Source organism: Lytechinus pictus, chromosome 10 (genome assembly GCF_037042905.1).
Source record: "Lytechinus pictus isolate F3 Inbred chromosome 10, Lp3.0, whole genome shotgun sequence".
Classification (NCBI taxonomy): domain Eukaryota; kingdom Metazoa; phylum Echinodermata; class Echinoidea; order Temnopleuroida; family Toxopneustidae; genus Lytechinus; species Lytechinus pictus.
In genome coordinates, this window is record NC_087254.1 from 25,500,228 (window position 1) to 25,572,316 (window position 72,089).

General features: G+C 35.8%; 4 protein-coding genes and 1 long non-coding RNA gene across 6 annotated transcripts in view; 1 reads left to right on the forward strand and 4 right to left on the reverse strand.

Annotated features, from left to right (window-relative positions):
* Positions 1-1,830: 1,830 nt before the first annotated feature.
* On the reverse strand, positions 1,831-34,434 carry LOC129269369 (probable ATP-dependent RNA helicase DHX40). 2 transcript variants are annotated; one of them, XR_010294882.1, is made up of 15 exons: positions 34,161-34,434; positions 32,854-33,052; positions 32,123-32,222; positions 31,233-31,319; positions 30,457-30,528; positions 29,616-29,726; positions 27,818-27,898; positions 25,490-25,647; positions 24,825-24,939; positions 21,884-21,992; positions 21,136-21,303; positions 20,630-20,716; positions 7,846-8,014; positions 2,395-5,975; positions 1,831-2,296 (listed from the first exon to the last, which is right to left on the reverse strand). XR_010294882.1 is itself a non-coding variant. In XM_064105663.1 (14 exons), exons 1-14 carry the CDS (start codon positions 34,317-34,319, stop codon positions 5,866-5,868), a joined length of 1,725 nt encoding a protein of 574 aa, XP_063961733.1. In that variant the 5' UTR covers positions 34,320-34,434; the 3' UTR covers positions 1,831-5,865. The 2 variants fall into 2 exon arrangements, 1 of the variants encoding a protein (XP_063961733.1); XM_064105663.1 differs by having other exon boundaries at positions 1,831-5,975.
* A 3,942-nt stretch (positions 34,435-38,376) lies between these two features.
* LOC135155695 (uncharacterized) lies at positions 38,377-43,879 on the reverse strand. Its single transcript, XR_010294883.1, has 3 exons — positions 43,778-43,879; positions 40,259-40,381; positions 38,377-39,650 (listed from the first exon to the last, which is right to left on the reverse strand). It is a non-coding gene; the product is annotated as an uncharacterized LOC135155695 (long non-coding RNA).
* A 90-nt stretch (positions 43,880-43,969) lies between these two features.
* LOC135155812 (uncharacterized) lies at positions 43,970-50,677 on the reverse strand. The gene is made up of 4 exons (XM_064106073.1): positions 50,500-50,677; positions 45,959-46,105; positions 44,696-44,814; positions 43,970-43,987 (listed from the first exon to the last, which is right to left on the reverse strand). Exons 1-4 carry the CDS (start codon positions 50,648-50,650, stop codon positions 43,970-43,972), a joined length of 435 nt encoding a protein of 144 aa, XP_063962143.1. The 5' UTR covers positions 50,651-50,677.
* A 279-nt stretch (positions 50,678-50,956) lies between these two features.
* Positions 50,957-66,024, forward strand: LOC129269368 (uncharacterized). Its single transcript, XM_054906857.2, has 17 exons — positions 50,957-51,202; positions 52,445-52,535; positions 53,088-53,218; positions 53,736-53,775; positions 54,894-55,058; positions 55,434-55,690; positions 57,136-57,297; positions 58,312-59,107; positions 59,470-59,548; positions 60,066-60,209; positions 61,274-61,872; positions 62,376-62,557; positions 62,870-63,115; positions 63,610-63,795; positions 64,301-64,355; positions 65,045-65,119; positions 65,441-66,024. Exons 1-17 carry the CDS (start codon positions 51,162-51,164, stop codon positions 65,555-65,557), a joined length of 3,366 nt encoding a protein of 1,121 aa, XP_054762832.2. The 5' UTR covers positions 50,957-51,161; the 3' UTR covers positions 65,558-66,024.
* A 5,925-nt stretch (positions 66,025-71,949) lies between these two features.
* The window catches only part of LOC129269370 (DCN1-like protein 3), a 7,838-nt gene continuing 7,698 nt past the window's right edge, over positions 71,950-72,089 (reverse strand). The window contains exon 1 of the mRNA XM_064105664.1: positions 71,950-72,089. This exon is cut by the window's right edge and continues 7,698 nt beyond it. The gene's annotated coding sequence lies outside the window, so the exon portion shown is untranslated.

The window sequence follows — 72,089 nt, forward strand, 5'->3', positions numbered from 1 at the left end:
TTTTGGTCATAATTATGGTCGAAATTACCTGATATGTTGGGTGATAACCCTTTTTTTTTGCTTGTAAAATTGTCCAACCCCTAGTCCCCCTACCTTTGGGGAGAGTTTTTCGCCTATGGATGACTGACACAAATATTATATTGGGCGAAATGGCTGCTGGAAGATCTGAAAGCTGGGTTTTTCTTGTTCAGAGAGTTGTTAAGTTTTTAGCACATGTTTGCTTTATTTTTACAAGAAGACTAGATAATTTGTAATGATTAGATCAATAATGCGAGCGTGAAGCACAAGCTGAATATTTATGTAGTGACCTGCAAATGGACCATAAATGACTTGTCGGTTTTTATGGTTCTTTCCCTCATATACCCTCTTGTAAAGTCTCATAGCTTATGGATTATCTCTACTTATTCTATATTTTAAACCTAAATAAAGTACATCATCAAAAAGAAAGTGATATTCATAAGGATGGTGAAATAAACGGGGGCTTGGTTGTTGGGAGCATAATGTTTAATGAGCCTATGCATAGGCATATAAACGATAATCATCATTACAACCATCATAATCATGATCATCTTCTACTTCCTCCTTATAATCTTGATATTTTTCATCATAATTATTGGGGGTATAACAATACAGGCCATCCCATACCTGAAATGTTGGGCGGGGTGTATCCCCCAATTCCCCGGGATCGACACCCATGGTGTAAAATATAATTGTGTAAAAAATAAGTATATAATTTTGTTCCCCTATATATATTTATTATTTGCAATGTATATATATTATCTTGTTACACGAAGGAAAGATTAGAATTGCAACTTTATGCAGATGATACAATATATATAATATAAAAGGATAATTGAAAAGTGTATCAATGTTGACGTCTGTAAAATTCATAGCTAGCTATATTGTAATACACTCAGTCCAACATTGATAACAGCACTTGTATATAATACAGTGTGTAATTGGGAACTGGGAAAAATAATATTGTCGAAATGTACTGTGTTAGATGTAATTATTTATGTTACGCACTGTTCAAAGAAATTGTGTTTGGGAATGCACCTTGATAAGAATTGAATTTTAATTTTCAGTTTACGGAAGTTAAATTGAGATTAAAATGGATAATGACTGACATTTCAAATGAGGTTTGATACTGAATTATCTATTTTGGTAGATCATATTGCCTTTTTTCGGTATAGGCCACTGAATAACTTGCAGAGTGATATATATTTTTATTCCCATATTTTTGTTTATCTGCCCATTTTATTTTAATTTTATTTTTCTGCAGTCTTTCTTTAATCTTCCTTTCATCACCAATTTGAAACGAAACTAGCTACAGTCTATTGACTTATAGGCCACAATAATAAGCACATGCTCAAGATATGGTGCTGATATTTTGCGCAAATCAAACGCCCCACAAATGTTAAACCAATTGCAGAGTATCTACGATCTGGATATGACCCAATATTTTTTTTACAAGTCACATTTTGCATTGATTATGAAAGTTCAAAATAGTAAAATTATCTTATTGAAGTGTAAATGCAAATAATGCTAAAAACAATATTTGGCTTTACTGCAAGCCATGTGGATGTCGTAAAGTTCAAGATTCATATTGCGTAAACTACAATTTGGAGCTGAATTTGATTTCAATCATACAGGGAGGCTAATAAAAAAAAGTGCATGCATATAATGCATAATAGCCTGGAATTTTGATCTTTATATTCATACTATTCTGAACTGTAATCATTAAAATATCAAATGATAATACACGTTTTTCCAAAATCGGATAGCAAACAGATCTAAGTGATTGAAGATTCACAGCAATGAATAACAGACTGAATTTCACTGATTTGTTATTGATTCAAACTTTGATTGTACAATTATCAAAATATTACAATTTGGGTGCTAATTAAGCACCTTCAATTATGTCGTACAAGAGTAAAAGCACCACTGAATATATATTTTATGTACACACATGTGCCTATTTGTGAATTTTTTTTGATTGACTCATTCATTTGAATTACGTGTTAACGAATTATAACTGATGTTTGACATGATTAAAACTTTAAAAGAAACAGAACATGTACAGGAATTTCTTTGTTGGTACTCTGCCTACCTGCTTAATACACCATACTTAGGTGGTCGTTTGTATGACAAATAACCTCTTAAATTAATTTTGGAGAAATTTTCTTTATTTCTTTAAGTGTGCACAATATCTCAATGTGCAACTGGTCAATTTTCTTCATATTTTTGTCATATATTAAGTCGATATGACAAGAGTTATACCTCTGTCACATTTCCCCTACGGCAAGTCAAATACAGCCGTTTAAATATTTTTTGTACCAGCTAAATTATAGGTGATTTGAATAAAAATGAATAAAACGGCTGTTTTCGACTCGCCATACGGCCGCCGTAGGGGAAATGTGACTTAAGTTTAACTACTAAGTGATCAGGTTATCATGATGTCACCCATATTTTTTCATAACGGATGATTAAAAAAAATGACCCTATTCACATCACACAACCCTTAGGTCAAGATCAGGTCATTTTAAGAAATTAAAGCATTTGCACGCCCTTTTTTGTGGCAACATTCAATACAGAATCAAATGTTTCTGCTATGCCATTACATTTTGGATACGATTCTGAGCAACTTAACTATTATAAAAATTATGACCTTATGATCATGAAGTCTATGAAGATTAAACTGTCAGATTTTGTGATATCGTGCACACAAGAATTGAGAATGATAAAAAAATACAGAAGTGCTCTGATACATCATACTCAACTGGTCATACTGACAGACCACCTAAAAATAAACAAATTATGATTTTTCTGCATTTTTTTGCTATTTAACAAAATAATCAGGTTTGGTATTCCAAAACAGATTGTTGACTTTGCATTGTGGGTGTGGGTGTACATTTGTCCTTTAACACCTGTTGAACAAAACAGCATGAACTATTAAGATTTATATTATTTTTTTCATAGTAGAAAGTTGTTTTCATTATTATAGAGTATTGAAAAAGAAAACAAAGAAATACTTGTTTTTTAATGAAAATGTCTTTGATGGAGTAAGATCTTGGTGAATAACGTGAAAATTGCGTGCACGTTTCAGTCCAACAATTTGCTTCACTCAACCCAGGTGAGGTAAATGGGTACCTGGCAGAAATTTATTCCTTGAACGCAGTGCATGTAACAGCAGCCATGTTACAGCTGGAGTTATTTTGCTGAATTACCAGAAAGCACTTAGAGACTTCTGACAAAGTAAGTGTTAAGTGCCATATAAGCATGTATAATTATTATTATCAACCTTAATAATTTAAGTGATAAAAAGTGATATGAGATGAATCCTTCAGACATTGCAAAACACTGAAAGAGAGAGAGAGAGAGGGGGGGGGGTCCATGATATTATGTATAGTGTTGTTCCTTGAATGCTCTATTCTTTGGAGTTAACATAATGACAATTTTGGGGGTCATGTTCTTATTATATTTCTTGTCACTGTCTGCAGCAAAATTATTGTTGTCATACCTATTTGCCTTGTCGGAACCTGGCGAATGGGGCTAGATGGTCTTTCCTGTATTTAAACATTGGAAGAACTTTGAGGGGCAGAAGTGGGGGTATAATAGTATAGGCCATCCCACACCTGGCTTTATTGCAAAGGCAAGCAAGACACCAAAATATATATTTGTGAACCATATTTTGAGTAATAGGGAATTCTTTCCTTTACACAATTCAAGAAAATATTACCAACTAAATATGCATAGTAACAGTTACTAAGCTACATGGTTTCCTTAGCAACCAGCTTGTATAGTACATGGTTTGATCGACACTTTATATACCTTTTTTTTAGTTATAGACAATTAATCATGTCCTTTACACAATTCAAGCAATATAACTCCAACCACATATGCACTGTAGCAGGTGATACACAATGTGGTTTCCTTAGCAACCAGCTTGTAATTGGTCAGGGGAGAATTTCATAAACATGTCCAACAAGACAAACATCTTGTCCAACAAGATGTCAGATCTGACAATTTTCCTTGGTTCTGATTGGCTGAGTAGTACTGTTACTATGGTAACTGTCAGATAAAACAGGACTTGTCTGATAAAAAGTCAGACAATTCATTTCATGAGTGCATCCCTGATCTTCACTTTATATACCATATTCTGAGTTATACAGAATTTAATTTTGTATTTTACACTACCCAAACATCATTTCCAACCAAACATGCAAGTAGCAATTGATAAGATTTTTTTTTAATAGCAACAAAATGCTATAATAATGAAGGCAGCTGCTGCTTGTATGTTTTTTGTTAAAAAATGGTCAAAAAAAGGTCAACTGGCTATGAAAAAAAAAAAAAAGCTCATTATATTCACAGGCAGTCCCAATTAGTGAACAAAATGGTGCGAATAACACCTGCTACCACATAACAAAGTTCTTTTAGAAACAAATATTTTTTTCGCACAGGTCATATCATTATCCGTTATCAGTTTGAGGCAGTATAATCACGCTTATACACAAACACCTCTGAAAAGACTGATAGTTAATCTAGTGCCTCTTATTATAGCAATGATCACTTGTAACAATGTTTGTTCTAAAACAACATGAAGAGATAAATTTGTTTTGCAATCCCCCCTGAAAAAAAACTAAAGTCTTTTGTAAAGTCCGTATTATGTAATATTTATAATACTTCATAAATCCAAAATGACAACCTGGGGCCTGTCTTACAAAGAGTTGCAATTGATCCAATCAATCACAACTATGGATGGCCAGCAACGTCAACATCTAAAGTGCAAATTTGTTGACTTCAAAATATTTTCTAACTATGATGTCTATTCATGTATTCATTGTTTTCTGGAAAATTCACTGTGGTTCTCTTTGTTTACAAAGGACATTGTGCATATTTCCTGTAGAAAAAAATTATGACACTGATGGATTTCCATAGAGTTACGATTGATTGGCTCAATCGTAACTCTTTGCAAGATGGGACCCAGAGGTTACTTGAAGTAATGACTTATCCTCTTCTTTGACTTCTTGGGTCATGATACAAAATATTTCTAATGCAGTTCGCAGGATCTGGTTTTGGTGTTAGAATTCTCCAGATCATAAATAGGACATGGCTCTGGTAGTAGCGGCAGACAAACAGGAGTTCCATTGTCTGATCCTCCCAGAACTCGCAAGTACTTCTACCATCTTACTGAAGTCCAATTTCTATGTGAGGACTTTGCATCGTCCAGTTCCAATCCATATACAATTCAGACTTAACCAGGGCCCCGTTGCATTAGAGTGACCATTATGGTAACTTTGCCATCCAATGGTATTTTTCATGGAATCCTTTATTCTGATTGGCTGATGAACATTGTTACCATGGTAATTACTATTGGATGACAAAGTTACCATAGTGGTAACTTTTATGCACCGGGGCTCAGGAGTGCCATGCCTTTTTCACCTGAACCCAGAGTAATTCACCAGGTCCACATAAGTGCTTTGGTATCAGTAATTGGAGATACCTAGACCAAAGATATTAGTTTCAGGGCAGTGCCATTTATCAAGGGATTCAGCTAAAGTTATGTTCTTATCATACACCATGTTGATAAATTTTTAACTAAACAACTGTTGGGAAATAAACAAATGCTGTCGTACCTGAACTTGACATCAATTTCATAGATGAAGAACAGCTTTTCTAAAATTTGGCTCATTGAGTTGGTGCCTGCTTGCCTATCCGCCTTTTGCGCAAGCGGCCATTGGATCACCATATAAATTCACAAACGTCCATTTCTAAACCTTGGAACCGAGATGGATGTTAACATCAAGTTTTTTGTTGATAACTGTCTTTTTCTCAAGAATTCCACACACCGTATGGATGTTGATATCAATGTTTTAGTTTAGCAGCCTTTCTCTCTAGGTACCTCTGCTTTGCATCTGTGACGGATGTGTCGTCATTCCTGCGGACTACCTTATTAGATTTATTCTCAGAATCACCTGGAATTTCAAAATTAAAAATCAAAATGAGATGGTTAAGACAAAACTCCTGAACAAAGCTTGGCAAAATATATGAGCACAAACTCGATGGAATATGAGTTAACATTACAAGAATGTTGCAGAGGCAAGCATTTTTTCCTGGATTGCAAGTCAAAAGCAAAAACAATGCTTTAAGACAAATAATATAGTTCAAAATCTTAAAAAAGACATTGAATTGACCAGAGTTTCCATTGGCTAGTGAAAAAATATTTGTCTCTGCAATGTTTTATTTCAAACCTCATATCCCTTGGACCTTTTCAACAAAAGGTCAATTCTCATTTGCCAAATTTTAAACAATCTTATCTTCTTTTTTTCACAAGGTGTCTGCAAGGTGTGTTACCTCTGTTAATAAATCAGGATTCTGTGGCCCTGCAAAGAAGCAGTTAGCTGAGCAGACAATGCAAAAGGGGCTAACTGGTCTTGTGAGAACAGAAGTCAGAGTTATACCAGGCTAAGCCGAAAGCAGTGTCAAGACCAGAAAGCACCAGTAAGGCAGTATGGTTGTTCAATCAAAGATAAGATCTCGGGAATATTCATGCTACAACCCGGGCAGACAAAACACTGATGTTATGCAGAAAGTTTGACTTGTGAGTAAAGGTAAAAATAAATAGCATGGTACTTATACCTCGGTCACATTTGCCCTATGGCGGCCGTACGGCGAGTCGAAAACAGCCGTTTTATTCATTTTTATTCAAACCACCTATATTTAGCTGGTACAAAAAATGTTCAAACGGCTGTTTTCGACTCGCCGTACGGCCGCCGTAGAGCAAATGTGACCAAGGTATTAATAAGAAAACTTTAGTAATGGGAAAGGGATATTTGTGTTATTGAGCTTCATTACAGAGCTCAATCTTTCCAAGTCTGAAATAAATACTTGGAATTCTGATCAAATATCAAACATATTTCATAACTAAACATTACTGTCAAGAAAACGACTCGCTTACGGGTGATTAGAAATCTCTAGGACTCAAACTTGGATTGAAAGATTAACGAGAGACAAAAACGAGTATGCCTAGACAAAGGGAGCAGTATGTAAATATTTATGACACAAAGAAAATTCAACAATAATCACACAATGATGATGGTGATATTAATAAGATGTGACATTTATATAGCGCTCAATGAAAGGTAGATTACAAAATGAAGATAAAGAGAGAACAAGAATGAAGGATAAAGAAAGAATAGAGAGGGGTTAGATAGAGGGAGAGAGATAGAGTGTGAGAGAGAGAGAGAAAGATAAAGGTAGGAAGAGGAAAAGAAAGAGGAGGAATTCAGGAGAGGATAGTGAGATGGGACACAAGAAGATACAGGGAGGGGTCATGAGAAAAAACAAACAAGGAAAAAGATAAATCATCAGAAAAAAGTAAAGAGAGAAAGATAAAGGAATGGCAGAGAGACAGATTGAAAGAAAAAAGGAAGGAGGAAAGGAAAAGAGAAGGAGTGTGATGGAGGAGAGAAAGAAAGCCAAACCAAACAATCAGATCACTTCTTATTGCATAAATACGTAGGCCTGTATCTGAAGTCGGGTTTAATTTAGACCACGGTCTAACTCTGTGCTAATATTATGGGGAGCCAAAAAAAAAATTTGTTTATATTGTTTTACTATTTTGATTCCTTTTACTTTCATAATGAGGAAATATACTTCAGGTATCATTCACAGACAATTATGAATAATTTGAGTGTCGAATGAGTTAGGATTTGTGCCCCATTTGGCTCTCCATACTTAAACCACAACTTTAATCTAAGCCTGAGTTCAGAATACGGGCCATTGGGTCTATGTCCTGAAAAAGAACAGAAAACGTAAGGCTGAAGACATAAATTGTAGGAATACCTTTCAGCTTCTTTTTCTTGTCACTACTCCCTCTTTCTTCCTCCGTCCCTCCATCATCAGAGTCTTCATTTTCAGTCCTATCACTAGATGGCGCTAGACATCCACTCAGTGCATAGGCATCCAGCTCATGTAGTCTGGGGAGGAGTTCTTTGACCCACTCATATTTCACCTGTTATAGATAGAAAACAATGAAGCCTAATCAGGCTGAGTTCAAACCGTACGGTAGCATTGTGCGCATAAGATTTTTCTTGAAACCTAAACCTTGAGAACCTTGAAACCTGAGTCAAGATGAATTACACATACGACAGTCATGTACTGTATTTACGACAAATAAATATTTTCAACGAAACACTATACACACAATACAAATACAGATTTTCATTTTGAGCGCTAAACCTAAAATGAAAGATAGTACTAATAAGAAGCAAATTTTTCATGCATACTGTGTCCAATCTAATGCATCAATAGCTTTCATTCAATAGCTCAAAAAAATAATAAAAATAATCAATTACATCATTGTATTTGCAAGTCCATGGAAACCTACAGCTTGTTCCAACTTGAATTGACTATAGTGCTATCTTGAGAAGATATGAAGATAGCAGTTTCAAAATAGAACATTATCTTTACTCTTTCATACTAATGTTTTATTATAGACAATAAGCAAATTTTCCCCAAGTGAAAGAAGCATATGCATGTGATTAAAATAGTAATAATGTTCTATTAAAAAAAAATGCTTACTTCACATGTTCCTGAGAAAGCAACATACACTTTATTCATTAATGATCTCCCAAACGCTATACCAAATGGCACCGTTTACATGTATGTTGACGATACTACTATTTCTGTTTGGGGGGATCGAAGCAAGAGGTTGAGCTAAAACTGTCAAAAGCTCTTAGGGATTTGGACTCTTGGCTCAATAAAAACAAGTTGATTTTGAATAGTGACAAGACCAAAACGATGCTACTAGGATCAAAACAAAAGCTAAGGTCACTAGACAGCAATATGCTATCGATAGTGTTAAATGGATGTCAATTGGAATGTGTAAATGAATATAAATGTTTAGGAGTTATCATAGATAACAATCTCGACTTTAAAAAACATGTTGACAGCATAGCTTTAATTGTAAAACAAAAACTAGGAACTATTCGCCGCTGTAAACAGTATTTTGATAAAGCACAATTGAATAAGCTGTATTGGGCTTTTGTAATGCCCCATATAATGTATTGCTGTACCGTCTGGTCGGGAAGATCTGAAATTAATCACAGTAAGTTAGAGAGATTACATAAGAGGGCAGCATACATGGTATCTAACTTCTCTTGGGAAACTCCATCTGAACAAATTTTCAAAATATTATCCTGGCCCAAAATACGCAATGTCTTTTTTAGAGCATCTCGCTTAATGGTTCATAAATGTTTACACGAAGCTGCTCCCCAGGTGCTTTGTGATAAGTTTATTTCATCATTTAGGTCATTTTGCCTCCGACGAAGATTCTGCTAGGATCGAAAGCTTAGGCCCCTTTTTGACTTTCAAGTTTATTTATATAGAGAAAATATCCTCCCGAACAACTACAAGCACAAATAAGATGATAATCAGGGTGCCATATGCTCGTACGACCTTTTATCAGAAATCATTTTTTGTCACAGGCCCATTACATTGGAATAAACTACCCGAACACCTCCGATTCATAGAAAACATTAAACAGTTCAAACGGGAAATGGCTAAATGGGAAAAAACCTTTAATATGTAATAGGGACTAATGGTGGAATCTATTCTATTCTTTCTCCTCATTTTGTACATATTTTATCTCTTTTCATGTGTATATAATGTTTTCGTTTAGTTTTAGGTAACATTTGTACAGTATCATATTTTATTTGTTCTGTTATTTTCCATAGTTAATTATGCTTATTTCATTTCATTTTTTTTTCAATATTAGTATTTATGCTCTATTCTTTGTTTATATTTGAATATGTTACCATGTTTTATATTTGTGTTTGTTCACGAAGGGCCTCAACGAAAACCAGCTTGTTGCTGATTGAGCTACCCTTCTTTTAAATATTTGAAATAAATAAATAAAATAAATAAACACAAATATTTCTTTCTTAGGTTAGCCCAGAGAATAATAGTGTCTCCTTGAATTCATTAGTTAAAACAAGGAATGATTCAAAGCCCTATTTGAGTAGCTTTTATTGTTCAAATTGACAAAATTATTTTGTAAATTTCTTTAATTCACTCTTTAATTTCAAAGCTTATTTAGATTTCTATGGATAATAATAAAAGTGCATTTGCATGTGAAAACTTGTAAAAGAAGGTTTCTATTGTGTTGCCAATTTAAAGATTTTAGTAATTATTTTAATAAATTGAAAGAGGGTGATAAATTGCTTTGCTCTGTTTCCTCAGAGCGGTGTGTTATCTAAAGTAGATATTAAATAATTGGATAAAATATCAAGCAGCATCCCCACCTCAAAACTATTAATGGTAATCTTCTTTGCCTTTTTAATTAATCAACCGCTCCTAACTGCAAAAAATTGTCAATGTTCAATTTAATTGATTTATTTCTTATTTGCGATTTCAGAGTCGAACTACCTGTACAACAAAAATACATGGATATGAAATATAATGAATCAGCATTGAAAATAATTTCTCAAATATAGCTGCCTCTTTCATTTGAATAAAAAAATATATCAAAACACTTTGCAAATATGAAACAGTAGGAATTATCTTCTATTTGAAAAATACTTACTTCATATCTCCTCTAGATAACACTATACATATATATTAGTAACAATTTAAACACCAATTTTCATATTTTTTATGGGCTTTGCTATTTAAGGATCCAAGTATTTTTTATCAATATTTTTTTACCATTAAATGAAAAATATCGTTGCATTGTAATTTGTATTCATAGATCCCCACCCCCCTCATTTTTTTTCTTGTCTTTTGTATGGGTTTTAGGGCTCCAAAATGAAAAATTATCAAGCCAAACCACAGAATGACGTAAACTCAATGGCCCAAATTCACAAAGATGGTTTTTAAAACCATTGGTTGAATCCATGGTTTATGCAGATTTCTTGTATAAATTACGCTTATTTACCGCGTATATTAAAAATGTCCAATGATGATGCACGCTTTTGTCACAGTGCGCCAGACTGATGCCTGTTGCCATGGTTAAGTACGCTATTTTATTCATGAGTCCACTGTTTGAAGAGTGGAATCATTAATTCAAAACAGTGGACTCATGAATAAAATAGCGTGGATAACCACAGCAACAGACATCAATTTGGCGCACTGTGACAAAGTGCGCATCATCATTGGACATTTTTTTATATACGAGGTAAATAAGCGTAATTCATACAGGAAATCTTCATAAATCATAGGTTCAACCGATGGTTTTAAAAACCACCTTTGTGAATAAGGCCAGGAAAGATACGGAATGCAAACTTAGTACATCTGTATTCATTATGCAATGTAAGCATATTCTTAAAATATCTTGAAAACTGATTCTTAAATATATTACTTCTTTAATGGGAATGCTGTAAAGGCAAGCAAGACAACAAAAGACCGCAGAAAAATCAAACTCTAAAGAAAATCAATGTAAACTAGGTTTTGTCTCAAGTTGTGTGGACTTACTAATGACATATATAAAATTACTTATGATATCATCAAGAAGTCATTATGACAACATAAAACAAAATATATGCTATCACATTGAAACCATAATGACATCATATAACACAATATATGACATCATAATGAAATCCCTATATTATGACTTTGCCTATCCTGGTTTGGAAAATTTTGTGTTAAATTGAAAAATGAAAATCCAGATTTTTATTATTTGAAATCTGAAATAAAAATACTCCAAATTTTTTTTCGCCACAATTGATTGTGGGCTCGGCAGCCACTAAGTAGTGCTGAATCGACGTAGCTCTATCCCTTGAATTGTTAAACGCCAAACAGGGTAGCAGCAACTCCCATTTTTTAACGTCTTTTGGTCTGATGCAGACAAGGCTTGAACTCCTGGGCACCGTCTTACAAAGATTTACGATTGATCTGATCAATCGCAACTATGAACGGCCAGCAACGTCAACATCTATTATGTATGTTTGTTCAAAATATTTTCTAACTATGATGTATATTCTAGACAAGACCAATATGGGGAGAATTTGAGTTTAAGAAGCATTTTGGGGTAAAAGTTGGGAACCGGTCTATTACACCTAATTTGAATGTGCTGAATCTGATAAGACCGGTTCCCAAGCCAATTTTTCATGTTTTGACCACCTAATTTGCATAAACAAAATGGCTGCCAAATTCACCATTTATAATCTTATTTCTACAATATTCTTTTTTAATATTCGCTTTCACCGATATGGATACTGCAAAATCCTGCATACATAACATGTACAATTCGGGAAAATTTGTTATTTCTGTTTGCGGCTAATTAATTATGCAAATTTATGCATATTTTGCAATATTATGCTATAATTTGATAATTAACCTAAAACGTTTATTATTTTGGGTTCAAATAGCATTTGTATCATTATGATAATTGTTTGGCCCTTAAATATAATATTTAAGTCAATTTGTATATGTATTTAATTGTTCTTTGATATTTATTTCATGTTCTTGTATTTTCTGCCATTTGCTTTGAATATGTTTGATATGAGATCTTTAAAAAACTAATATCAATGGCAGACAAATTAAGACAAATATTAAGCCTCAATGATTGAATCATTTGATAAACTTCTTTTGCCACAACTGTTAATTGTATACTTAGGAGCAAATACACACACATGCTCCACTCCCACACCTGTATATAGAAAGTAATATACTTGCAAGATATAGTAGACATGCCCAATATAAAAACACATTGATGCTGATCCTTAAAGATCCAGACCGGACCCGAAAATGAAATTGATAAATTATATACCAATCGAAAGCTTATAAGCTACTAAATACAGCAAGGTATGCTTTATGCATTTTCACCGCTTCCCAGCTGAGTATTTTGCTTGTGAATATTCCAATTATCGGGCTTCGAACCCCGCTTAGAAAATAGGCTTTATTGTGCTTTTCACCTGCCTCGAGACCGTGACGTCACGTTGTGTAAGAAGCGTCGTGATTCCATAGGTTTGTACACAGAAAAACTGGGTGATTTTTTGCTTTCCAGATAACGCATTTCATTCTCTTCACTTCTATCACAGAGGGATATCACATATATTTTTACCCACAAGCTTGAATTTATGAAATCTACAGTTTTGAACTAGTTTTTGCCATATTTTATTTCCTGCTTATTTGGCGCAGATTTCAATTCTATCTGCATTTAGATTATGTATAACAACTTTTCCTGACATAGCAATTTAGGCCCAATAAGAGCCAAACAAAGAAATCACAAAAAAGGTAGTGAATAGTTGTAGGTTTACAACAATTTGAACAGTGAATAATTTTGAGTGCCATTTTCATCTGAAAACGAAAAAAAAAAATGGATTCATAACAAGGAAATGGAAGAAAATACCCAATGCTTTTGTACACAAACCTATGGAATCACAACCCTCCTGACACAACGTGACGTCATCATTTCCAGGCGACGTGGGGGTGCTCAATCGAAGCGTACTTTGGAGGAGCAGTTTCTTTGATTTTTATTTAATATTTGTCAGAAATGGAAGGAGATATATGTAATATTTTTGGTATATTTGTATTGTATGAATCATTACCTTTATTTTGATATATGACTGTTTTTACACCGGTCAGGGTCTTTAATCATGACAATTACCAAATTCAATGAACCCGTAAGAAAAAAACAGTTTAAAAGTTGGAAACCTGTAATCGTGCTGAAATTAAATTTCTTGAAATAGATATATTAAACTGTTTTATAACAGATCTAACAATCAATTAAACGTATGATTTATGCAGTGTAGTTTATCAATCGGATGTAAGTATCAGTACATTATTAACATCCTTGAAGCAAAATTATATCTTTGATTCAGCTCCATGATCAGAACGGCAATCATGGCAGTTAACCAAAGAACAATTTGTATTAAATGCAAAGGGTCTGTATTACTGGATCACTTACTAATTTTTTGGTCACTATCCGAGTTATTTATTTATTCGGCAATGATACATTCTCCCCAAGTCAACCATCAAAGTGATAACTGAAAACCACAGCTTCTATCCAATCCTTGCCTTGGAAGATTCTTTGACGAACAATACTGAATACAGAAGAGGAAATGATAACAACATGGGGCTAAACACAGATTAGCTCCATGGTTAAAACATGGGCAAAACAAGAAGGTTTCCAGCCCAGTCACTGCCCAATGCAGAACAAATTTTCACACTGCATCCTATGGTTAAAAAGTGCTAGGGATGCCTGGTGAAGGTAAACAACCAGCATGGAAACAGTTGCAGAAGTCCAGTCTAGAGGTTATCCGGTCTTGGATGATATTTTCCGCACCACCTCATGTAAGACAATGTCTGATCTCAGCAATTCTGTGGAGCTGGTAAAATGCAGATTGTCAGACATGTGATGTGTGTTTCTTCATGCTCATTGTTCTATCAAAGACTACGCCAAGAGATCTAGCCTTGCAAACTGGACATTATATAGCTTCCTCACCTATTAAGACTGGAGTTGTAGTCATAATAATTACGCATATATGGAGATGACAGAACAAAATACTTCGCTTTTTATCGTTAAGCTTCAGGAAGTTGACCTTCATCCAACATCGAATCCTCAATGGCAGCACCAACAAAAGCAGCTGCACGAACCTCTGTATATTTAACTTTTGGATCAAAAGTGAGGTATACAGCTGGATATCATGGCTTTACAATCGAAATAATTCTCATCCTAGACTTTGATGGTGATATCTCAGACTCGCAAGCAGCCTATCAGAGCTGGGTAAGCTATTGGATGCTGTCGGGTTTAATACCGATCAAAAGAAGTGGATTAATAATCACCTACATGAACACCAAACATGTCAGGAACCCACCATCCTCTGAAAGATATCTTTGTTATCAATTAGAAATAATCTATCTTATGAAGATATGAAGATGTGTGAATATTAGAAGTTTGATAAATGGCCAAAGGGACATTACACAATTCACTGCGGTATTGAAAAGGTGCACTCCGAGCACTTTAACACCTGAACCAAGATCTGGTCAGACAGCAGATTCTCTCTCGAGACAAAAGTTTAGGTTTTCTCTATGGATCTGTGACAATTGGGACAATTTGACAAGCATAATGGAGAAACACACAGGACATCTTATTTTCAGCAAACTGTTTTCACTTCATTTTGCCAAAGAAAAACACACTAAATATATATACATGTATGTGTGATCAGATTCTGTTGGTCGGGGAACATAACTACTCCAAAGTTAAATGCAACTGATTGACTATTAGGAGTTGAGAATTACAGTACAGCCATGATTCAAATTTAATAATTCATCATCTAAAATTGTAAATATGAATCAATAACTGATTGATATCATAATTCAAGATACCATTATATGATAAAAATTTAAGCAATTAATAGTGACATTCGCTTGAATACAGATAGGTTCATGAAAGTTGTTGGATCTCCACCAGTGTGCTTTTAAATGGGAAGGCACTCCCTGCAGGAATTTATATATGTATGCAGATGTGGGTGTGGGAGTGGGTGCATCTGTTTATGCCAATGAATATATACGAATAAAAAAGTAAAAAAGTGATTACATAATTAAATCATTGAAGCTAATTATTTTCTGCCATTGATAATCAATACTTTGACAGATCCGATAAGAAAACATGTACAAAACAAAAGGTACAAAATACAAAGAAATACATAAGAAATTCAAAAACAATAAAATACATTTTTATTATTCACTGTGATATTATATTCTAAGGGCCGTACAATTATTTATAATGATGCAAATTGTTCAATACCAGTCCATAACTACAGTAGAGGTCTAAATAAGGCAAGAATTCACTCTGCAAATTCCAACACAAACGTTACTTTAATCGGCATCCATTTTACTACACGATTTCCTTGTGCACCCTATTTCGGGTCTCCTCGCACTAGTCTTCATTCAGACTGTATACACAACATCTCCTCTCTACTTGAAATAGGGTACCGTATCAATTTTCAAATGATCAAATAACACCAATGGCAAATAGAAGTATAAATATACCTTCTAGCATATACATGTGTCTTGAAAAAATAACCTTATACTGAAAACAGTTTGTAACATTATGTACATTGTATTTCAAAACATAACTCTGTATTATTTGCATATGTATCCTGGTTGCATAATAAATATTTTGTATCTTGAAAACCGATGTGTACAGTGCAATTATTTCAAATATGAGTTTCTTCTCTTTACCTGGTAACTTTATTAAATATATTGTTTTCATATGCATATGCAAGTGTTTAACCTGTGTAAGTTGTATTAAGGAATTTCAAAACAACTGTTGCAAGTTTCTTTACCTGTATAAAATGAATTAACAATACACCACATAATAATCACTTTCAACTTGCAATGAAAATAACACAAATTGTTGATTTTTCATTTGTTTTTTTTTTCACATGTATAACAATTTCCATGAAGTTCAATATCTTTCCTTCTTTTTTTTATATTTTTTTTTTAAACCCTTGAAGCATAATTTGAACAAACATAAAATATACCTGTTCTTTAATCAATGAACCCTGAAAACAATTTACGCCCTTCTGTCATGAAAATAATTTCTTTTTCAGGCCTAATTACCAAGATTCAATGAGAAACATAATCATATGTCCAGACTGGTACTTTTTTGTCACGTTTAGGTCTTTCATTATGACTTCCAGTCTGTTCACTAGCTGTGTTTGATTTTCTCTGATCAACACGACCACTATCCCTGAACAATGTCAGTTTTGAGGCATTCCAAATACGTCCGTCTTCCAAGACAAATGTGTACAAACCCTTTTTGGCTACAATTTTCTGTGGTGCCTCAAACCATGAATTGTTCTTTTTCTTGACTCTTTTCACTCTAACCTTATCACCAATGCTAAACTTTGGAATGGAAGCACCCCTAGTTTTGTCAGCGTACTCGCGTGCTTTCTTTTGCTTTGCACCAACACGCCTTCGCATTTCAGTATCCTCCCCGGCACGCCTATTGCCATCATTAGCATCATGAATATGTAATGGCGTGACCATGGGTCGACCATGTAACAACTCTGCTGGAGTTGTACCAGTGGTCTGATGAGGGGTAGCGCGGTATGCCATAAGCAATTCAAGGACTGCTTCCTTCCATGGTTTACCTTGCATTGTTGCAATTTGAAGCGTTTGCTTCAACACCCTATTCCAACGTTCAACCTCACCATTTGAACGCGGGTAGTACAGTGATGCTTTGGAATGTGAAATACCTAGCTTCTTTAGGAAATCTTCAAATTCACTAGATACAAATTGAACACCATTGTCAGTAACAACTTCAGAAGGAATACCTTCCCTAGCGAACACTTGTGTAAGAAATGTAATGACTGAATGTGTAGTCACTTCAGAAACAAAAGCAACCTCTGGCCATTTGGAGTAATAATCTATGGCTACAATGGCATATTTGTATGAAGGTTGTGTAGTATTGAATGGACCTGTTATGTCAATACCTATTTTCTTCCAAGGTCCATCAGGAAGAGGAACACTCTGTAAGGGAGTATTACGAGTATTTGAAACCTTATCACTTGATTGACACAAACTACAATTATGAATAGCATCCTCTACCATCCTATCCATACATGACCACCAATAAATATCACGTAAGCGTTGCTTGGTACGCACTATTCCTTGGTGTGCGGAGTGCGCATTTGTAATCAAGATTGCTTGAAGTGATTTGGGAATGACAACTCTATTACCACGAAACACGCAATCATCAATGATTGTAAGCTCATCGCGAATCATGTAATATGCTTTCAGTGAATTATCTTTGCTTGATTCTTTTGACCAACCATGTAATATCTTCTCAATCACACGTTGTAGAATTGAATCAGAAGCCGTTGCACGTTGTAACTCGGCTTTTGATATTGTAACTTCCGCGAATATGCTCTGGATCACAACTTCATGATCATCATCTTCAAAGACTGAAGGCGTTGGCTGTGGTAATCGCGATAATGCATCAGCAGCATGATTCTGTAGACCTGGAATGTACTCGACGGTGTAGTTGAATCGTAGCAAACGCGTAGCCCATCGAGCGATCCTCATAGACTGACGTCCTGTCCCCTTCGTTGACAACAATGTGGTAAGAGATTGATGATCTGTGCGGAGAACAAAATGGCGGCCCCACACGTACTGGAACCACTTTTCACAAGCCCATACACATGCGAGAGCTTCTTTCTCGCCCACCGAATAGTTTTTCTCAGCTTTAGTGAGCGTACGGGAAGCGTAAGAGATAGGAACCTCCTTTCCATCCTTCATCTGCATAAGGACAGCTCCTAACCCGTATTCTGATGCGTCAGTTGAAATAACTACTGGTAGATCTGGATCGAAAAGATGCAACGTCGAACAATGTAGGATCTGATCTTTGACTGTAGCAAATGATTCGGCAGCAGCAGTAGACCACACGAACGACACGTCCTTCTTGGTCAACTCTCGTAGTGGTGCAGTTACGCTGGAGAAATTCGGAATGAACTTTGCGTAATACGAAGCCAGTCCCAAGAATGATCGGAGTGTTGCAGCATCCTCAGGAACCGGAGCATCTCGTATTGCAGCAACGTTATCTTCATTAGGTTGAACGCCTTTGGCAGAGATAACATGCCCTAGATAACTGATCTCCTTCAGGTTGAACTGGCACTTCTGTAAGTTCAGTGTAAGTCCTACACTCTGTAGCCGTTGTAGAACTGCCCGAAGATTTGTGTCATGGGTTGATAGAGTATCACCGTAGATGATGATGTCGTCAAGGTAGCACTGGACACCAGAAAGTCCAGCTAGAATAGACGACATAAGCTTCTGGAATGCTGAAGGAGCCGAAGAAAGTCCAAAGCAGACACGCTTGAACTGAAAGAGTCCTTCATGCGTAATGAAAGTTGTGAGATGACGCGAATCCTCATGAAGAAGAAGCTGATGGTATGCACTTTTGAGATCTAAAGTGCTGAATACAGTTGCTCCTCGCATCTCACTCAACAGTTCTTCTATGTGAGGCAGTGGATATTTATCCTCAACTATCGCTTTGTTCACATCTCGCAAATCGACACACAGGCGGATGTCCCCATTCTTCTTATTCACGACGACTAATGAGGAAATCCATTCACTTGATTCTACTGGTTCAATGATATCAGCTTTAACCAAACGCTGTAACTCTGTCGACACTTTGTCTCTAACTGCAAAAGGTAGGCGTCGCAGCTTGTGTTGTACTGGCGGCACGTCCTGTTTCGTCTTCACACGATGCACGTAACCCTTCGCAAGTCCAACATGGTCACTGAAGAGCTCGTTGAATTCACCACAAATCTCTGAGTTCACTGCATTAACCTCGTCTGGCATCTGTGGTAGCACATGTAACAACTCCATGAGATCACGTCCCATGAGACAGCTTCCTTTTGTAGCAACGAAGAATTCGCACATGACTGTAAGGTCACCATGAGAAATTTCGGGTCTCCTCGCACTAGTCTTCATTCAGACTGTATACACAACACAAATGCTATTTGTACCAAAAATATAAACATTTGAGCTGAAATTATCAAATTATAGCATAATGATCCAAAATATGCATAAATTTGCATAATTAGTTAGCCGCAAACAAAAATAACAAATTTTCCCGAGAGGTACACGTATGTATGCAGGATTTTGAAGTATTTATGTCTGTGAAAGCGAATATAATTAAAGAACAATGTCGAAATAATATTCTGAATTGTCAATTTGGCAGCCATTTTGTTTATGCAAATTAGGTGGTCAAAACATTAGAAATTAGCTTGGGAACCGATCTTATTGGATTCAGCACATTTGAATTGTGTGAAATAGTCCGGTTCCGAACTTTTACCCCAAAATGCTTCTTAAAGTTTATATAGGCTTCTTTTTCCAGAATGAGTCTAGTCTATTCATGCATTCATTGTTTTCTTGAAAATTCACTGCGCTTCTCTTTGCATACAAAGGACATTGTGCAAATTTTTCGTAGAAAAAAATTATGACCCTGATGGATTTCCATAGAGTTACGATTGACCTCCCAGTTGTGAGACGGAATATCTACCAACTGAGCCAAGACACATTTTTTTATGCACATTCAATAATGTAGCAGTGTGAATTGTCTCACCATCTCTGATCATTATCATATGTATTTTTGAGCTGTATTCAGAGCTGCCAAGTTGTATTTTGCATTTTCAGTATTCTTATCCCCCCAAATCAGTATTTTGAAAAAAAAATCAGTATTTTTACCATGTGAGATAAATATTTTGCATTTTTCCCCAAAAACGTGTATTTCATAATAGAATGCTTGGCGCACTCGCCCATCACGGCGCTCAAGCTGCATGCAAGCTAAAATGCGCACTGCTCTTGCAGATGAAAAAAAAAACCCATTGAAACTTGTGTATATCTCACCCTGGTTTTTACAAAATGATTGAAAAAAAAAAAAGTTACCTGAAATTACATTGATCTAATAACCATATTTGTGTACGTTCTATGAAATACAGACATATAGAGATGATTTTCTCAATAAATTATGATTTTGTATAAATAAAAAAATATATATTTTTTAAAGAAAAAACGTACTGCCGTATTTTGGTTGCAAAAACGTAGTAAATACGGCTAAACGTACTAGTTGGCAGGTCTGTGTATTGCACCATGTCTGAATTTTATACCTTACCGGGCATACAGTCCTCATGAAGACCTTGGATGTCAGTAAGACTTCATTATAAATCACCCAGTCAAGCTCATCATCGCGCCCAAACAACTAGAAATAAACACATAAAAAGTTACATTAGACAAGTAATCATCATTATTATGCTACACAAACTCTAAAGAGAATGGGGGAGGGGGGGCTGAGGTAGTCAAGATATCCACAGTTCAAGGTCTGATTTTATTTACCTTTCTGTGAAATTGAGATATACTTGTAGAATCACAGCAAAAAGTAGTAAAACTACATTTTAGAATTACTATAATGAATACTGCATTTGAGAGCTGGCACAATGTAAACTGAAAGAAATTAATGGTCGTTTGTCATTCCTTTAACCTAGCAGTTTGAAATATGATTATCTGAGCATGCTTTACGTTTACAGTAATCAAATACAAAGAAAGGCTATATCATACAGTCCTTAACATGTTTTTCCTTCAATTTTCATAAAATTGGTAATAAATAAAAAGAAATCTTACACAAGACGAAGGGTGTAGGAAGACGCCTATCCCATGACCTTCCATGGTGCGGTAGCCACGCCCAGTGGTAGCTTTCCGAGCAACCTTACCAAAGAACCCACTACAGAGGGCTCTCCTCAAACGATCGCTGGTCGAACCCGAGTTATCCTCCTCTGGGAAGTCAGGATTCTGCATGAAATGAATAAGGATAAAGGAAGAAGTAATTATGTAGGCTTGGTATATATTATAAATGCTAGACTTTAATAATGAAAAAAACGGAGCTTTGCTTATTAACTGGGGGGGGGGGGGTCACTTTATGGTAAGAGTGGACAGCATCTGCAAGAAGTGTCTTGAAAATAAGCACCCTCAACGAGGATTCAAGGACAGGACACCCTACCAGGACACTACACAGATTTCAATAATTATTTGGTCATACCTTAAACCAGGATATTCCCATTTTCACAAGAACTTTGACTTGGAATCGGATTTGAGATTCCTTTTTGGGTTTAGGATTCCTTTTTGAGTTAGGTCGTTTTATTGGGTTTTTCATTGAAGAGGTGTAAAGGATTTTCTGTGTATGGGTCTTATTATAGTAAACGTCCCACATTCGGTGCAAATTACAGACCCTTTTTATGATTTATCTGATTGGCTCACAGCACATTTGTCAGTGAATATCACGAATGATTTGTTTCATGAAAGTTCCACAATTTGAAATTTTTTATCAAAAAGTGAAACATTTGGTGACAGTTTCTGACCAAAGGAATCTAACCTTCATCTGTTGATGGAGTATAGTCTCAAGTTGTTTATGTACACTCATAGCTGTCTTGACTCCTCTCCAATGTATACTATGCTTTCTACACCATCTTGATGGAGATTCACTAGATAAACAAAAATAAGTGATTTGTCAAATAATTCAATAAATGATAACAAAAGTGACGATTTTGTTGAACTTTGGTTCACAACACAAAAAACAGAAAATAACGAAGAGTTACCTCGAAAATTTCGGCTGCTAACTGCAACCTTCGTCAGCGATGTGACCCGATTTGACCTTAGTGACGTAATGATCGATGATCGGGTCGTAGACATTCGGAAGCTTGTATCGCCCCCCGTCTCTGTTGAGAGAAGGTCTGAACGCCCGGATGTAGATGGCCTCTTTCACACCTCTCTCGAAGTACCGCGGCTCCCTGTCCAGCACTTGTACTTTGTTGATGTCAACACAATGGCCAGGGGATTCGATGTGGATGTGCTGAGATACCTCGGAGGAAGTGGAGCTAGGGCGTCGGTGTTCAAGGAATCTTGTCCTAAGGGAACGTTCTGTTTCTCCTATATAAGATTCCTGACATAGACCCTTAGTCGTCTGTCCTTGACAAGGAATCAAATAAATAGGACCGGTGATATCCTTATTCTCTGTCTTATCTTTCGGCGCAACCAAGTACTGTCTAAGGGTCCTTGTTGGTTTGTAACACACCCTAATGCCAAATTGACTGAAATTCCTACGAAGGGCTTCCGATAATCCTTTAACGTACGGAAGTACAATCTGTCCTTTGGGTGGCTTGGGGTTGTCCTTTCTAGGCGGAGACTTTCCTTTAGCTGAGTTATCTTGTTGAAGACCCAACTAGGATAGCCGCACTTGGAGAGAGCCCGTTTAACGTGTGCTTTTTCCTCAGAAACGGTGACTGGATCTGTGATAACCGCTTCCGCTCGATGGAAAAGAGTCTTGATCACACCAAGCTTATGTTCAAGTGGGTGATTAGAGGAAAAGTTCAGGTATTGGTCGGTGTGCGTAGGTTTACGGTAAACTTTGATATCCAAGTTGCCGTCTGGTTGAATAACCGTCAAAGTGTCAAGAAATGCCAGCGACCGTCCTTCCTCACCTTCAGTGGTGAATTGAATGTCCGGATCAATCAAGTTCAGATGATCAGTAAATTCCTGCGAGAATTCTTTCTTGAGTTTAGTGTGTGTATCATCAACATATCGAAACCACCATATTGGAGGATGAGGTGCTGACTCAAGAGCTAATTGTTCAAAATGTTCCATGTACAGATTACAAACAATGGGGGAAATTGGCGATCCCATCGCTGCTCCATGGATCTGCTGATAATATATGCCATTGTGAACAAAATAAGTACATCGCAGGCAAACATCCAACAGTTTCACAATGTGGTCCACTGATAGGCGAGTCCTATCTTTCCAAGTGTTCACGCTCTGAAGTTTGGATTGGATAATCTTCAGGGCCTTGTCAATAGGAACTGAAGTGAAAAGAGCTGTCACGTCATATGATCTCAGTTCCTCGTCTTCCTCAACACGCGCATTCTTAATACATTCAGCAAAAGATTGAGAATCAGTTACATGGTGACAAGTCTGACCAACTAAAGGTGACAGAATGTAGGCAAGATGCTTGGCACAGTTATAAGTACAAGCTTCCGAATGTCTACGACCCGATCATCGATCATTACGTCACTAAGGTCAAATCGGGTCACATCGCTGACGAAGGTTGCAGTTAGCAGCCGAAAATTTCGAGGTAACTCTTCGTTATTTTCTGTTTTTTGTGTTGTGAACCAAAGTTCAACAAAATCGTTATCTTTTACCAACACAGATGAACTTTCATAATGATAACAAAAGTGATTAAGAACTATAATTATACTTACTGGTGATGGTGGTGATTTTTACCTGCCTGCTAAGAAAGCATGAATGCATTGTACGCAAGCAACCAGATGACCGAATGCTTAACGTTCTCTCCGAGGGACTTGGTAGTGAGAATAAACGCTTTACCAAAGGGCACTAGCACACCAAGTTGGAATTGAACTCGGGACGTTGGAATCCGATACCCCCTATCTACTGACTGGGCTATCACACTACTTTGCTTCTATATCACTTATCACTTACTTTATCTAAGCACTCTACAAAAACGCAGCATAATTAATTTTTATTACCCTGTTGTCAGCAGAGTAGCCATTACATGCTTCCGCTTTTTCAAAGAATAAATTCCTGCCGATTGCCTAAATCTGCAACATTGGATAAGCTTTAACATTGGAGAATGGAGAATTTGGGGGGCTCTATTTTAATTTCCCTTTTGAGCATTTCAGGGACAAAAACACCCCAAACCCCCATGTCATTTTTTCCCCTGTTGAGCACAAGTCAGTATTTCAAAAATATATTTGATCATGGGGGGGGGATGAGATGAAGGTCTCCCTTTATCAATAGGCTACTTTTAAACTTTGAAATTCAAGGGGGGGGGGAAGGATGCCATGTCCAGTCCCCCCCCCCTGGTGGGGGATCACTGCCCATGCTATTAAGTATTAATATGTATCACTTCCAACTAGTCACAAGCAACCAAAGTACCATATTCTGTATGGGTTGACAGGTTTATTGTTTACACAGCCGAGGCTATTGCTTAATACACATATCCAGCTGGCCCTATAAGAGAAGGATCAGCAAAGCTCAAAACACAGCAAAAAAACCTGACTGTGATAAACTGGACTGTGTATCAAATGATACCAAAACAAAATGATGCAATCCCACTCAAGTCCGCTGCAGGCAATTCTTACAATTTCAAACGGATTTCTTAAGTTGATGATAAGGTTCAACAAGAAAGACAGAACTGAAATACAATATACAACATTTTTTCACTGGCAAATCATGCTAACGATGAACCAACAAACAATATAGTAATTTAATGACTAAAAAAAACAACATGAAAAATAAATTACCTTTCACTGCACTTTTGAAATACAGCCAGGAGAGTTGTGAAGTCATTAGATCCTCCTGCTTTATCAGCTAATTTCTGATGAGCTTTATGTGCTTCAGCCTGCTGATCAGAATCACCTGGAGTGAATTACATTATTGTAAGGTGTCGGTTAAACAAGAGTCTTAAAGGGTGCCTCTAAGCAAAATGGGCAAAAAAGGAAATTAACATATGTTGCATAGTTTATTACGGTGATTCCAAATAACAATTTTTTTTTGAAGAATCAATAACTAGCCATTTTTTGCAGTACTCACCCTTGCTAAGCTCCACCCATTGAAAAAAGAATATGCCCAAACCTGTGACTTGATGACGCATGTTGCGTCAATGGCAGTGAGTCCTCGCCTTTGCAGTCATAAAGATTGTACACTAAATGATCTCAGCATATCATAGAATTGACTGAAATTCATGAGGGATAACCAATAAGAGACGACTTTATGGAATTTGTCAGATGCACATGATTAGTTTAGAAAATGTTTTCTTCTTTTTATCTGACATCATAAAAAGTAAAAAGCCTAAAAACTCCTGGAAAATACTATGAATAGACAATCTTTGATGAAACGTCTAAACGAAAATCGTCTGCTCAAAGATTTTACCAGGTTGTCAGGTTTCATCAAACCACTATTCACTTACCTGGCCTGATGAATACATTCTCCACAGACAGCATAGATGCGATCGGTAGCATGGCTTCAGAACACCCAAGTGCCCCTGAAAATATCACAGCCCTCGCTAGGGATAGAGGTAAGGGATACTCTACTAACAGATGACCTAAGCTAGTAATGTTTCCTCTTCTGTAATACAAAGCAGGATATAAAAAACAAATACTGATTAATATTAACACTCTTGGGTCACAGTTCATACTAAAGATCACTATTGAATTATAGTTTTGGTATGACCTGATTTAAAGGGGAGTATGGAAGCTTAAAGGTGCCACCCAGATGTTCAGATAATCATGTCGTCGTGTCTACATCTCTTAGGAAATAGGATGAGATGACGAGGTCTTGGATATCATCATGTCTACATCCTGTGGGAGAGATGATCGGATGACAAGATCTTGGATCTTGTCATGTCTACATCCCTTGGGAGAGATGATAAGATGACAAGATCTTGGATCTTGTCATGTCTACATCCCTTGGGAGAGATGATGAGATGACAAGATCTTGGATATCGTCATGTCTACATCCCTTGGGAGAGATGATGAGATGGCAAGATCTTGGATATTGTCATGTCTACATCCCTTGGGAGAGATGATGAGATAACAAGATCTTTGATCTAGTCATGTCTACATCCTGTGGGAGAGATAATCAGATGACAAGATCTTAGATCTCGTCATGTCTACATCCCTTGAGAGAGATGATCAGATGACAAGATTTTGGATCTCGTCATGTCTACATCCCTTGGGAGAGATGATGAGATGACAAGATCTTGGAAATCGTCATGTCTACATCCCTTGGGAGAGATGATGAGATAACAAGATCTTAGATCTCGTTATGTCTACAGCCCTTGGGAGAGATGATGAGATGACAAGATCTTGGATATCGTCATGTCTACATCCCTTGGGAGAGATGATGAGATGACAAGATCTTGGAAATCGTCATGTCTACATCCCTTGGGAGAGATGATGAGATGACAAGATCTTGGATCTCATCATGTCTACATCCCTTGGGAGAGATGATGAGATGACAAGATCTTGGATATTGTCATGTCTACATCCCTTGGGAGAGATGATGAGATGACAAGATCTTGGAAATCGTCATGTCTACATCCCTTGGGAGAGATGATGAGATGACAAGATCTTAGATCTCATCATGTCTACATCCCTTGGGAGAGATGATGAGATGACAAGATCTTGGATCTCATCATGTCTACATCCCTTGGGAGAGATGATGATGACAAGATCTTGGATATCGTCATGTCTACATCCTGTGGGAGAGATGATCGGATGACAAGATCTTGGATATCGCCATGTCTACATCCTGTGGGAGAGATGATTGGATGACAAGATCTTGGATCTTGTCATGTCTACATCCTGTGGGAGAGATGATCGGATGACAAGATCTTGGATCTCATCATGTCTACATCCATTGGGAGAGATGATGAGATGACAAGATCTTAGATCCGAGATCTTGTCATCTGATCGTCTCTCCCACAGAATGTAGACATGACAAGATGGTTATCTGAACATCTGGGTGGCATTTCTAAGCTTCCATAGGGGAGCGAACTGACCAACAATTTGTGTGGTCTCTCATTGACTGTGTGTTATAAATAACTAGTCTTAAAAATATACATTTTGAGATAACCCCCAATAATGCAGAGAATGGATTAGCCTTTGATTTTATTCATACATAGAAACTAAAATGTTTTTTATAGGAAAAGTACTACTTGTTTTGCTACTAGGTAAAACATTTAGTGTGGCATGAATGTTTTGAGTGGTGAATTAGTATGTTATTATTCAAGTGGGCCTATATTGCAAGACTACACAGCTCATAATGTCGCATTATGCTGGTCAGATATGAGGAGTTGAGGTTGGTGCTGTGAAGGCTGCTAGTTCATTGCCGCTTTAATCAGAAATTCCTATTTGTGACAAAGATTAGAACAGTCATTCAGACCTTTCAAGTTCTTTTCATGTTACTTACGAAAGATGACAGTCAAAGGTCATAAGACTTATTCTCAGATGTCATAACATGAAACAAACAAAAAGAAGAACAAGAACAAGATTTATTAAGTGTTTGTCTATCATTTTCCGAGTACTCAAAGAACTTCACAAAATATAGGCTTGTTTTACAGATATGAACTCACTCACTTGTCTATAGCACCATAATAATAGAGTTGACGTAAAGCTTCTAGTAGCATCCTCTCTTCAGGCTGATCTACAAGTGTTAAGTGTTTGTCTATCATTTTCCGAGTACTCAAAGAACTTCACAAAATATTGGCTTGTTTTACAGATATGAACTCACTCACTTGTCTATAGCACCATAATAGTAGAGTTGACGTAAAGCTTCTAGTAGCATCCTCTCTTCAGGCTGATCTACAAATGGAAACCTGGAAAACATCACAAAACAAAACTTTTTGTAAAAATCAGAATAGCATAAATATCCATCTTTTTGTAGTTAGTAGGTTAAGGGTATATAATTCCTTTCATTTGGACCTCATAGCAACCATAACAATGATATATTACTGATGCGAAGTGTTAATGAGGAGCCTCTTTCATAAAATATGCATGCTTATTTTCACTGTTCACGATGACGACGATGTTAACTTCCATGGTAAACGTGGTCAGCAGCCAAACATAATCAAGGTTTCCATGACATTTATCATCGCAGCAAAGTTAACATAATTATAAGAGTTTATGAAACAGGCCCTAGAGCTTTAGAAAAAAAAATTCATGCAAGCACATTTTCATCACTCTCATTTCCATCCCTATGCTCAACTCAGTCTGTTCCACCCTGTCAAAAGGAAACAAGCTACAACATTTTCATTTTCTGTGTTAAAACGCAAGATGTGAAAGTCATTTACAGAGAACTCACTCAAGGGTTACAGAAAATATCAGTCAAGTGTCATTCAGATATGGTGAGATAAAGTTCAGCTTAATTCTTCAGTGTTCATTTCAAAATGGTGAGACAGTTTTAGCTCCACTCATGCAAATAAATTGAAATTATACAGTTATACCATGCAAGTCATTCTTTGTCCATGCCACTCTGGACAGCTCTTTCTTTCTTTCTCCCTCCCTCCCTCCCTCCCTCCCTCCCTCCATTTTCATTTTCTGTGTTAAAACGCAAGATGTGAAAGTAATTTACAGAGAACTCACTCAAGGGTTACAGAAAATATCAGTCAAGTGTCATTCAGATATGGTGAGATAAAGTTCAGCTTAATTCTTCAGTGTTCATTTCAAAATGGTGAGACAGTTTTAGCTCCACTCATGCAAATAAATTGAAATTATACAGTTATACCATGCAAGTCATTCTTTGTCCATGCCACTCTGGACAGCTCTTTCTTTCTTTCTTTCTTTCTTTCTTTCTTTCTTTCTTCCTTCCTCCCTCCCTCCCTCCCTCCCTCCCTCCCTCCCTCCCTCCCTCCCTCCCTCCCTCCCTCCCTCCCTCCCTCCCTCCCTCCCTCCCTCCCTCCCTCCCTCCCTCCCTCCCTCCCTCCCTCCCTCCCTCCCTCCCTCCCTCCCTCCCTCCCTCCCTCCCTCCCTCCCTCCCTCCCTCCCTCCCTCCCTCCCTCCCTCCCTCCCTCCCTCCCTCCCTCCCTCCCTCCCTCCCTCCCTCCCTCCCTCCCTCCCTCCCTCCCTCCCTCCCTCCCTCCCTCCCTCCCTCCCTCCCTCCCTCCCTCCCTCCCTCCCTCCCTCCCTCCCTCCCTCCCTCCCTCCCTCCCTCCCTCCCTCCCTCCCTCCCTCCCTCCCTCCCTCCCTCCCTCCCTCCCTCCCTCCCTCCCTCCCTCCCTCCCTCCCTCCCTCCCTCCCTCCCTCCCTCCCTCCCTCCCTCCCTCCCTCCCTCCCTCCCTCCCTCCCTCCCTCCCTCCCTCCCTTCCTTCCTTTTTTTTTGGGGGGGGGATATCAACATTTTTGATGCATTATATCCAACTGTCTTTGGAGGAAACACTTTTGCAGTGCTTCATTATTAGAACAAAGTCTGAAGAACCTTTAACAAGAAGAAATTTGCCTAGAAGAACATGCAGAACAAAAAATAAAAAAACTCTTGTCCATTTATAAATGCATTACATCACCACTTTTTTTTGTCATGATAATATGCTTACTCACTTGAGTATATTATGTATTCCCATACACTTGAGGTTGAGTACTACATTGGTCAAACTACTTCTTTGTATCTCAGGTATCATATCTTCACTCATGCAGTTCTCATAGAAACCTCTGTAAGGAACCATATCATTAGGTAAACATGGTGTGTATATTAATAGTAATAATAATTTACTAACAATAGTAATAATTGTAGTAATAATAATAATGATGATGATGGTGATAATAATAATAATAATGATAATAATAATAATAATAACAATAATGAAAATAATAATAATCTAATAATAATAACAATTAAATAATAAATAATATAGGATTTGTATAGCGCACGTATCCACCTTGCTAGGTGCTCCAATATTACCCCAGCTAAGCTAGTCTACCAATTCTGGTGCTGAAGGAAAACATGCCATGGCTTGGAATCGAACCCACGTCCTTCAGATTGGAAGACAGAGTCTTAACCACTAGACTATGACACCCCATAATAATGATGATAATACTAATATACAACATTTATATAGTGCTTAATACAATATTTTTAAGCACCAAATATCAATTTTGCAGTAATTCCCAAAATGAGCACACATTTTGCCCGAAGACAGATATTTATCAAACAAATATTAATATTTATTCAAAATAATTAAAACCATGTTTAAAATCAATGTCAATCCTCAAATTATCTGTTACTTTATTTACATAGTTAATGACTCCTATTTCATCTAAAAACTTTATACACCAGGAAGAAATTCAGTAGGCCTATAGTTTCCATTCAGTCAGAACCAAATTTTTACATTTATTTTGACAGTTTATTCATTCCCTTAAAGCTGAGTTTATTTGATCTTACTTGCTGTATATTCTGTAACACTTGCCTGATGCAGTCCTACCAGCTCTGCCTGATCTCTGTATAGCTTCAGCTCTAAGGATGAAACAATTCATGATTTAAAAAAATTGTTGAATTTGATGTGAGAATAATTGAGTTTAGAAACCTCTCAAAGGGAAAGAGAAAATATTAATGCAGAGTTATTAACCTCAACAAGAACATATCAGTACTTTTGAAAGCTGGAAATCAGTATTTTGCAGAGGAAATCATGATTTTAAAAGAACTACCATAGGACAACCCATAAGACTGAAACTTTAGAAATTGGTATTTAGCATGAAACCATTAATATCCTTCTCATTTTTCAGTACTAAATACTGAAAAATCAGTACTTTTTGGCAGCTCTGTTAATTATAATTCACAGGAATAACTGCTTGCTATAAGATTTTGAAATCAACAATGTAAATAAATGTTATCATATACATGTATATTAACTCAATATTGCTGCGTCGTATGCGCTGCACACATAAATGCTTGTAAAGAAACTACACTCGAATGTTTGGCTGATGTGATTGGTTCTGTAATTTTGTTCTTTATATGGAACAATTTTGTCAGTTTGTGAGTTTAATGGTTTTTAATGTGAAACAAATTACTGAAATCCATTGTCATTAGTGATAAGTTATGGATGGGAGGCTAGCTACATACCCGGTACCATAAACCAGTCATTCCTAAAGTTATGCGTAATTTTACAAAAAGCTTTCTGGAATTAATCCATGAAGTTGCAGTTTTAAAAAAAATCTCACCTTGAAATTGGAACAACCTGTAGAGCATCTAGACCTGTCCGATGATTATATGACATCTGCTTCACAAAACCACTGTCAACCACATACCTACATGTATAGAGAATTGATTGATATGAAGGAATTGAATGGGGGAGATTTATAAATGCACTAGTTGCAGGAAAAATTAAGAGTGACCTGCTGTACTTTCACATTATGTTTATGTTAATGAACCTACTGAACATAGTATTTTATTCTGTAACATTCTGAATCAGTCTATTGTATAAATTGGTTAATAGTTTAAGGTTTGCTCTCTTTGTATATATATATCTGTATATTTAATATAGTATTTTAAAGGGCCCCAACGAAAACCAGAGTTTGTGCTGATTGGGCTACCCCTTTTAAATATATGAAATAAATAATAATAAATACAAAAATGGATCAATATTTGATCAACACTATCTATATTGATACAGAAAACTTTCATTGGTTGGGGATGATCAAATATGATAATCTTAAGATTCTACCAACCTTATTCGAAGCTCAAACATTATTTTACTCCATTTTCATCAAATATTATGCATAAAATGTCAAATGCCTGGCAATATTTCCTGTGCCCAGTAGCTTTTAATCATAAGTGATGTCACTTTCTCAATTCATCTATAATTAAGTTATCATTTTTTAAATTTTTAATTCAGTAATTATTTGGAAGGAATACATTGCAATTGATTTTTATTTCAATTTTTTTCAACTTTGCATTTATAAAGAGGGAATTGCTTCATATTTTTTTTTCTGTAACTTGCTTCACCTTAATCTGTAAACATGAAAATACAGTGGGTAGAGAAAATAAGGTTAAAAAATCTGAGAATACCAGTATAGCAAATGTATGGTCAAGATCAGAAAAGGAAACATACCTGATACCATCAATGGTTAGAGATGTTCCAGCAATGTTGGTAGCTACAACACATTTCCTAACCCCAACTCCAGAGGGAGCAAAAATCCTTTGCTGTAATTCTACAGGAAAGCAAACATAAGAGAATAACTTTGGATATTGAACATTTGCAGGAGCAAAGATACACTTTGTTGTATTTCTAGAGACATTAAACATATATATCTTTCATTTACACAAAATTATAGTCTCCAGTACTTCTAGAAAGAAAAAATTTAGAATTACCCATTCACATTGATGATTAGAACAGGAAAATATAATCTGCTGTAATTCTATAGAAAGCAAATATATGAAATGAAAATTGACTCTAAAATTGTGTGCTAATGTGCTCTCCTTAATGCATGTCAAATTATTTTGTTTTTAATGTATTAAGCTATTCAAAATATGTTCCATTTTTTCTTATATTCAATTTCATACAAGGCAAATATTTATTATTCAATTGTCTCCCGAATTTCATGGTAATAAAAGAAGTTAAAGTAAACCTAGGATGTCTAATAAAACAAAGCTATTTGAAAGGGCCATCTCAATTGCTAATAAAGATATATCTATACACATAAATTGTTTAGTGTCTATTTGAGTTACTTTGTGTGGTTGGACATTTTATTTCCTGAAATGAATTTTTCCTGGTTTCTCTGTCTGATTCATGGAGTGTTTAATACTAGGGTGGTGATTCATGGTGTTGTTCTTGCCACGTACCAGTAGGCATGGATCCATAGACGGGAAGCACCATTAAAGCCTTGACGGTTCGATCCCTGACATCATGACGATAATCAACCTGCTCTGATTTCTGGAAGAGTTTATCACAGCACTGTTCAATCTCCGCTTGGCCGGTGAGAAAGACCAAGATGTCACCCTGCTTCTGCTCCAGGTGGGTCTCCATTACTGTCTCAACGACCTAGTGAAGTACAAATACGGAGATGATGAGGAGCAAAAACACATAGACATGTGATATTCAGAAAATTTACTGGGGAAAAAATGGGTATATGCTAATTCTATTAAAATGAAAGTCACAATTATTGAAAATCACGAATCAGCTTTCAGTTCGCGGTCTCTATTGTATTGAAATATGTGGTTTTGCTGTTTAAGTTACATATTGTTTAGTAGAGATTTACCATAATCATCTTCAACTTCAAAGTTATAATTCTAGACCAAGCATCAATCAAGTCTGTCACCCACCGTGGCTTTGTATTAGCAATTTTTTTTACATAAAAGGTAAGGCTAACGCAGCAAGATCTAGGATGGTATTGATATATTTCACAGATCACTTCAGTCAAAAGATTCACTGAATCGTTTTCAGTAGGCTTACTCACAAAAAAAATAGCATCAACTCAGGTTTTTATTCTATCATCTTTTTGACATTACTTTGGCAAAGCAGCGAGATGTAAATAAATTTGTGCAATATATTTATGCTAGCTACAAGTGTTAAGCACTGTCTTTTTACCCAAGAATATCAAAAGTCATAATTTTATTTGTACACTTCATGCTATGTTTAAGACTGTCTATGATTATGACCCGTGTTTGTTTTTTATATACAGTGCCTTGAGTTATGATTCATCAGAAAGAGGCATTAGATAGAAATACTTATCATTATTATACAGGCATCGACGACTTCAGTGGTATTTCATGAACGAAACCTTAATATTTAAAATCATAATGTTGTATTTTTCCCTATTACATGATTTCAGATGTGGAAAATATGAAGCAGATAATCAACCTTTGTTTCAGGTGACAATACTAACAATCATTCCCACAATAAGCTGGATGAATATACACATTATCTTTCCTTCAGAAGAAAAAGCTACATCCATCTCGCCTGTGAAGTGATAGATTGTCAATTCCAGGATACGATAATTAAGAATCCAAACCAACATACATAATCAGCAATGACCAACAAAAAAATACTAACCATGAATACTTTTTGATCAAATATTATACATGTATGTCTAGATTTCAGGACATCAAAGATAGATAGCATTAGACGAATGCAAATAGCAGCCACAAACCTTAGATACATAGTTGACTGTGATGTTTTTACCCATATCCTTCTCCTCAATCAGATTACAGTATATATCCTTGACAGGGTATAACCTTCCTGGAATCTCAAATATGGGACAACCGCCCAAGAAGTCTGAGAACTTTCCCTGATCCAAGGTGGCCGACATTATAACGACTTTGAGGGGGTGTTGCCGTTTTGATGATTTCAGATCCGTTTTGATGATTTCAGATCCTTATTGGAGAGGAAGAGCTGCTTGACAAGACCAAACAAGATATCCTGTAAGGAAAATACGATGAGGAGAAAAGGGTAAACAAGTTGATTAAACAACTAAAATTCAAATGTTTTTGCATGACATGCATGAAGGGACATCCAGATGGCAATGTTAATAATGAATCAACAAGTTATACCAAAGAAGGAGGTAAGTAGAAGGATTAGGTTTTGGATAAAAGATGTACATAAAGATGAATACAACCATCCCCGTTCGATGAGGACAAAACTTTGGACTTCTGGCAAAAGATGTACTTGAATAGTGCAAAGTGGAAAGAGGGTGTAAGGGTGATTGTCGCGAGGATGAGATGAATCCAACCATCCCCGTTCGATGAGGACAAAACTTTGGACTTCTGGCAAACAAATGATTTGATGTATGGGAGATTGAAAGGAACGATCTTACTCTTTTCACCTGCCACAAGATCAATGATGCAGATAAAATTTCAAATATTACTATCAAAATCAAAATCCATGCAAATAGACAAATAAAAAAAAAAGCCCAAGTAATGCAAATACAGAAAGGTAACCCTAAATAGACTGGGCTATTTCAATGCCTGTCAATCGCACGATCGGGAGGAAAATTGGCACATGCGTTTCCCATGGCATAATCTACAAAACTTTAAGATCAAATTCTGCAAAAAATCTCATTGCTAATTAATTCCGCTAATTTATGCGTGAAATCAAAAGTTTGCTCTAATTGAATAAATAATGCCCCTAAAATGCTCATTTTTGTCTCGCCTGCATAACAGAGCGAGACTATAGGCGCCGCTTTTCCGACGGCGACGGCGGCGGCGGCGTCAACATCAAATCTTAACCTAAGGTTAAGTTTTTGAAATGACATCATAAATTAGAAAGTATATAGACCTAGCTCATGAAACTTGGACATAAGGTTAATCAAGTATTACTGAACATCCTGCCTGAGTTTCAGGTCACATGACTAAGGTCAAAGGTCATTTAGGGTCAATGAACTTAGACCATGTTGGGAGAATTATTTTCAAAATCTTAACCGAAGGTTAAGGTGAATAAATAATGCCCCTAAAATGCTCATTTTTGTCTCGCCTGCATAACAGAGCGAGACTATAGGCGCCGCTTTTCCGACGGCGACGGCGGCGGCGGCGGCGGCGTCAACATCAAATCTTAACCTAAGGTTAAGTTTTTGAAATGACATCATAAATTAAAAAGTATATGAACCTAGTTCATGAAACTTGGGCATAAGGTTAATCAAGTATTAGTGAACATCCTGCACCAGTTTCAGGTCACATGACCAAGGTCAAAGGTCATTTAGGGTCAATGAACTTTGGTCAAGTTGGGGGTATTTTTTGAATGACTATCATAGCTTTGAAAATTTATGGATCTAGTTCATGAAACTTGGACATAAGGGGCCCGTTGCATAAAACTTTTTACCTGAGAAAACTCAGATTGTTTTTACCGGAGTTTTTTTCCTGTGCTAAAGTCAATGGCGGAAATCAGACTAACCTTAGTTTTCAGTTTTTACCAGAGTTTTCTCAGGTAAAAAGTTTTATGCAACAGGCTTAAGGTTAATCAAGTATTAGTGAACATCCTTCCTGAGTTTCATGTCACATGACCATGGTCAATGGTCATTTAAGGTCAATGAACTTTGGCCGTGTTGGGGGTCTTTGTTAAATTACCATCTTAACTCTGAAGTTTATGGATCTATTTCATAAAACTTGGGATATAAGAGTAATCAAGTATCACTGAACATCCCCTGTGAGTTTCAGGTCACAAAACCAAGGTCAAATGTCAGTTAAGGTCAATAAACGTAGGCCATGTTGGGGTAATTGTTGAATTGCCATCATAACTTTGAAAGTTTATGGATAGAGTGAATGAAATGTGGACATGGGTGTAGTTGACAAGTCTTAAGTCGCCGTTCAAATGTCATCTATGGTCAATGAACGTGGTATTATGTCATTATATGAATGGTGTTTTTGTGAATGATTATTTTATAGTAGTTTTCAAAGTTAGCACTGCTGCGATATTAAATTGCGTAATGCAGGCGAGACTGCCAGAGGCGTTCCACTTGTTGGTTCACAGACTCTATAGGAATCTGATCAAATGTAGGTTAAAAAATTTCAACATCCCTTTTTTTTCTTTTTTCTTTTTTTATTGTTTTCTAAATTTCTTATGTCTTTCCTTGTTTTTTGACTTTTTGTTTTTATTGTTTTTTCAATGGCAATTGTCCAGGACATTATTTTGACAATAAACAAGATGAAATTCGTTGATTCTAAAAGGAAAAAAATAATACATATGAATTTTGGCTAAAAACACTATTTGCACTGGATTTGTACATTGTATTTACGAGTCCTGGGCCCTGTTGCAAAAAAGTTTATGTATTGATTTATGTCATGATTTATGTCACGATTTATGTCATACAGCATAAATCATGACATAAACACAAATATTGACATAAATCCGTTGCATAAAGCTTTATGTCATAAATCACGACATAACATCATGACATAAATCCATTTGAATGACATAAATTTATGTCGTGAACCTGCGGCTTTCTGCAATAAGTGACTTAAGGGTAATTTTAGGATTATTTTTTATAATAATGCCCTTTGTAATTTTGATGATATATTGAGTTTTACTTGGAGTTTCGAAATAATTTTTGTGTCATTGGATAGCCTAAGATGTATTCTTTCAATATTAAAAAATATAATTATCGTAAATATTTCCCTTATTTTTATAAGCAAAGCTAGGCCTAAGCATAAAAGTTATTGTGCTTATTTTTTTAGGATAGGACATTTTCCTTAGAATAATATTATAATTTAATATATCAACGTCTCATGTTTTTCAAGCACCACCCCTCCCTCCCGAAATAATGATAATAACTTTGACTTTCAGTCTAGAATCGCCCCTTTTGTGCTTAATTCAGATGTGATTAAACAAGAAATTTGGTACACACATTGGATGACTTCAAGTCCGGTGTTGGCGTTGGTGTTGGAATTGCGATTGCTTCCCCTAGCTCCAAAACCTATTTTGTGTGTTAGAAATCATGTTGCCATGGTAACGGCATATTATATGACAAAAAATGGGTAAAATACTTTCAGTTTTAATTTCTTCATAAATTTTCAACCAATTCTCTTGGAATTTGGTTCACACATTGAGTGAGAGGTAAAGGTGTGAGAGACACATATTTTGTGTGTGTTGGAAGTTGTGTTGCCATGGTTACAACATATTATAAGCCCCAAATTGGGTAAAAATATATTGGTTCCAACTACTTGATTAGTTTTCAACCAATTCTCATGAAATTTGGCTCACACATTGGTCTCGAGGTAAAGACAAATACAGGACATTTTTTTACATGTGTCGGAAATCGTGTTGCCATGGTAACATTATATAATATGTCAATACCACTGTCACCCATCATTTATATTTTTTCATCTTTGAGCACCTGGCCATTTTCTGTCTATCTCTCTCTCATCAAATGTAATCCCCCCCCCCCCATAAAAAAATGCTTTATCCTCTTTTCCCCTTTCATTATCATCCTCCCTCCGAGATTGGCCCACTATCATTCTCGGAACTTATCTCTTCAATTCTCAATACATCTATCTCTGTTAATGACTCCTTCACATTTATAGTACTTTTTCTTTCCCTTTCCCATTCTACTTCACCTCGCCCCCCTCTCATTATTCCCTATATATATATATATCTTTGCATCTCTGGATCTTTCTCACTTTTATATGAATTTCCTTTTAATTTCTCGCCCTTCCTACTTCAAATCTTCATCTCAATCAATTATTTTCCTAATTTGACAATTTATGGGACAATATTCAGAGTTCATAAAAAAACAATCATACAATTTTCTACAAATATTAATTACTATTTTTAGGAGGGAAACAAGTGTGTTCTGAGGGGCAAATCATATTTTTACCACACCCCACCCCCTCCCGATTCAATAAAAAAAAACGAACAAAGAGATGAAGCAAAAAGAATGACATTTTATGTAAATTTTATTACTTTTAAAATAAAATCACACTAAAATTTGTAAAACAATGTAATCTTGTTACCTGTCCCATGTCCTTTAATCATGACTGTATAAATATGATTCAAAGGTCAAATCCACCCCAGAAAATGTTGATTTAAATAAAAAGAGAAAAATCAAACTAGCAAAACGCTGAAAATTTCATCAAAATCGGATGTAAAATAAGAAAGTTATGACATTTTAAAGTTTTGCTTATTTTTCACAAAACATAGTATGCACAACTCAAACGAGACAGTCGATGATGTCCCTAACTCACTATTTCTTTTGTTTTTCATTGTTTGAATTATACTATATTTCTTCTTTTTTTTATAGATTTGACAATAAGGAACAACTTGACTGATCATATAGTATTAAACAATGCTCATTCCACATGTTCAGGGAGGAATTAATCGTTCTTTCACTTGACAATGAGAAGAAAAATTGAATATTCCATATTTCATATTATAAAATACCAAAGAAATAGTGAGTGGATGACGTCATCAGTCACCTCATTTGCATACCCACCAGAATGTGCATATAACTGTTTTGTGAAATTAAGCAAAACTTTAAAATGTCATTACTTTCTTATTTTACATCCGATTTTGATGAAATTTTCAGTGTTATGCTTGTTGGATTTTTCTCTTTTTATTCAAATCAACTTTTTGTTGGGGTGGACTTGTCCTTTAAAGAGGTACATGGATTCAAATAAAACATATTATTTATATCCTAAATGAATACAATACATGTACCTCAATCAAGTGTACAACTACAAACATGATACATAATAATACATCTTAAAAAACAAGAATAACTAAATCCTATTTTTATGCTTAATAAATATTTTCATTTAAAAGAGACAAATATTTATGTAATATCATGAAGAGGAACTCACAGTGATGTTATTTATTCTTCTCCTTTTCTCCTCTTCCACCCCTCCTCTTCTTTTTCTTCTTCATCTTCTTCTTTTCCTCCTCATTTTTGGTTGTCTTCTTTTCTACTTATAATTCATTTGTATTATTATGACCTATCATCATTAACATTATAATAATTTTATGATAACAATCATAAAAAGATATCCACAATGTCAATATAATGATTATTATCTCTGAAAAAAATGAAAATTAGTACTTTTGCTAATTTTCAAATCTTAAAGCGAATACTTCAGGGTACAACCAGATAGTTCCCTTGCCATGTGCAACCAGGTCCATGTCGTCACGTCTTCAACAGTCTTGACTCTTGAATAATCTGAAATTATAAGAATAATAAGTGAAAACAACTTTAGCAACTCAACTTTATAATAGTAGAGTGTTCACATACATGTGCATGTATGATGTATCTCTTCAAGATTATGAAAGAGCCTTTTGAGATTGCAATCACAGGCTTAAATAAAAAAAATGTATATAATGTAAAATAAAAAATGGGTTAATAGTCTCCGAATATTATTTTGTATACCCTTATATGGTTGTAAGAATATATTTCATTTCAATCAAGTCATTGGAGAAAATGTTCATATTTGGCGAAAAAATACAACAACACAAAATTGAGGTCAAGGTCATGTTTATGTTATCAACTTGCGACCTCTCCCTTCTACTCCTACCACTATTTTATTCCTAAATGCACTTATATTGTGTTTATGCTTGTAAGCTCACATTGTTAGTCTCTTTGTTGAGATGAATTGTATGAGATGAATTGTAAAAGAGATTCATATTTGAAAATGAATGATATATAACAGTACATCACATTTACAACCGCTCTTAAAAACAATAAAATAAATTAGAATAAATATTACCGTATAGTATACTTGTATTTACAAGTAGAATATTCAATAAACACAACTTTATATAAAAACTTACCTTCATACTAAAAGAGATTTCTTGTTCAATGGCACACAGTGGCAGAGTGTCTGGACTTCCATCTCCTTCCAGTTGCAATCCCCCTCTTTATTTCTACCTCTTCTCACCGTTTGTGTGGTTCAACTGTTAGGAAAGTGAATACAAAATTTGTAATAGTGACATATGAGAATGAATTCATATTTACATTTTGAATAAACAACTGAAGTTCCTTCTTTAAAAAAAACATTTTAATCATTACAGATTTTGTCAAATATATTTGACAGGGGTGTTGGGACAGTTTCAATAAACAACTGAAGTTCCTTCTTAAAAAAAAACATTTTAATCATTACAGATTTTGTCAAATATATTTGACAGGGGTGTTGGGACAGTTTCACTGGCTATTTTCAGAACTGTGTAAAAATGAATTCTATCCATGAGTGCATTGAGAATACTAATCAAAGGCAAATAAGGTCTAGTCATTCAACCTTGAAATGGTTTGATGAAAACACTAAGAAGGTTCAAATTTGAACCTTAGGGGTTGGTACAATAAGGAGTGCCAATGAGCGCAATTATGCTCATTTGTGCACCTTTATGGGTGTAGCAGATTTGAACCATGTAATAAAGGTTAAAAGATTTGAACATTTTTAATGTTTAAGTAATACTATTATGCACCTTAAAAGGTAAAATGTTGCCCCTTTTATTGTGCAAACGAACATTTCTGGGTGCAAACAATAATGACAAGGTCAATTTTTGCACCTTTATCACTTAGGATGCAATATTGCAAGGAGAGTACAAGTGTTTCATTAAGGCTTCAAATTCCTTTTTTCTGTTAGAAAAATGATTTACACACGCAATATGTGAATACTTCTAATGAAGATAGGTTTTGATAGGTAAGAAAATTGTAGGCCTTATAATTCTATTATTTATACAAAAATTTGGGATTTTTAAAAATTCAAATTGCCAAGGTTTTTTTTTCTAAAAAAAAGCACCCCTTTAATAATTTATCTGAAAAATCCTTTAGAGTAAATAGGTAAAGGAAATAGAAAATAGTATAAAAAATTCTTCATAACAGTCACCAAGAGAATTTCAATTATCATGGTTATTTTTATCCACAGATCAGAAACCAAATCTTGTAGTTACCGGTAATGGAAATGCCTTTTCTCCAAACATATTACTTGTGCATTGGTTTAAAATTAATAGAAAAGGCATTTGATAAGGTTTTTAACCTGTTAAACAAATCAAAGAACTAAAATGTGCACTATATCCTCAGAAGTGTATTAAACTTAGCAAACAGGTAGCTTGTCTACAGGCCAGCAGCCAGCTTGCAGAGAATATATTCAAATCAGAAAACACAGAGGATACATACATGTAGATCTCTTTTTTTTTGACTGCATGTTCAACTCATTGCTTTTGTTAAAAATTGGAAGAGTCTAAAATATAAATCGAAGATGTACATTAATATCTATATTAGATATCAACATACAATGTAGTCATCAGTCTCATCAGACAAGTTTTTTGTGAAATTACATGTCTTTTCAGTTCAGTGTTTAAATTAATTAGTTCAGTGCGTAATTCTTCCCCCCCCCCCCCTTCTTTCCCATCCTGTTCAGTAGTCTCCAGTCTTTGTTAACACAGAGGGTGTCCCAGGGTTTTCTATATTATTTTATCACAATACACACCAATCATTTCATTTTTTTTTTGCTTAACAGAGAGGGACCCCCCCCCCCCAACTCGCTCCTAGGGCTAGGGTCTAATACTCTACATGTTATTGTAGTGCACATCTTCCAACTGATGAATCTTGACTAGATCTAGGCCTCTACCCCTGTCATTAGAAAACAATATTAGAGCTAGACTACCCTATTCCATAGCTCTATCATAAACCCAGGGGGCTCCACCACCGTAGCGTAGGCAGCAGAGGCCCCGCCTTCCAAAGGTCTAAGTTAGAACCTACAGTACTAGACTCAATTTGAATTTTAATGTCAGAGTTAAGAAGCCAGGCTAAAGATTAGACATAGAATGGATCTAGAGTAACATTTGTAGTTCTAGTAGATCCATAGTGTTAGATAATCTATGATAGATAGGCCCTACAAATGATTAGCTTACTAATGATGCAAAGACAGTTTCAATTTTGGGCCCTAGAATATACAAATAAATTACAAGCAATCGCTCGTTCTGCCTGAGCTACATCTATTTCAGATCTCTTGTATTGCTAAACTAGATTGGGTCCCGAATTAGGTCTCGATTTTGATCTATAATAAAAGCATGAATGGAAGGAACCCAAGCCAGACCCGGTCCAGGGGCAGGGCTGCACCACCTCATTCCCTGGCCAGAACCAAGGCCCAAACCGGGGTAGGCCTACATGTAGATCTAGTAAAGCAGTAATCCAATGGTAGAGCCAGCTCGGCTAACCAAGACAAATTAAAATTTCTTAGATCTAGATCTAGACCTGGGAGGTCTAGTGACTAGTCTAAGTCTAACTAAGACCCTAGATAGAAAACTAGATCAGAATATATCTACTGACTACTGCAGATCTAGACTAGAACTTAAATAAAAGGGGCCAAGCTAATATAGCTCATATAGGCTTTGGGCCTGGCCCTGTCTACCTCAGGCGAGGGCTCGTATACTATAGGCTCCAATACACTTCACTACCGCTACCCTCCACTCAACCTATCTCATTTGTATCTGATAGTGGAGCGGACGGTAGCGGTAGTGAAGTACGTACTATCTATAGTGGAGCCTATACATGTACGAACCCTCGCTTGAGGTAGGCCATACCTAGGCTCTACTCTCTAGCCTAATTCTTTTTTATCTACTAACATAGGCTCTGTTATAACTTATTATAGGTCTGGCCTGGCTAGGCCCTAACTTATTCTTACTTAGTTTGTCTTAGACTTTACTGAGGGCTAGAAAGTCTAGGGCCTGGCTCTGACGCGACGGTCAGTGAGTGACAGAGCTGGATAGACTCTAGTCTAGGCCCTAACTAGAGGGTCTAGACTAGTCTAGTCGAATCTAACATTAGGCCTAGACTAGATCTAACTTGTTAACGTTAGAATTTAGACTCTAGAAAGACTACCAATATACTGACTAGATTTAGAATTTTCCAGAAAGGGCGGGGGTGTTCTAAAAAAAACCTTAAAAATCAATGTCTAATATGTCGTGAAGATGAATTAAAACTGTTTTCTGTCGGTGTTCATTCCACGCATGTTCATCCGACATGCATGTTCATCCGACACGCATGTTCATCCGACACAGGAACCTTAAAAATAATGTCCAATGTCGTGAAGATCATTTAAAACTGTTTTCTGACGGTGTTGATTCCATGCATTATTTGTCTGTGTCAGACGCCGGAACCTCCGGCTAGCACTGCCGGCGTTGTACGGCTAAAAGCAGCCGGAGAGTTTACAAGCAATCATTGCATAAAATTGACGGCGATAATGATTAATTTAAAATATCTCTTTATACTAAGAAACTTTAATTTTTAGTCAGAACGTGAGATAGATCTATTATCTATGATATATAACAATGAAATTGGATACATACCAAAATATGCCTCTATCCCGTCAAAATGGGAAGCCGATGACCCTTTTTCGCAAGAACTTGCTGCGGCTGAAAAATGACAACTTATGCCAAGTTTATGTCAACAGGCTCGTTCATGACTATTCAGTTTATGTAATGATGATTAAATCGCGTCATAAGCTAAAACAATACATAAATATTTTTATGCAACAGAATTTATGTCAACGGCATAAGCTATGCATGATTTTATGTCATGATCGAAATTTATGTCATTATGACATAAATTTTTTTGCAACAGGGCCCTGAGCTCTGACCCACTTCGCGGGCTCCGCGGGTTAAGTTTAGGTAGGACTATGGTGTGCCAATGCAGTACACAGCACACACTTTTTAAAATCATGAAAATTAGGCTGGGTCAGAATTAGCCTTTCAATTTTTTTCAGATTTTTTTTGTTTGGAACTTGCAAAGTTGACAGTTTTGTGATGAATTAATGATCGATTGTGATCAGTTTGTTGTTTGAGAAATTTCATGAGTTATTAAATTGAAATTTATTGCACATTTTTAGTGTGCGTTTTGACTTTATCATGTGGATCTCTGCAATTTGGGGTCTGCATGCACTTAGAAAAATGTTGCGTAATTTCATAACCACGTACCTGGGGTCACAATTTTGGTCTGAAAAGTTGCGTGAGACTTGAAAGTAGAAAGTCAGCTAGAAATGCGGTAAATAATTTGGCGCGGCGGATTCATCGCAAAAAATGTTGAATTATTAGGATTAAATGATTGTGTCCAAATGGCATAAAGAACATCATGCCATTGGGCAGATCATGCTCTCACACATAGCCATCAATGAGGTAACAGAAAAATACTATGTGCATGACTTTCAGTTTTTCTCTTTACTTTTAGTGAAACACCCCCCCTCCATGCATAAAAAAAAAATGAATTACTGTATCTAAACTCCTTTCATGTGCCTCATCAAGAACAATAACACTGTACTGAGTGAGTTCTCTGTCTCTTAGAAACTCCCTTAGAAGACATCCATCAGTCAGGTACTTGATTACAGTCTCTGAAAGAAAGGGAAAGGATAATAATCAATTAGAGAGGAATACAAACCAATGGAAATTTATTGGAGAGAAGAATTTCCGGAGAAACACATAGGTGGAAGTTGGAACAAAAGAAATAGTCAAGATAAGTTTTACGTTGTTGAAAACTGTGGTAACTATAACTATGGGGATATCAAATTTGGCTGGAACTTCCAATGATATTATCATTGTGGTGTAAGTAAAGGAATACACCTACATTAGCTCCAAATACAAATTTCCACCTTTATCATAGCTTGTACTCAAACCTGTAATTCTATTTTATAAGAACATTTATTATCAATGATCAAATATTGATTCTGGGGAGAATGTGCTTGGGGAAGAAAATTGCTTATTCCTTGTAGGCCTACATAGTTCATTTATAGACAAATGGGAAATAGATCTTACCACTTGCCACAATCTACTCATCAAAATGCCAATCTGAGATTTAAATGAAAATAATCCTAACAAGCACACTGTATTTTGAATATTTTGTGTTATTTGCTTTTATTTTGCGATTATAGCTAGGCTAAATAATCTAGATCAGGTATCAATCCAGTAATCTAATTTTGTAAAGAGAAATCCTTTGTAGTGGGACAGGTATGTCCTGATATCCTTCTTAAATGAGCACAACAATAACAATAATAGTTATAATAATAATGATGGTGATGATGATGATGTTGATAAATAATAACAACAATAATAATCATAGTAATAATTTTCAATGATCTTGAGGCAAATACTAAATAAATCTAGAAATGCTTTATTGATGCCCTGTATTGTACAAATAGGCCTCTACAGTATGTTACCCAAATGAAATAAAGCAAAAGTGGAAAATTCAATAGCTCTAACAAGTGTACATGTATCTCTTCAAACAGCAAAAATTCAAATTCGAAGATAAATAAAATTAGGGAAAGAGGGGACCATTTCATAAAGCTGTTCGTAAGTTAAGAGTGATTTTAAGAATGACTAGTGATCCTATCTTGTGGTAAATTGTATTCACCATTAGAAGTTAATTGGTGATTATTTAGCATGTGAGAAAGGAACACCAATTGTTCCCAAAGTCACTCTTAAGTTATAAACAGCTTTATGAAACACCCACCAGGAGTGAGAGTGAAAGTTGTATCTTACCATCTGATGTACAATCATTGAATCTGACTTGGTATCCAACTTGACCCCCAACCTTACATTTCATCTCTTCTGCAACTCTTGATGCAACAGACATGGCTGCCACACGCCTTGGCTGTGTCACCCCAATAGTCCCATACTTGTGGAAACCTGAAAAATAAAGTCCATATACATGTATTTCGTGAAGTGGATTTGAAAAAGCTTCATTGATTCAAACTGCGCCTTCCAAAGCAGGACATTTAAGAATATACAGTGCGTCCCCAAAAAAAACTATACACTTTTGAAATAGCTGGCAAATAAAAAATATATCGCATTTGGGAAAAACACTTACAAATAAGGAAGCCAATAAAGTCAACTTTCAAATGACACCAAAAAATTTGAAAATTATTCATGCTTGAGCGAGCACTGCCCACTGAAACAAAGGGTATGAAAACAAGACGGGGCCGGAATTAGCCTTCCAGTTTCTGTCAGTTTTTGAAAGGCAAATCCTTTGGAAATTGCAAAGTTAAGGGTGTTGTGATAAATTAATGATCAACTGTGACCAGTTTTGGTTGTTCAAGAAAATTTCATAAATCATTAAATTGAACTTTAATCCATGAGTGAACACAAATTACACTTTTTGGGCAGCATTTCAACTTTATCATGTGGATCTCAACAATGTGTTCATGGGAGTCGGGAGAATAGAGGCCGAGATAGGACATAAGTGTGAGAAGTAGGTTGATAGTCAAGTAGAACCACAACATGACCGTCAAGTTGGGTATACATGCAATTTTTTGCTGAAAGTTGTAGTGTAGGGTGTCTACTTCAAGATTCCGACGGGTGCCACTTGGGCACCCTTGGGCATATTTTTTAAATTGACGTCATAGGCCACGCCCACTTTCTTACATACCTCTTATTATATGACTTTCATATTTTTACGAAATAAGCATGTCATGTTTAGTATCAAATTAAAGCTAATGAAAAATCAAATGCAAATATATGGATCACTGGGCATTTGATTTTTCATTAGCTTTAATTTGATACCAAACATGACATGTTTATTTCGTGAAAATTCCTTCGTCAGTTAAAGGTCATTTAAGGTCATAAAAGGTCACATTGCATTACAATTGTAAGTAATACATACGGCTGGCCGCGCTGGTCGGTGCGGAGGTAAGGAACGGTTGGCTGGTATTTGGATTTAAGTCCATAGACAAATGCATGCTAACACAAATTTGTGTAAAATTATAGAATGAAAATAGAAGCTGTGGCAGAGACCTCCGCCCTTTGATGGTTCACAAGTCAATACCTGTCAGGATATACAAGGCTCGATTCCGGGCTATATAGTTACTGGACCAGATACTTTTGGTCTAATTGTTAGGTCTAGGACTTGGCTTTGCTAGTGTAGTGGCTGAAAGCCTGATGGATGGCAAAAAGCAGTCGGTTTTGTGGATATTAGAGTTTCATTTCAATAACAGACCAAGCCCATATCATTCAGGTTCATTTCTAGCTAGGTCGAGTCGCGTCCAGATGATCCTGCCAGTGCAGTGCGGCCAGCTGTACACGCACTGTTATGTCACCCCAGGGAAGTTTCGGCGCGGCCAGGCAGAAGATAAAGGTCTTGACTCTGGTGTTGGCTGGTGTAGATTTGGTAGGGGCAGCGAAATTTAGCAGAAGAATGGTAATACAATGTCATCAGACTATGTATTTTCATTGATGTGCAAGCTACATGAATCATGATTACATCGTGTCTTACATTTTTTACAAAATACATTTAAATTTAAAAAATAATATTTAACATTCATTCTTGGGAGTTTTCATCATCCATAAAAAATAGTAAAATTGAACAAACGAAAAAAAAATCAACTCTACAAATACAATCTACCTAAAAAGTTCTCTGAGGGGCGGGGATTAGAGTGGTCAAAAAATCTGAGCGGAGTGGACCTTCCTAAAAGCAATACTGCAAAGTGTTGCTGCCCTCTATGTTTGTTGGTTTGGACCTCGCTCATATGCATTTTTTTCTGAAAGTTAAGTTGAGGGTGTGCATATTAAGAATCCGATGAATGCAACCTTGGCATCTTGAGGAATTTTATTTATGTGTGACGTCATAAACCACAAAATTTTCATAGATTCCTCTTAATTTTCTATTGAGCGGAATAAACATATCATGTTTGATATCTACCGGTACTATCACTACTAACATGACTAATGCAAAATCAAATCCACAAAAGTCAAAAGGCACAAATCTTCCTTCCCTTCCCTTTTTCGCTTTTCCTTTCCCTTCTTTTCTTTCCTTTCTCCCTCCCCTACTCTTTTCTCGCTCTTTCCATTTTTCTTTCCCTCTCCCTTCCCCTCTTCCTTTCTTTTGTTTTCTTTCTATTTTATGGTCTCCTTTTCCCTCTCTCTCCTCTACCTTTCCCCCTCCCCTGATCTGTCTTTTATTGTCTCTCCTTCCCTTTCCCGCCCCCTCCATTCCCTTTCTCGCTTTTTCCTTTCTCTTCTTTTGTTTCCTTTCTCCCTCCCCTACTCTTTTCTCGCTCTTTCCATTTTTCTTTCCCTCTCCCTTCCCCTCTTCCTTTCTTTTGTTTTCTTTCTATTTTATGGTCTCCTTTTCCCTCTCTCTCCTCTACCTTTCCCCCTCCCCTGATCTGTCTTTTATTGTCTCTCCTTCCCTTTCCCGCCCCCTCCATTCCCTTTCTCGCTTTTTCCTTTCTCTTCTTTTGTTTCCTTTCTCCCTCCCCTACTCTTTTCTCGCTCTTTCCATTTTTCTTTCCCTCTCCCTTCCCCTCTTCCTTTCTTTTGTTTTCTTTCTATTTTATGGTCTCCTTTTCCCTCTCTGGTCTCCTTTTCCCTCTCTCTCCTCTACTTTTCCCCCTCCCCTGATCTGTCTTTTATTGTCTCTCCTTTCCTTTCCCCCCCCCCCACCATTCCCTTTCTCCCTTTTTCCTTTCCCTTCTTTTCTTTCCTTTCTCCCTCCCCTACTCTTTTCTCGCTCTTTCCATTTTTCTTTCTCTCTCCCTTCCCCTCTTCCTTTCCTTTGTTTTCTTTCTATTTTATGGTCTCCTTTTCCCTCTCTCTCCTCTACCTTTCCCCCTCCCCTTTTCCTTTCCCTTTCCCTCTCCTTTTTTGTGCAAACATTAACACGAATATCTTGCTTCCTACACACACACACAAACGCCCGCAATCTAACACACGTAATGCGAAACAATCGGGACATTATCATTTTGTTCATATATATATATGTATATTTTCTCAATGAACATTTTCATCTATTTAAAGCTTTGAAAATTATTAAACAATGATTCCATAGGCGAAATCTCAATGATCATTAGGAAGGTACTTTACCCATTTTCATTTTATGTCATTGTGATTATTCCATACTAAGGCAACATATTTTGGATATAAAAATACGTGAAGGATATGTTCCTCTTCTGTTTTATACTTTAACAGAAAACATTTTGTTCAACCAAATTATGATTTGTATTTCCAAGTTCCATGTAATATTTTCATTGGAAAATCTCTTAAAGGTCAAGTGCACCCCAGAAAAAATTGTTTGAATAAATAGAGAACTATGTTGATTTTTGGTACAATTTCCTATTATGCGCCGACGACTTGAATCGAGAATGTTCGATAGGAAAATTTCGCATTTCGATTGTTGTTTGCGTAATTTCCACCGCAGTACGAAGGATGACTAAGGACGGACCGAGCGAAGTATCATGGGGCCGATTGCACGAAAGGGTCTTTCCAAGGACCGTCTTTCGTGTCGCCCATCTTTTATGATGCGCTATAAGCGGGGTGTTTCTGAAATTTATGATAAACAAATAGAATTCGTAAGCTTGCTTTTAAATCAAATTTTATACAATTTCATGAAATATCACATCATTTTATAAACAAATATTTTGTTTATTTTAACGGACAAATAAAATATATTTGCAGATAATTTATTTGAAATGCGTTTCACATGGCGTATCATAAAAGATGGGCGACACGAAAGACGGTCCTTGGAAAGACCCTTTCGTGCAATCGGCCCCTGGTCATGCTGGTTGAGATTTGGAGGTAAGCGATAAAAACACTTATAAATAATTTATAATTTCTTTTTCAAATAAACTTAAACCATACGATCAAGATTAACATAGTGGACAAATATTGAAAGGTTTGGTGTAGTTTAGTCCCTCACATTCGTGTGATGAATGAAAACGTCAAAATGCACTATGAAATCGCATGTGTTGTGCGAGGTTAGTATTAGTATACCGTACTAACCTCGCATGTTGTGTGAGTGGTCATGATCATGACTTCATTTCATGTTTATTGCGTTCAGACCAACTAAAGGTCATTTTAAGGTCATGAAAGGTCAAGGTCCCAAATGTATTGGTGAGTAAGCCAACGCAGTTCAGCGGAACAACCAAAATACAGAGACTGAAGCTTTTGGTCTAAATGAATTATGAAGGCACGCGCGCATGCAATACAAAATACACGACCATTCATGACATGACATGAATCATTACGCATGGGGCAATATAATAAAATTACCGAAATTAGAAATATGCAATAATGTAGTATAAACTCACCAGATTCATATAAGAATTGGGGTAGTTGTGTAGTTTTACCGCTTCCAGTTTCTCCCACTATGACTAGAGCTCTTGAGTCACGAATGGATTTGATTATGTCATTTTTGAAACCGTGTATTGGTAACGCTTCTCGTCCTATGGGGGCTGCCATTTTGATTCGCTAGTTCGTTTATTTTCTCTTCGCCACTGAGTCAAGCATAAAGTTGTCCGTCCATGGAAACCAGCGGATGTATATTTTGATTAAAGCTAATTTGCATGCATGATTGATTAACATTAATTTTGATTATTTCGATGAATTACCCCATAAAAATCAAATGTTTTTTCCTCTTTTACTAATATATTATACTCATAGGGTGGATATCTTCAACATATCGTGTAAATTTGTCATGAAACAAAAAACTCTTTGAGCCTGTCGAACGATTAGCTATATTTACTAAGGGTGACGCGTCTCCCTAGCTACCAAGGGTTGTGTACGGTCGTACACATCGCACGACAGGTGCATCTCTCGCGTGGCAGCCGTATTATGTTGTTATCAATATAGCTCAGCGTGTAGAGACGCTGGCTTGCGAAAATAATCAATTATCTGCTGTGCTGTAGCCAAGACGATATAGTACTTTGATTTCTTGGACACATATTAGCATTTTGTTGATAATTACCTCAAGATGTCGTCACAGGACGTTATCAAGAGCACGGCGAAGAAGTTGTGAGTATATCCGGGAATAATATTTTACTCGGGATATATTTCACAGAAGTGGTAGAATATATAGATTCTAGTCTGAAATTGAATATAGTTCAGCATAGGATTGTCCTTGAATATTATGATTTTGTCGATCTGCTGTTGTACATGTAGTATACATATATACCATGTACACTTTATGAGCTCAATAAATAAACATGGTGATAAACAGAGATTTTAAAGTTTTATAATGTTCAATAGGCCTATTGTTCTTATCAATTAAAGGAAAATAGTCGAATGAATTAGCAATTAATTATTAATTGACTTAGAATTATTCTATAAGTGTTAAAGATGTGTTTTTTAATGATGGAGCTTTGTCAAGACCCCGGGGGGGCCACTTACATTGACGAGTGGATACCATGCGCGACCAAAAAAACACGTAAAAAGGATGTCTTTTTCACGATAGGGCACGTTACGTACGTAACGTGATAAGGGTGTCAAAAACACAAAAATAATGAAAAAAGGGTATCTATTTCGCTAGGACAATTACGTGTTTAGGGTCGAATTTTCGGGGATGATAAAACAAAATTAAAATGTTTTATAAAGGATGTCCTTTTTGCCCCAACACTTCGTGTTTAGAGTCCAATTTGCGCGAGGTGTAGAAGATGGGGTCGTACTAAACCAAATTAGGTAAAGCCGACGACCGAAGGACCCGTAACAATAAAACATTCCTGTACTTGTTTAGGGGTTCATTTCAGGGAATATTTGCCAAGAGTATCGTTTTGTTTCCAATACTTGTTAAGGGTAGGGTTTCACACGCCAATACTTGTTAAGGGGTGCATTTTCAGAATATGGAAATTACGTGTTTAGGGTGCTTTTCGAGACCCCATGGTCGCACATGGTATCCACTCGTGAATGGAACTGGCCCCCCCGGGGTCAAGACATGTATCTTGCATCTTGGTGACTATTACTTTAATGATAGCCCTAGTGTATTCACATCAGCACAGAAGATAAAAGTGGCTAATAATATTTCACTTTATTCATTGTTTAAAGTGCTCGATCCTTGACCATCTTCTATTCATCTCAATTATGGGCGTGGCATTTGTGTATATTTTCTTATCAAATATTTTTGAACTGTAAAAATATTGTACAAACAACATAACTCTATTATCATATAGTGCTTTTACATGTGTGCATACTTGTTAAAGATGTTGTCATTAGTTATTCTGAAGTTGCTCATTAACTTTCTTTGTTGATTTTTTTTTCTAGAAAATATTATATGGAGGTGAAACGTTTGGAGGATGCATTTGATCTGTCAGGACCAGACAAACCACAAAGACATTATCCTACTCTCAAACCGGTAAATTTAGAAATTATAATATATCATCTTTGCAACCATGAATCAAAGAAACAGTCATCATGCATCAAATCTGTACATCATTGTTATCATTACCATCATCATCATCATTATCATCATCATTAGCAGCATCATCAATATCATCATCATCGTCATCATCACCAGTTCACCACCATCATTACCATCATCTTCATCGTCATTTAGTCATTATTATCATCATTTGGGGTTGGGTCATATAGTAACAATAATGATTTTTTCAGTAACAAAAAAAATATAGTGATGATGATATTAACCTTTAAATGCTTGTTTTAAGATTTTCTTTGTCATAACTTCATTGAATTCACTTGGATTTATCTGTCGCAAATTATAATTTCAACAAATATTCTGATCATAAACAAGTTGCAAACACAGTTGTTTTCTTATCATAATCTTTATTTATTTCAATGAAAGTTGTGTTTATTTTCCTTTATGTCATCCTGAAAAGTCCTAAAAAATCATGCTGTCTTTTAGAAGTATTAATAATTTATTTATTTATTTTATTTTTGTAATTTGCAGAGACCCACACTCCTGTACGATGGTCTTCATGATCGATCGTTGAAGCACTATTTCAAGAGCCCTGAGGTCAAGAAACACATGACCCAGATGAGACCCAGGTCAAGTGCAATGGCCAGTGAAGACAAAGTCAGGTATGTAATGTGAACACATGAAAACAGTTCGCACCCAATCAAAATAATTTATTTGAATAATTTTAGCATTATATCATACTTAAACTTTGAAGGGAATATATAGTATTCATACATGTATTTATCAAATGAAGTGGCTGTTTAGATGGTTTCTTAAATCTAGAAATGTCTGCTTATGAATAGGAAAATGATGCAAACAGAAGAAAACTCTTCTTCCAGTCACTTAACTTTGTTCAGAGCTATCGTATAATTTTGTTTTAGGCAGGAGGCATTGGTTTTGCACCTTATCTTTATGAAGAGTAAACATGTATTCTACTCCAGATTGTGCTCTGTATGTCTTCATATTTGAATATATACGTACATACCTTTTTGATACACATACTTTTTAAACATAAACCTTTATAGACAAATATATATATCTATGTAGGAAAGGGATTGTGAAAAAAAAATAGATGGCATGATTTCCTGTTCCAAACTCTGGATGGTTGATGGAATCATAATTCTTTCTCTTCATTTGCAGGCGAGATGTAGACAAGTACATGACCAAAACACAGTACACGGTAAGTACGAACTTTCATGTGACCAGCAATAATGTCAATAAAAAGGGCTCATCGAATATCAATAGTATTTTGCTATTTATGCATTCAAACTTATTCAATCGATTGGTAGGCCCAGTGAATAGAATAATAGGTAAGGGATAAAGTCATTTGTATACATGTAAATATCCCATTCTATACCTTTTTCTATTCACCCTACTGTAGCATGATGTGTTATAAAATCCTACAGTGCATTTTATTTTTACTTTGTTTCAACAAAACAGTAAATATTCTTTGTGTGAACTTAGATTACCCTTGACTGTGCTTAGTAAAGACTCAATATGACTCCTTGTTTATTGTATTTGTCTTCAAATAACCAATACTTCTGCAATTTTATTTCTACTTGGCTTCAGTTAAACATCAAATATAACACTTCTTTTATTTTATTTATCTAAAAATAACCCAATTTCCCAACAATTTGGTTTTAAAATGTCCCTCTTTTGTCTCTTTTTTTTGCTACCACTTAGAACTTTGACGGTCTTTTAGACAGTATAATTGCCAAAATAACAAAGAACATCTTTAAGAGGCAAATTGATACTTATTAATTAAGATGTATTGACTGTGAAATCAGCACCAAACGCCAAGACTGTAATAGCTTGGTCACTGGAGTGTGAATCGGTGTATACAACAGACCAAGCCTTCACCAAGGTGTATTGTTATAGAGGGTCTATTATACCACTTTATTTTCAAAGGTTTGATAATGGATTGTGCTTCAGTGGAAGATGCTTCAGTGGGTATACTTTAATAGTTGCAACTTATTTCCTTTCTTCTACTCGGGATGTAACTTTCAGGGTACCATATGTTATCATACACAAATAACAGTGTGTGAGGAGCAATCAACTATGTGTATGTCATCTAAGCATCCCCATATGAAATACACAGTGAAGATTACATGTATATGATATAATTATAAAAAGCAATTTGTATATAATTGATGGACATCACAAAATATAACTATGTGTCTGTGTGCTTTGGAATATAAAGGGAAGAAAATGTATGTTTACTGAGTTCACTTTGTTGAATAGAGGTACATTTTGAATAGTTAAAAGAGCTTTTCTCTTGATACCCTGTCTCCTTATTAGAACCCATATTCTACCATCGTCAGACCAAAGGCTACTGCTCCTAAAAAGAGGCGGAGTAACTTTCGTGGCGGCCCTCTCATGTTAAGGTCTAAACATGGACCCTACCTCTCTAAGGGAGAAACAGAGAGATTGGTGAACACTGCCACAAAACTCCTTGTTGCATCAGTAAGTTTACATTCTTATTATAATATATTCATATATCATGAACACTGTTGTGAGTCCTTGAAAGTGGTGATTTGCTTATATCTTTAGCTTTGCAGTTTTATACATTGATACATGTAGGTGATGAAAATGAATTTTTGATGATGATATTGACTTGTTGATTCGTTTTTACCTAAAAATGATTCCAGAGCCTAGATAATGTTTTCTCTTGCCTATCGCTGTAGAACTGTTACTTATTGCTTTATATTACCCCTCTATGTTTCTATTACTTATTCAAACTTCTTTTATAGCTTACAATGTACTTTCTAGACGAAAAAATAAATCATTTGTGTGAATACATGCGCTCAGCACTAAATGTGTTTACTTTGTTCTTTTTAGGAAACCATTCCAATTGAGAATGGAAAGAAGAACAGGAAGTATTCAGCGAGGGTATATTCCACAAGAGAGATGGGTCCTGGGGGTAGTCTACCAATCATCGAATCATCAGCTACATATCCACCAAGGAGGCCCGACAGGCCCAGGTCTACCTATGGCATCAGACCTAAGTCTGCAATGGCCATTGAAGAGAGGCCCAAGACCTCAAGAGGAATCAGGCCCAAGTCTGCAGTGTACAATCCCAGTACTAAGCGATATGGGTAGGTGTCTTGCCGTTTGTTTCGAGTGAAATAAAAATCTATTATATTTTTTGAAAACTATTGATTTCCCTACAAAATTTGCTCCAAGCACAAAACCTCTGAGAGTATTGTGTAGAGTGTAGGCAGATCCATGGTATCAATTGCTTTTGACAGTCAGACCGCAGGTCCCTATGCTAATGAGCAAAAAGGCCAGAATCATCCAAATCATCTCGTGGCTGAATCCTCCTTGCAAAATCTCGTGATTCATGAGTTTTTTTTTCTCTAAGAATTTACCTGTTTTGACCTCAAGTTAAATGAAATATTATTGCACCATCAGATAGAGTAAATGTTATACTTTCATATTGGTCATTTATTTTGTATACAATATTTTGATAAATAAGTAAATTTCTGGCCTGAAAATGTGCCACAAAGCTGAATTTTCTTCCTCTGTTTTCTTTTGCAAATTGTGCAAAACTTTTTATTTTGAGCCTCAATGATATATATATATCACCATAAAGCTGAACTTCTGTACTTTCTCACACTGCCACTCTTGATATGCGGCACCTTTTAATCAGGTCAAGAACACACTTTTCCCACCAAGGTACAAGACGAGATTTCTGAAATGTTGTACTTGCATGAAATCCAGGGTTCTGATTGGCTGGATAAGGTTCACAGAACAACAGGCGCGGGTACTTTGAGGAGATTACCACATGGGAAGTGTGGCCTTCCCATGAACCCAGGCACTGGAACCGTTGAAATTTGCCAGTGTGTGGTCTCTTTGACCAATCAGAGTGCAGGTTTCTTGTTTTTAAGCTGCTTTATGTACTTGGCCAATGAAAAGTGTGATCTTGACCCGATTAAACCAATTCTTATTTTGAAACCTATACCATTTTAAAGCATACATATTCAGCTTTATCATGATCTAAAATCATTTGGGCTCAAACAAAAATAAAGTGTGAAAATAGCAGCTTTTGTCAGGTGAAAATAATTATTTTGTAGTATATTATAGATCAAAATTTTAACCTATATTACAACATTTTTGAATAAATTCAAACACATGACCTGAAAGAATGATTCTTCTTCTTCACAATGATACCAAAATCATGAAATTCGATGCACAATTAGAGCAGCAATGACTGAATGAAAAGAGGTGTTTTGGTCTGCATCAATCTCATTAAATATGCAAAACACCTCAAGTCACGAATATCACTTGGATGAAAGAAGCCACTTTCTTGGGACCTGCCGTCTGACTGTTGAAGATTCTGTTATCCAAGCTTTTCATATTGTAGCATCACTGAGCAGAATTTAGCTTCCTACTGTGAGCATGAAAGTTGCCTTTTTCTATTCAGGTTATACAATGAACTAAAAAGTACAAGGACTGTAAATCATTGTTCCTTATCTTACCATTAAGGATGTGGTGTTTGCATTATAATTTGTAAGGAATTATTGTTTATTTTCAATGACAGATATGACCAGTATGGGCAGAGGATCCGTATCAGGCCTACCCCGCCCCCTAACCACTACGAGGCATCTGAATCAGAGACTGAAGACGATATATCAGAAGATGCCCCAACCAATATACTGGTCCCAGTCAGGAGTGGTGCCTCACAGACCCCAGAATGGCTCAAGTATGTCATCTTGCTATGTATTTTCTTACTCACATGATCATGCATTATCAAGTTTATACTTTATGTTTATTACTTAAAGGAGAATGAAACCCTTGAAACCAGCTGAATCCATATCAAAGAGAAAAATCAAAGAAACATATTGTTGAAAGTTTGAGGAAGATTGAATGAATAATAAGAAAGTTATGAGCATTTGAATGTCGAGATCGCTAATGCCATGTAGATCCTCCCATTGGCAATGCGATCAAGATCTGTGATGTCACACACGTACAACTCCCTCATTACTTTAGTACTTATTTCACTTATATTCTCACTTTTATAGAGTCTATCACAAGGTGAGGTGTTCTCTTTATATTAGAGGACAAGTACAGAGGTTTCACAACATTATATAATTGATGAATCGTTTGTCATATGATTAGAATGAGCAGAAAGAGATGTTTTGGGGTATATTTTCAGTGTCCAAAAGGGGAGAGTTGTTCATCTGTGACATCATAGATCTTGGTCGCATTGCCAATGGGAGGATCTCCATAGCATTAGTGATCTCGACATTCAAATGCTCATAACTCTTCTATTGCTAGTCCTATTTTACTCAAACTTTTGTTGATCTTATTCTTTGATTTTTCTGCTTTCACAAAAGCTAACTTGCTCCAAGAGTTTCATTCTCCTTTAATAGATCAGACAAGTCAAGGACTGTCATAGTAGTCAACAGTTTTGTATAATTTATTAATAGTAACCTGAGGATGAAAATCTTTAAAAAGATGGTTCACTTGAATGTCATGATTATACATCATTATGAAATGTTTGGGGTAATCTTCCAGTTTTTCTTGATAGTTTATTACCATAAGATTCAAAGGATCATTTTATGATACATTCCTGTTGTAAACACGTTTACTTAGCCAGACAAAATAACAGATTAAAGCCATGATAAATGTATATCCATTGAAATAGGAGCATTTGCATTGCATTTATGTGTTTATATTATAACTGCATGTATTCCATAATTTGTTTTTCCTGCAGTATCCAGATGTCTAAAGTTGATATGGCCGGTGGAGACATGCAGTTGGTTGATGCTGATATGATGGAAGAAGAAGAAGAGGAAGATGATGATAGCATCTATCAAGAACCAACGATCCTTCAAAACGACATGGCACTGGTCAGCTATGACAACACCACACAGACCGGTGTGGAAACATCCATGCAAACAGTAGAACGCGACAACACTCAAGAAACTCAAACGCGGCGTGCCAACACCGTCGAGGCACTAACAGACCCATGGCAGGCAGAGATCTCCATGCAGACCGAACCTCCTCCAATCACCTCGAGCACTCAGACTGTCGCTCCTCCTCCAGAAATGAGCACACAAACTCTTCCCCCACCCCCTGAGATATCAACTCAAACGGTCGCCCCCTGTCCGGAAATCAGCACGCAGACCCCCGCCGTGGGGCCGGCCATGTCCACCCAAACCCTCCCTGAAATGAGCACACAAACAATACCAGCAGCAATCAGCACACAAACGGATGAACCGCCTCTGGAGATCTCCACCCAGATAACCCCCGACCCCACCCCTTCTCCTTCGGAAGAAGAGGAGGAGGAACTGGACGATTATGATCACTTGCGGCATGGTCCACGATTAAAATCAGGAAAGAGAACTGTATATGAAATGGCCATTCATACTGGTAATAGACTGGGTGCAAGCACAAGAGCCGATGTGCATATTATACTTTATGGAGAGAAGGGCAACACAGGAAAGATCAAACTTAAACAAACAAAGGAAACTAAGGATGGGAAGAAGATGAAGTTCCAGAAAGGACAGGTAAATTATCATAATGGTTTCTCTTACCCTCTTTTTAGCAATAAGATCGCTGGGTATTTTGATAACGGGCATGTTTCTACCACACAATTTTCTCAGATAGTTCTAATAAAACTACTCTATATTCAGTGTATGCTATTTTGGCACTGATGTCATTTCCCAAGTTCTTTGCACAGATACAAATTCAGCAATGAGGTACATAATTGTTAAGGAATATTCAATTTTTGCTAAATGATTCGAACTGTAATATGTAGCCAGACAACATGTGTATTTTATTGCAACAAATATCTATTGATTTTCTCACTTTGTCATATCAGCTTGCAGAGCAGTGTTTGTAAATTTTCTTTTGTTTCTTCTGATTTCAGATTGATGTCTTCAAGGTAGAATCCTTTTATGTAGGAAAGTTGGAGTGTATAACCATTGGTCACGACAGGAGAGAATTAGGTAAGTTGTGTAAAAGTCAAAAGTATTTATTTTAAGTGAATATTATTAAGTAGTTGATAAAATATCACTTCAAAGATGGGATATATTTGTTGTTTTGTGCCATTTTGCATTATTGTATCATACTTCTTGTTCAATACTATAGAAGGATGAAGTATGTTTTTAAAAACTTGATGCAAATAATACAAACGTGTATGCTTGTGGCATGCAATAAGACATATAAATATCAAGGACCCATAAGGGTCATGAGGAAAGGGTTATAGATCTCATGTTTATGAAGGAATGAAAACTTATTATCTTCTACTTCCACCAAGGTTGGATTCCAACTATATTTCTCCCTTTAATCATTGTTTTAAAAGCTAACCAATGCTTCTTGAAAACTCTTGTAGGAAATTTATTACCAAAAGTGTGACATTTGTAGACATAAAATTCATGATGGATGAAGCCTGTAATATATGAAAGTGAGCTTGCAATGCATACAAATTATTTTGTGCTGACGTTATTTTTTTTTTAATTACAGGTTGCGGTTGGTTCTTGGATAAGTTAATGATCAGGGAGTATGGTGATGATATCAGCTATGAGTTCGTAGTGGAGAGATGGCTCTCAGCTCAAGATGAAGATGGAAGGACAGTCAGAACACTACCGGTCACCAACATCATCATGGGTAAGGAAATGATGTCACACTTTTGTGATCATTATACTGTTATTTGAGATTCATGTACATGTACATACGCGACTCTTGCCCCAAAAACCCCAAATATTGGGGCATCCATATTTACACATATCCAACCCCTTTGTCCTCTTAATACATGGAGATATTCTACCGCTGCCACTCAAATTATATGAATTTATATCCATGCTGCCAATTATTTTCATATGAAAATATTTTCATCCTACCACTTGTTATATACAATGTATCTATATATCCCACCGCTACCACTCATTATTGAAATCTATATATCCCACTGCTGCCACTTGTTATATATCCCACCGCTACCACTCATTATAAATCTATAATCCCACTGCTGCCACTCATTATATATCTATATATTCCACCACTGCTACTCATTATATAATTATATATATATTTTCGTTTATTTTCGTTTATATTCTTTTGTGTCCCTCAAAGCCCTGAGGAAGACCGGTTACACGGTCGAAAGCTTGGCCTAATAAAGGACAATATTGCTACGTCTTGCAGCCTCTATATTTTGTCAAAGTCACACTTATATATATATATATGTATATATACATATATATATATAGATATATATATATATCCCACCACTGCTACTCATATATTTATATATTCCACCACTGCCACTCATTATATAATGTATCTATATATTCCACTACTGCTACTCATATATATTCATATCCCACCACTGCCTCTCTGACTCAAGATATCCCACCGCTGCCACTCATATATATATTTGTATATTTCCCACTGCTGCCACTCATATATATATATATTTGTATATTTCCCACCGCTGGCACTCATATATGTATCTATATACATGTATATCCCACCACTGCCACTCATAAAACATGAACTTATCCCACTGCTGCCACTCATGATGTAGATACCACATTCTGCCACATTCTATTCTCATTCACTCATTCATATTCCAATAAATTCTTAGATTTGAATAGAAGAAATCTTTTTTTTATTTTTTTGATACTTATGAAAAGTGTTTGATTTGGGCTAATACATTATTTTCTTTTATTTAGATGTGTCATCCAGTGGATCAGACAGTGAAGGCACAGACTATGTAGAACGTAGCGCCGACAGCAGCGTCTACACTGACACTGATCCTCATTTAAGCCAGATTACGGAGACAGACAGTCATTTCATCAGTGATGGTGGTTCTTCAAGATCAGGCCGCAGGAGGCGGCACCGTAGGAGACGTGTCGTGTCAACCACAACTGCCACTGAAACGGACAGTGACTCTGATGTCAGTGACACAGAGAGAAGTCATGGTGATCGCACGACAGATCACACATACAGCAGTGGGAGTGGTAGTAGCAGTGATGACAGTGGAAGCAGTAGCGGTAGCGAAACGGAGGGTGGGGATCAGAGCAGCAGGGGACGGGGAGGTAAAGGTGATGGGGATAGTGACCATGGAGGTAGAGGAGGTCAAAGGGGGTACTTCAGGGGTGGGGAAGTGGAAGAGCCGCAACACTCAGAGCCATTACCGACAGATGTGAGAGATGCATCAGTGTTGATACCCAAGCAATCAACACCAATCAACTCGAGGCATCCATCGCCTCATCCTCCATCATCCAGCGATGAGAAGAAGGGACCTGATGTCTACATGAGTGGATACCTGGTAAGAAACATGACTACACGTACATCATCTCATCAAAGACAAAAGGACTGTCATGTTCTTGACATTTGGATGATCCCATAATCAATCTCATCAAATCATGTATGCTTTCATCTAGCATGTACAAGAGGATGCCAAGATAATTTCTTTCAGGTTTTAACTTACAAATATTCAATTATCAAGGATTTGCACAGTACAGGTTTTGATGTATTTAATATTTATAACCCACATTAACCTCATAGATTTCAAGATACAAAAAGATGAAAAAGGATACATTCATGTTGAAAATTTGGTTAGAGAATGCGAATCAAGTTTAGAAAATGGTAATTTCCTCATCGAATTGAAGCACATGTATGCCCCAACTTGGATACAACAAATGCAAATTTATGGTATAATAGTAATTTATAAAGTTTCGTTGTTTTCTTACCAATTTTACAAGTCAATATCAAAATCATAAAGAATATATTTTCAAAGTGATTTTTTCATCATTCCTTTTGTTTCTAAAGGCTGGCATCAAGGCAAAGGAAGAGGCAGACAGGAAAAAGAAAGAGCAAGAAGAAGAGGAAGAAGAAAGGAAAAGGCAAGAAGAGGAGAGGTTATTGTCTGGTCCATCTATCCATGAATGCTGTAAGAAAGGAGACCTGGATCGAGTGAAGGCTCTCATCAAACTCAAACCTGAACTCAAAGAGTAGGTTAAAAATCTTACACTACTCGATCAATGGAAACAAATTCTGTTGATTCCTGTCAAGAAATTTGAAATCAATACAGCATACTGTTTGTGAACAAAATTGAACAAAATTATATAAGGATTTTCAAAAATATGTTTTACCCTAAAAAAAAACTACATGGAAAGAACAACTATGTAGGGTTTTTTTTTAATGTGCAGATTTTGTTTCATGCTTCATTGTTCCAGTATTGAATATTTCATTACTTTTTAAATTGTTTTAATGATAGTATTACAAATATTTCCTATGCTTATTCATTTTTTTCTTTCTTGCAGTACTCCCGACGAAAGGGGATGGACACCGCTTCATTGTTCAACAAGCTCTGGTAATGTTGACATCGTCAAGTGGCTCATTGTCAGTGATGTCAACGTCAACATGCTCACCCCTACAGGCTACAATGGAATGCACCAGGCTGCTATGAATGGCCATGTAAACATCATGATGGTACTGGCCGCTATGGGGGTGGAAATCAACTGTAAGACAGTGGATCAGCAGACGCCCCTCCACCTAGCTGCTATGAGGTGAGAATCAAATCCTATGACATTTACAAAATTGAATCCTGTAAACCTATTTTGTGTGAATATGTCATAAAAATCATCCCATTGAGCTGATCATTTAAAACTGTCATTTATATTTTCTTCTTCTTTACTCACCTCAACATTAGGATGTACATTGAGCATTATGATATGAATTTAGAAAAATGTGAATTTGTATGAATTCTGTAATATCTAAATCCTCTCTTATCCCAAAAGGCATTTCCACAGTGTAAATTTATAATTATAATGTATTCAGCTGACAGTCCAATTTTGCACACGTATACCTTGTTTTGATTTCTTGTATTATTTGAAAAAAGAGGTATTTGTTTTTATATTTGTTTAGTTAGAAGTTATAGTAGCAATCTTGTAAATGCAGAATTACTTAACTTCGGAAAATGACTCCTCGTGACTCATTGAGTGTCGTCCTGTACGTATTTGTATAGAAAAATTCATTGATAGTTTTGTTCTTGTCTTCCCAGTGGTCACATAGATTCCTGTCGGTGGTTGGTAGCAAATAAAGCCTGTGAGGACTGTGAAGATATCATGGGTAGGTCTGCACTAGACCTGGCCTCAGACTACCAACACTCTGATGTTGAGAAGTTCCTTACATCTTGTAGGAAAGAGCTCAAGCAAGAAGACAGTTCACTCTCTCAACTCAGAAGCCAGTAAGTACATGGTCTTGTTTCATGTGGGGAAATCTTTCTTGTAATTGGTTACATGATCTGTCTGTGGACCCTTTGATCATGGACATTCTTAATTGGCGGATGATTAGAGATTTCAAGGCTCTCTGATATTGGGCTAGTCCCAGCTATTTGAAATTTACTAACATGTCTTAGTGGAAGTTTAATGTGTTTTTATTGCTACAGTTGATAAGTTTCAGAAATAAAAAGCAATGACAAGGATACCTTCTAATTGAATAAAGTAATTGTATCAAACCATTCTGTACCGAGATATATGTGTAAAAATGTTTTATCATTGCAGGAATGCATTTAACACATATCTTGTGCATTTAACAACTTTTCTGCACTTATGCTTTACACAAAAACATGGGCCGATTGCATTCTGTATTTATAAATACTGTATATTCCAATGTGCCTCAATATTTCTTTTTGTTAGTGGCATTGTATTTGTATGTGTTACTAAATGACTGCTCATTTTCTTTCTCAATAGGTCACCGACTAGATCTCCAAGTCAAGCTGTGACTAATGAAACTCTATCAGAAGAGGTGAGATATGTTAGAATCTGAATATTTCCAAAGAATCCTGAAGAAAAATCACCCCAAACACAATAGTGAATAAACAACAAGAATTTATTCTTCTGTAGAACATGTACTGAAAATAAATGTCATTTTCTTACCACTCTCAGGCTTGTTCATGTTTAAAAGAAAATTATGAATGTATTATATTTGCTCACTCTTTACTTCCCCAAATGGAGAAATAAAGGTTTATAACATGCAAATATATGTAAAGCCCCCCCCCCCATTTACATAATTATCAAAATCAATCATATATGCATCAAGTATTCAACCAGTGGCGAACCGTGACCCTGATTAGACAATGATTGGAGGGGCACTGTATTGTTTGTGAACAATGCTGTGCCCCTCCAATGCTTTGACTCCTCCGGGTCATGGTCCGCCACTGTATTCAACAATAATATCAGTTTGAGAATTGAAAAAAAATCCACTATAAGTCATTACCTGTATTATTGTGAGAAACTTAATTGTATATACTCAAGAAAATAATTGATTGCTCCTCTTTCATGCCTATAATTTGAATAAATATTTTGAATAGAGAGTGAAATTGAAATACTTGTGTAAATCCTTCATTAGAATAGGAGGAACTGCAGGTGTAAACATAAAAGTATCAAAAATCAACTTAAAAAAAAAAAAAATGTTTCATCTCTGTTTTCATTCAGGATGCTGGTGCTGCAGGTGGATCAGATAGCAATAGACCAGTCACCCCAAAACAATCAGAAAAGAATACTCTCATGGTAAGTTGATCTTTGGTTCTATCTGCAATTAATGTTTTCAAATGAAATCTTTGAATATTAGCAGTTTGTCGCTGAAGATGATATTGGAGGAAATATGATTTGACCACATGTATAAACTACAATACGGATTGCGACAGAGGGGTTACTTCATATACTGCACTCTTAAGTCATCAAGAGCGTTTCATAAATGTGTGTTAAATCACATATGCTCAGCCATTTTGATTCACGTTTTAAAGACTTCCTGTGATGTTATTACTCACTGCAATTATATAGTCGAGTTTGGCATTAACTTCTTCATTTTGTTTTTCTTTTATGTTGTAGGCGAGGCAGAAATCTTTCCACGAGCAGCAGAACAAGATGTCGACATCGGGAATGAGTTTTCTTGACAGCATCCGAGCAGAATATGAAGATAAAAATCAAGAACAGGCTGCTTTCTAAGCAAAATCATTACTTTATGGTAAACTCACGAATCGGAAGCAAAAGCCAGGCTGCCTTAAGCTATGGTTTATAGATGCATGCAAAAGGGACTTCAAAGGCTTGTGGACAGACCCAAGCTTTCTGGAGACTCTAGCAGATGATAGGGAAGCATGGAGAAAAGATCAACAAGGCATTACCATTGTGTAGAGGAGAGTAGAAAGAACAGACCTATAAGATGTATTACTAATATTATTACCAGAAAGAATATGAATTCCTTTAGTTGATTCAGGAGAAATTCTCAAATGAATGTAGATTAGAATGATGTAGGTCAAAGTTTGAATTATTCACATCCATGTACCTACAATGAGCAGTAATATATGTACTTTCATATGATATTTCATGGTATTGAAATAATCCAACAAAATAGAAAGGAAGAGAAAATACTTCAATGTCATATATTTTTGACATAGAAAATAAAGATATATTTGATCTGATGATCTTGATGAAGGAGAATGATTGATGTTTGTGCCAATTCTCGCATAATAATCTTTCAGCATCCTTATTTTAAACATGTTTAAAGCATATTTCACACATTCACAACTTTCAGATATTGCCCTATTAGATTTAATGAGAAAGTTGTTTAAAGGCTGATAAATTGTATGAAAGAAAGAAAATCATTTTCCCCAGGATCTATCTATTTTTTAATATATGGAAGATGGAATATGACAAAGCACAATGTTGCCTAATTATATTTAAGAGGTTAAGTGGTCATGCATTTCAGCAGGTGAATTAGGTAACAAAATACATATCAAGAGGCCCAGAACAAGATATTCAGGGAGTTAAGTGAACAATTTATGTATTTTCTTTCTTATTGGCTGAATATATTAATTTCATGATATTATTTAAGCAATCAAGTCTTTATGTACTAGACATTACACTGTTCTTAAAAGTCTTTATTTATGATATTTTAGTTATATTAGTTGTTTTTTCAAAGTTTAAATATATCATATTCTAATACTATATATCAAGGGCTATTGTTTCTAACAGAAGATGCAAATTTTAAAGACAATCTTACTAATAAATTAAAGTATCTGGATAAATCAATCCAACTATAACAATCATAGTGCTTTGAGATTACAATGTACATTGATATCCTCTGCAAAAGGGGTCATAAATATTTATATTCATTTATCTATGCATTGATATATTAAGTAAAGTTATAATCCTAAATATACAGAGAGTGCTGATAGAAATAAATGAAATTTATTCTCTATGTGTATGATATGGACAGATGTTTTTAAAAGTGATGAAAATTCAGCTATGTGTGTGCTACTTAAGAATTGTGCTGATATATCTCTCAAAGAGTGATTTTATGATCTATCAACATTTTCTATGGGAATATAATGTACAAAATCTAGTTTCAATACGAGCTATGATTTTATATATTTAAGCAAATGGCTTGCTTTAAAATTGTGTCTTTAACCTTCACTTTTTTCTTATAAAGTTCAATGAGAATGGGTCTACTCATGTATGACAATTCAATTTTCCCTTATTTTTGTGTCATACTGAATACATGGAATATTTCCTTATCTGTTTGTGTAATATCAGCACTTTGAAAACAAATGATTTCAATTTTAGCTTCATGTATTCTGAAATCGGTTCTGAGGTTTGTAAATATATATAGAATACTTTAGAATGTAAATACATAGAGGAGTTAACATTTTTATAAACAAATGTACATTCATTTCTTATATCATGGTTAGAAAATAATTTGCCAACTATTCTAATATGGATTCTTTTTTTTGTTGTAATAGCTTACCTAAGCTGTTGTTTTATTCAATGAATTTTGGAAGACACTCTGTTTGGCCTTTCAGTATTTTTATCAATGATTGTTTGTTTGCTCAACAAAGAATAAACATAGTCTTTCAAATTTAGAAAACTTAAATCAGTTATTGCTTCTTTTTTGTGCGCTAATATGTCATGATGATTTACTAAGCTGAGAAAGTGTGTCGGTGGATGATTTGAGACCAAGGTCCTGTTACATTCAAATGTATAATCAATAACACAATCAAGCATAAATGTTAAAGTCAATGGAAAACCATGTTACAAAAAATACGATCGATTTTAAATATCACTTCAGAAGGAGAGAAGATGACATATTGCAGAGAGAGAGAGAGAGAGAATGCGAGGGAGGAAAATGAGAGAATAATAAGGAAGAATAGAGAGGAGGATCAAGAGAAAAATTCACAAGATAAAACAAAGAAAGGGAAGGGAAAGACGAAGAGAGGGGAACAAGAAGAAGGGGGAAATAAAATCAAGAAGAGAAGGATCGAGTATTACGAAAAAGGGCAAGAGAAAGAAGAATAAAAGAAAAGACGCAAAAAGGAAAGATAAGAAAAGGAGAATAACCTTTGTTTGAAGAGCCGGGTAAAGATCAAAGAGATCTAGAGAAGAAGAAGAAAGATATGAAGAAGAAAAGGTAGAATGACGAAAAAAATGAAGGCGATGGGAGAAGAGAAGAAGCAGAAGTCCTATTTATATGATTAATTTACAGTCATTTTTTATACACTTCTTTTCAAGAAAAAAATATTCACATTATTCCTTTTTACCAACACCAAGTCTACAATCTGTGAATACAAACACTTCTGCAGGCATATACGTGCAATCCAAAAATATAAATGCTATAACTATATACTTTTTATACCGCATGTACAACGGTTATTTGGAAACACTGCGGATGTTTAGATGACATTACGAATTTCCGACGATCAATTCAGTATCCGTGCAATACGAACGTTGCATCATTTTGAAGAAAAATAGAGGGAAACAATTTCTAGATACATGACATAACCATCTGTCCCCAAATTATATCCTTCTTAAAAAAACAATACTTTTCATACCTGCCAAACCTTACAGCCAAGAAATAGGAACAAACTACTGAGAAATTTCCAGAAATATGAACATTCATTAATTTCCTGTTCAGTTAGTCTAAATATGTTTTTCACAGAAATTCGAATAACATGGGTCAAAATGGCAATTTTCTTTTCCCCAAAACGGGACTATTCGTATTTAATAGGGGCGCTTGGCAGGGTATGTATTTTGAACTGTTTCTCATGAAGTGATTGCGCTAGACTTGCGGGTAACACTTAAAATTATATTTTACATCGATCGATCGTTCTGAAAATCTAATTTATCAATATAAGTTTTACAAGACGTAGGCCTATGAGTAAACCTAATCACTTAAAGGAGAAGTTCACCCTGTCGATAATCTAAAAAAACAACATATAGAGAAAATACTGATTAAAATCCTTCAACGAATAAGAAAGTTATGGATTTTTAATAAAGTTTATAATTTCTGATATCATGCGACAGGGCTGGCTTAGCTTCCCCATATCCATTTTATACTGATGAATACAAATGTTTTTCTTTTAGAAGGGGATGTGGAATGATGTGTCTGATGATATATTGAATGACACGACATTTTCTCCTGCGACAATTTCCCATGCTTAATTTCATCTCAGATGTAGGGTTAGGGTTAGGATTGTAATAGGGTTTTGTTAGGTTTTATATAGCGCATAGTGTTAAATACAAGTTGGTCAATCGATTACTAATAGTCTGTGGAATTTAGAGCGGAGCATTTGTCGCCGGAGCTAATGTCATGGAACCGGTATATCGTCCTCGCAAAATTACTTTCAGTTATTTTTTTTTGAGGGAACAGCATTTTGATAATTTATATCACACGACATATAGAAGCTGCTCGTCTGTGACGCCACAAAGAAGAAGAAGCAGAGGATTGAAGAGGAGGAAGAAGAGAAAAGAATAATGAATAATGAATGAATGAATAAGGAGGGGAAGGAAAGGAAGTGGAAGATGGAAATTACTTGAAAAAGAGAGAGGGAGAAAAAAGGGGACTGACGGAAGGAGGAGAACTAATGACAATTAGGAAACAAATTCAATAAAATTTTATTTTTCATTTGTTTAATCACGGTTAAAACGCCAGCTATCAATAGCTGCTTTTCAGCAAGTCCGTGGACAATGCAAAATAATGCAAACATGAAAATGCGTTTAAATGGAGTAAATGCATTCACTAATGCTAGAAGAAAGCTAGAAAACAAGAGGCGTAAAACACATTTTTTACCACTTTCTAAAGACTCCATAAAATACACGACGCATGCACTAAATGTCTCACACTAAGAAATAAAATCAAGCCATATAACCAGTGTTCGTAAAAGGCACGTACGATCATCTCAACTTACAAGAAAACGTTATCAGGAGAAAAGCCTAAACGGATGAAAAATGAATTATCTCATCTGTATTTTTCCCGGTTAGGTTTTATTCTACATGGAAATGGCCCGGGGAAATGGCTTTAAACAATTAATGGAGTGTTTATGAATAGAAGAATAACGCAAGTCCGTGATAGTTCATTTCGAGTAGGCCTAAATAAAAAACAAAACGGAATGATTTTTGTTCACAGTGTACGTCCAATGAGGTTTTGGGTAATTCTTTTCATTTATTTTGGGCACTTTGGGATGAGTTCATATCTCAATTTGACCAAGAGATAAATTGGAATGTTCTTATTTTATAGTCGTATACTCAACTGCATTGCACTAAAACGCTTTTTTATCACGGCGCCATATTCTTAGTATGCTCATTGGAAATGCAGCAAAAAATGGATCCCTATTATGTCCTAGCTAGCAGACAAATTGCTTTTCTCTAGCTCTGTCTTCAGTTTATGAATTATTCCCTCTTCCTTTCCTTAACAAATCTCCGTGAAAAACCACTTCAATATTCAAAGGAGCCATCTACTAATACGAATCTATCTGGGTTTTACAGTGAGGCCATACCTCCTTGTTGATATGCGTGATCATTTATTTTTTCTTGGAAAGTCATTTCAAAGGCTAGAGCGGAGGGCAGAAAGGATTTATTACTTTGCCAAGCAGCTTGTCAGAAAAGGCCAAGGTGAAATTCATTGCTTGAAAGAAACAAAATTACCATTAGCAGTAATATACTCTGGGAATTTTAAAGATTTTTTTAAATTAACTTCCAAAATCGAATAGGCCTAGATAAATAACCTTGGTCAAGTTCGAGACAAATGAAATAAATCTTTTTGAGATGTTTCCGACAATCATACTTTATGCTTGACATATTATTATGATAAGTAACGAGAAAATGTTGACACAAACTATAATTGGAACGATACAGAGAACAGCATAATATGCCCATATGAAATATACTGACGAAGGTGGGGCTGCCTACCCCCCCCCCCCCAATATAGTATTAATTTTACATTTGATATTTCCAACATCACAATCATCCAGTTTCCTTTTACTTGCCAAGATTATGTAAGAAAAAATCTTTAAAGGATCTTTTGGTTTGTCCATGATTTTTTTCAAAATGAGTGAAGTCTCTAAAAATTAGCCCTTTATATTTTCAATATATATATATTTTTTTTTGCCTAGTTTTTTTATATTGCCAGGTGAAGCGTTCCACTTCTTAAAGAGAAATTCCAGTAATTGCAGTAAACACTGATTTCATCAGAAAGTCTGTAAAACCAGGCTTAATTGTCAGTATATCATCGAGGATCTAGATCTGGTACAGTTACATGAACTGAACTTTGTGAAATCTTAAAATCTACGCTGAAAAATGTTCACACTGAAGATCGCCAACACAGATAGGCACACGTGGGACAGTGTATTATTATTGCTGGAATAAAGACCCGACGGAAGTGACCGAATCCGCGCTTATTTTGCTTATTTCTCAGCAATAACACAATTTCTTCCAGAATCCTTTGGCACATATTTTTTATTCATACAAACAGACACTTGGGTGGTCATTATATTAGATTCTGTAAAAAGTCATTTTGAGATCGTTACCAAAACTGGAATTTATCTTAAGGAAGAGAGGGAAAATGCTCAAGGTATATAAGAAAAGTTGAATAAGATTCATTTCTAACCACCTTCTCCTCGAGATTATAGCTTGTATTATATATATAGCCAGTCAGATCTAGGAAGGAATTATCATCTAAAGAAAAATCTTCCCATATGAAGTAAAATATGAAACGTGTTTACATTTCATAACTTTAGAGAATTGACATTTAAAAATACAATATTTATGAGCTTTGCAATAATTTCATAAAGGACAAAACCACAGGTTTCATTATTTCATATTCATCATTTTAAGCCAGGAATGATTAAGTGTAGATTTTTGTATGCATACTCTCATCAATATTTCTCACAGTGATCCATACAGAAAAAAAATTACACCCACGCACGAACAAGGGAGGTATCACTTCTGGTAGTTATAATAGACACATAAGGAAATAATGCATTAAAAAATGCATAAATTCTGAGCATATTCTGCCTTCACTCACATCAAAGAGACCCACGGAAAGTAAATAATAAATACAGATCATATAGTTTTGTAGAATTCATTTATTACATTAATTGTCCTCCAAAATATCACCAAGGCAACTGTATTCCGTAATAGTTTTGTGACAGGAGATGACGGATACATACATATCTTTCAGTGCATTGATTGTTGAATTTGAACGCCT

Excerpts from the sequence above, each read along its gene's own strand:
- LOC129269368 (XM_054906857.2), top strand. The coding sequence starts at position 51,162 with ATGTCGTCACAGGACGTTATCAAGAGCACGGCGAAGAAGTT. Across the intron at positions 59,549-60,065 it reads TCACGACAGGAGAGAATTAG|GTTGCGGTTGGTTCTTGGAT; the intron begins GTAAGTTGTGTA and ends TTTTAATTACAG. Across the intron at positions 63,116-63,609 it reads CTCCACCTAGCTGCTATGAG|TGGTCACATAGATTCCTGTC; the intron begins GTGAGAATCAAA and ends TTGTCTTCCCAG.
- LOC129269369 (XM_064105663.1), bottom strand. The coding sequence starts at position 34,319 with ATGTCGGCCACCTTGGATCAGGGAAAGTTCTCAGACTTCTTGGGCGGT. Across the intron at positions 33,053-34,160 it reads CAGTCAACTATGTATCTAAG|GTCGTTGAGACAGTAATGGA; the intron begins GTTTGTGGCTGC and ends GTACTTCACTAG. Across the intron at positions 8,015-20,629 it reads TCATGAGGACTGTATGCCCG|GTGAAATATGAGTGGGTCAA; the intron begins GTAAGGTATAAA and ends TATCTATAACAG.
- LOC135155812 (XM_064106073.1), bottom strand. The coding sequence starts at position 50,650 with ATGGCAGCCCCCATAGGACGAGAAGCGTTACCAATACACGGTTTCAAA. Across the intron at positions 46,106-50,499 it reads CCAATTCTTATATGAATCTG|GTTTCCACAAGTATGGGACT; the intron begins GTGAGTTTATAC and ends TTTATTTTTCAG. Across the intron at positions 44,815-45,958 it reads CAATGATTGTACATCAGATG|AGACTGTAATCAAGTACCTG; the intron begins GTAAGATACAAC and ends CCTTTCTTTCAG.